At 31.6% G+C, this 68,551-nt stretch overlaps 7 protein-coding genes and 20 non-coding genes across 27 annotated transcripts in view; 1 reads left to right on the top strand and 26 right to left on the bottom strand.

The window, feature by feature from the left end:
* Positions 1 to 45, bottom strand: part of LOC145761175 (5S ribosomal RNA) — a 119-nt gene extending 74 nt beyond the window's left edge. Inside the window, exon 1 of the ribosomal RNA XR_014287146.1 lies at positions 1 to 45. This exon is cut by the window's left edge and continues 74 nt beyond it. This is a non-coding gene — a ribosomal RNA (5S ribosomal RNA).
* Positions 46 to 213: 168 nt separating this feature from the next.
* LOC145761600 (5S ribosomal RNA) lies at positions 214 to 332 on the bottom strand. The gene has a single exon (XR_014287296.1). It is a non-coding gene; the product is annotated as a 5S ribosomal RNA (ribosomal RNA).
* A 168-nt stretch (positions 333 to 500) lies between these two features.
* Positions 501 to 619, bottom strand: LOC145761481 (5S ribosomal RNA). Its single transcript, XR_014287285.1, has one exon. It is a non-coding gene; the product is annotated as a 5S ribosomal RNA (ribosomal RNA).
* Positions 620 to 781: 162 nt separating this feature from the next.
* LOC145761007 (5S ribosomal RNA) lies at positions 782 to 900 on the bottom strand. Its single transcript, XR_014286987.1, has one exon. It is a non-coding gene; the product is annotated as a 5S ribosomal RNA (ribosomal RNA).
* Positions 901 to 1,068: 168 nt separating this feature from the next.
* Positions 1,069 to 1,187, bottom strand: LOC145761363 (5S ribosomal RNA). The gene has a single exon (XR_014287274.1). It is a non-coding gene; the product is annotated as a 5S ribosomal RNA (ribosomal RNA).
* A 162-nt stretch (positions 1,188 to 1,349) lies between these two features.
* LOC145761244 (5S ribosomal RNA) lies at positions 1,350 to 1,468 on the bottom strand. Its single transcript, XR_014287210.1, has one exon. It is a non-coding gene; the product is annotated as a 5S ribosomal RNA (ribosomal RNA).
* A 168-nt stretch (positions 1,469 to 1,636) lies between these two features.
* Positions 1,637 to 1,755, bottom strand: LOC145761126 (5S ribosomal RNA). The gene has a single exon (XR_014287099.1). It is a non-coding gene; the product is annotated as a 5S ribosomal RNA (ribosomal RNA).
* Positions 1,756 to 1,923: 168 nt separating this feature from the next.
* Positions 1,924 to 2,042, bottom strand: LOC145761008 (5S ribosomal RNA). Its single transcript, XR_014286988.1, has one exon. It is a non-coding gene; the product is annotated as a 5S ribosomal RNA (ribosomal RNA).
* Positions 2,043 to 2,204: 162 nt separating this feature from the next.
* Positions 2,205 to 2,323, bottom strand: LOC145761006 (5S ribosomal RNA). The gene has a single exon (XR_014286986.1). It is a non-coding gene; the product is annotated as a 5S ribosomal RNA (ribosomal RNA).
* Positions 2,324 to 2,491: 168 nt separating this feature from the next.
* LOC145760891 (5S ribosomal RNA) lies at positions 2,492 to 2,610 on the bottom strand. Its single transcript, XR_014286877.1, has one exon. It is a non-coding gene; the product is annotated as a 5S ribosomal RNA (ribosomal RNA).
* A 163-nt stretch (positions 2,611 to 2,773) lies between these two features.
* On the bottom strand, positions 2,774 to 2,892 carry LOC145761174 (5S ribosomal RNA). The gene has a single exon (XR_014287145.1). It is a non-coding gene; the product is annotated as a 5S ribosomal RNA (ribosomal RNA).
* Positions 2,893 to 3,060: 168 nt separating this feature from the next.
* LOC145760773 (5S ribosomal RNA) lies at positions 3,061 to 3,179 on the bottom strand. The gene has a single exon (XR_014286766.1). It is a non-coding gene; the product is annotated as a 5S ribosomal RNA (ribosomal RNA).
* Positions 3,180 to 3,347: 168 nt separating this feature from the next.
* Positions 3,348 to 3,466, bottom strand: LOC145760657 (5S ribosomal RNA). Its single transcript, XR_014286655.1, has one exon. It is a non-coding gene; the product is annotated as a 5S ribosomal RNA (ribosomal RNA).
* A 162-nt stretch (positions 3,467 to 3,628) lies between these two features.
* LOC145761005 (5S ribosomal RNA) lies at positions 3,629 to 3,747 on the bottom strand. Its single transcript, XR_014286985.1, has one exon. It is a non-coding gene; the product is annotated as a 5S ribosomal RNA (ribosomal RNA).
* Positions 3,748 to 3,915: 168 nt separating this feature from the next.
* LOC145762283 (5S ribosomal RNA) lies at positions 3,916 to 4,034 on the bottom strand. Its single transcript, XR_014287922.1, has one exon. It is a non-coding gene; the product is annotated as a 5S ribosomal RNA (ribosomal RNA).
* A 162-nt stretch (positions 4,035 to 4,196) lies between these two features.
* On the bottom strand, positions 4,197 to 4,315 carry LOC145762166 (5S ribosomal RNA). The gene has a single exon (XR_014287811.1). It is a non-coding gene; the product is annotated as a 5S ribosomal RNA (ribosomal RNA).
* Positions 4,316 to 4,483: 168 nt separating this feature from the next.
* On the bottom strand, positions 4,484 to 4,602 carry LOC145762049 (5S ribosomal RNA). Its single transcript, XR_014287695.1, has one exon. It is a non-coding gene; the product is annotated as a 5S ribosomal RNA (ribosomal RNA).
* A 147-nt stretch (positions 4,603 to 4,749) lies between these two features.
* Positions 4,750 to 4,868, bottom strand: LOC145761773 (5S ribosomal RNA). Its single transcript, XR_014287436.1, has one exon. It is a non-coding gene; the product is annotated as a 5S ribosomal RNA (ribosomal RNA).
* Positions 4,869 to 5,030: 162 nt separating this feature from the next.
* Positions 5,031 to 5,149, bottom strand: LOC145760597 (5S ribosomal RNA). Its single transcript, XR_014286599.1, has one exon. It is a non-coding gene; the product is annotated as a 5S ribosomal RNA (ribosomal RNA).
* Positions 5,150 to 5,317: 168 nt separating this feature from the next.
* Positions 5,318 to 5,436, bottom strand: LOC145761147 (5S ribosomal RNA). Its single transcript, XR_014287119.1, has one exon. It is a non-coding gene; the product is annotated as a 5S ribosomal RNA (ribosomal RNA).
* A 239-nt stretch (positions 5,437 to 5,675) lies between these two features.
* On the top strand, positions 5,676 to 6,577 carry LOC145760284 (uncharacterized). The gene is made up of 2 exons (XM_082574155.1): positions 5,676 to 5,900; positions 6,479 to 6,577. Exons 1-2 carry the CDS (start codon positions 5,676 to 5,678, stop codon positions 6,575 to 6,577), a joined length of 324 nt encoding a protein of 107 aa, XP_082430281.1.
* A 24,154-nt stretch (positions 6,578 to 30,731) lies between these two features.
* LOC145760283 (uncharacterized) lies at positions 30,732 to 35,543 on the bottom strand. The gene is made up of 3 exons (XM_082574154.1): positions 35,424 to 35,543; positions 34,894 to 35,338; positions 30,732 to 30,841 (listed from the first exon to the last, which is right to left on the bottom strand). The coding sequence occupies exons 1-3, from the start codon at positions 35,541 to 35,543 to the stop codon at positions 30,774 to 30,776; spliced, it is 633 nt and encodes a 210-aa protein (XP_082430280.1). The 3' UTR covers positions 30,732 to 30,773.
* Positions 35,544 to 36,123: 580 nt separating this feature from the next.
* LOC145759606 (transmembrane protein 208-like) lies at positions 36,124 to 39,484 on the bottom strand. The gene is made up of 6 exons (XM_082573453.1): positions 39,392 to 39,484; positions 38,931 to 39,029; positions 37,899 to 37,958; positions 37,476 to 37,579; positions 37,041 to 37,124; positions 36,124 to 36,438 (listed from the first exon to the last, which is right to left on the bottom strand). Exons 1-6 carry the CDS (start codon positions 39,395 to 39,397, stop codon positions 36,318 to 36,320), a joined length of 474 nt encoding a protein of 157 aa, XP_082429579.1. The 5' UTR covers positions 39,398 to 39,484; the 3' UTR covers positions 36,124 to 36,317.
* A 123-nt stretch (positions 39,485 to 39,607) lies between these two features.
* Positions 39,608 to 42,138, bottom strand: LOC145759666 (mediator of RNA polymerase II transcription subunit 17-like). The gene has a single exon (XM_082573516.1). It carries the CDS (start codon positions 42,098 to 42,100, stop codon positions 40,814 to 40,816), a length of 1,287 nt encoding a protein of 428 aa, XP_082429642.1. The 5' UTR covers positions 42,101 to 42,138; the 3' UTR covers positions 39,608 to 40,813.
* On the bottom strand, positions 40,121 to 40,780 carry LOC145760282 (mediator of RNA polymerase II transcription subunit 17-like). The gene has a single exon (XM_082574153.1). It carries the CDS (start codon positions 40,778 to 40,780, stop codon positions 40,121 to 40,123), a length of 660 nt encoding a protein of 219 aa, XP_082430279.1.
* A 2,817-nt stretch (positions 42,139 to 44,955) lies between the features above and the next one.
* On the bottom strand, positions 44,956 to 46,008 carry LOC145760035 (uncharacterized). The gene is made up of 4 exons (XM_082573900.1): positions 45,870 to 46,008; positions 45,461 to 45,708; positions 45,254 to 45,361; positions 44,956 to 45,066 (listed from the first exon to the last, which is right to left on the bottom strand). Exons 1-4 carry the CDS (start codon positions 45,937 to 45,939, stop codon positions 44,968 to 44,970), a joined length of 525 nt encoding a protein of 174 aa, XP_082430026.1. The 5' UTR covers positions 45,940 to 46,008; the 3' UTR covers positions 44,956 to 44,967.
* Positions 46,009 to 56,407: 10,399 nt separating this feature from the next.
* LOC145760029 (uncharacterized) lies at positions 56,408 to 57,983 on the bottom strand. Its single transcript, XM_082573893.1, has 4 exons — positions 57,865 to 57,983; positions 57,612 to 57,732; positions 57,152 to 57,282; positions 56,408 to 56,702 (listed from the first exon to the last, which is right to left on the bottom strand). The coding sequence occupies exons 1-4, from the start codon at positions 57,878 to 57,880 to the stop codon at positions 56,536 to 56,538; spliced, it is 435 nt and encodes a 144-aa protein (XP_082430019.1). The 5' UTR covers positions 57,881 to 57,983; the 3' UTR covers positions 56,408 to 56,535.
* Positions 57,984 to 68,551: the final 10,568 nt, after the last annotated feature.

Below are 68,551 nucleotides of genomic sequence, written 5' to 3'. Positions count from 1 at the left end.
AGATCGGACGAGATGGGGTGTACTCAACGTGGTATGGTCGTAGGCAATGTGATGTGGTGAGCCAACACATTTATCATTAACCGTGTATATTTAAAATAAAATAAATGACTTGCGTCCCTTAGAAGTTATATCAAATATATTAATTTTCAAAAATTTTGATAAAAAATGACTTCTACATAAAGTACTTTCTAATATGCTATAAAACTTATAAAATGCCTACGACACCCGGTATTCCCAGGCGGTCACCCATCCAAGTACTAACCGGGCCCGACGTTGCTTAACTTCCCAGATCGGACGAGATGGGGTGTACTCAACGTGGTATGGTCGTAGGCAATGTGATGTGGTGAGCCAACACATTTATCATTAACCGTGTATATTTAAAATAAAATAAATGACTTGCGTCCCTTAGAAGTTATATCAAATATATTAATTTTCAAAAATTTTGATAAAAAATTACTTCTACATAAAGTACTTTCTAATATGCTATAAAACTTATAAAATGCCTACGACACCCGGTATTCCCAGGCGGTCACCCATCCAAGTACTAACCGGGCCCGACGTTGCTTAACTTCCCAGATCGGACGAGATGGGGTGTACTCAACGTGGTATGGTCGTAGGCAATGTAATGTGCCAACACATTTATCATTAAACGTGTATATTTAAAATAAAATAAATGACTTGCGTCGCCTAGCAATTATATCAAATATATTAATTTTCAAAAATTTCTATAAAAATGACTTATACATAAGGTACTTTCTAATATGCTATAAAACTTATAAAATACCTACGACACCCGGTATTCCCAGGCGGTCACCCATCCAAGTACTAACCGGGCCCGACGTTGCTTAACTTCCCAGATCGGACGAGATGGGGTGTACTCAACGTGGTATGGTCGTAGGCAATGTGATGTGGTGAGCCAACACATTTATCATTAACCGTGTATATTTAAAATAAAATAAATGACTTGCGTCCCTTAGAAGTTATATCAAATATATTAATTTTCAAAAATTTTGATAAAAAATGACTTCTACATAAAGTACTTTCTAATATGCTATAAAACTTATAAAATGCCTACGACACCCGGTATTCCCAGGCGGTCACCCATCCAAGTACTAACCGGGCCCGACGTTGCTTAACTTCCCAGATCGGACGAGATGGGGTGTACTCAACGTGGTATGGTCGTAGGCAATGTGATGTGCCAACACATTTATCATTAAACGTGTATATTTAAAATAAAATAAATGACTTGCGTCGCCTAGCAATTATATCAAATATATTAATTTTCAAAAATTTCTATAAAAATGACTTATACATAAGGTACTTTCTAATATGCTATAAAACTTATAAAATGCCTACGACACCCGGTATTCCCAGGCGGTCACCCATCCAAGTACTAACCGGGCCCGACGTTGCTTAACTTCCCAGATCGGACGAGATGGGGTGTACTCAACGTGGTATGGTCGTAGGCAATGTGATGTGGTGAGCCAACACATTTATCATTAACCGTGTATATTTAAAATAAAATAAATGACTTGCGTCCCTTAGAAGTTATATCAAATATATTAATTTTCAAAAATTTTGATAAAAAATGACTTCTACATAAAGTACTTTCTAATATGCTATAAAACTTATAAAATGCCTACGACACCCGGTATTCCCAGGCGGTCACCCATCCAAGTACTAACCGGGCCCGACGTTGCTTAACTTCCCAGATCGGACGAGATGGGGTGTACTCAACGTGGTATGGTCGTAGGCAATGTGATGTGGTGAGCCAACACATTTATCATTAACCGTGTATATTTAAAATAAAATAAATGACTTGCGTCCCTTAGAAGTTATATCAAATATATTAATTTTCAAAAATTTTGATAAAAAATTACTTCTACATAAAGTACTTTCTAATATGCTATAAAACTTATAAAATGCCTACGACACCCGGTATTCCCAGGCGGTCACCCATCCAAGTACTAACCGGGCCCGACGTTGCTTAACTTCCCAGATCGGACGAGATGGGGTGTACTCAACGTGGTATGGTCGTAGGCAATGTGATGTGCCAACACATTTATCATTAAACGTGTATATTTAAAATAAAATAAATGACTTGCGTCGCCTAGCAATTATATCAAATATATTAATTTTCAAAAATTTCTATAAAAATGACTTATACATAAGGTACTTTCTAATATGCTATAAAACTTATAAAATACCTACGACACCCGGTATTCCCAGGCGGTCACCCATCCAAGTACTAACCGGGCCCGACGTTGCTTAACTTCCCAGATCGGACGAGATGGGGTGTACTCAACGTGGTATGGTCGTAGGCAATGTGATGTGGTGAGCCAACACATTTATCATTAACCGTGTATATTTAAAATAAAATAAATGACTTGCGTCCCTTAGAAGTTATATCAAATATATTAATTTTCAAAAATTTTGATAAAAAATGACTTCTACATAAAGTACTTTCTAATATGCTATAAAACTTATAAAATGCCTACGACACCCGGTATTCCCAGGCGGTCACCCATCCAAGTACTAACCGGGCCCGACGTTGCTTAACTTCCCAGATCGGACGAGATGGGGTGTACTCAACGTGGTATGGTCGTAGGCAATGTGATGTGCCAACACATTTATCATTAAACGTGTATATTTAAAATAAAATAAATGACTTGCGTCCCTTAGCAGTTATATCAAATATATTAATTTTCAAAAATTTGGATAAAAAATGACTTCTACATAAAGTACTTTCTAATATGCTAAAAAACTTATAAAATGCCTTCGACACCCGGTATTCCCAGGCGGTCACCCATCCAAGTACTAACCGGGCCCGACGTTGCTTAACTTCCCAGATCGGACGAGATGGGGTGTACTCAACGTGGTATGGTCGTAGGCAATGTGATGTGGTGAGCCAACACATTTATCATTAACCGTGTATATTTAAAATAAAATAAATGACTTGCGTCCCTTAGAAGTTATATCAAATATATTAATTTTCAAAAATTTTGATAAAAAATGACTTCTACATAAAGTACTTTCTAATATGCTATAAAACTTATAAAATGCCTACGACACCCGGTATTCCCAGGCGGTCACCCATCCAAGTACTAACCGGGCCCGACGTTGCTTAACTTCCCAGATCGGACGAGATGGGGTGTACTCAACGTGGTATGGTCGTAGGCAATGTGATGTGGTGAGCCAACACATTTATCATTAACCGTGTATATTTAAAATAAAATAAATGACTTGCGTCCCTTAGAAGTTATATCAAATATATTAATTTTCAAAAATTTTGATAAAAAATTACTTCTACATAAAGTACTTTCTAATATGCTATAAAACTTATAAAATGCCTACGACACCCGGTATTCCCAGGCGGTCACCCATCCAAGTACTAACCGGGCCCGACGTTGCTTAACTTCCCAGATCGGACGAGATGGGGTGTACTCAACGTGGTATGGTCGTAGGCAATGTGATGTGCCAACACATTTATCATTAAACGTGTATATTTAAAATAAAATAAATGACTTGCGTCGCCTAGCAATTATATCAAATATATTAATTTTCAAAAATTTCTATAAAAATGACTTATACATAAGGTACTTTCTAATATGCTATAAAACTTATAAAATACCTACGACACCCGGTATTCCCAGGCGGTCACCCATCCAAGTACTAACCGGGCCCGACGTTGCTTAACTTCCCAGATCGGACGAGATGGGGTGTACTCAACGTGGTATGGTCGTAGGCAATGTGATGTGGTGAGCCAACACATTTATCATTAACCGTGTATATTTAAAATAAAATAAATGACTTGCGTCCCTTAGAAGTTATATCAAATATATTAATTTTCAAAAATTTTGATAAAAAATGACTTCTACATAAAGTACTTTCTAATATGCTATAAAACTTATAAAATGCCTACGACACCCGGTATTCCCAGGCGGTCACCCATCCAAGTACTAACCGGGCCCGACGTTGCTTAACTTCCCAGATCGGACGAGATGGGGTGTACTCAACGTGGTATGGTCGTAGGCAATGTGATGTGCCAACACATTTATCATTAAACGTGTATATTTAAAATAAAATAAATGACTTGCGTCGCCTAGCAATTATATCAAATATATTAATTTTCAAAAATTTCTATAAAAATGACTTATACATAAGGTACTTTCTAATATGCTATAAAACTTATAAAATGCCTACGACACCCGGTATTCCCAGGCGGTCACCCATCCAAGTACTAACCGGGCCCGACGTTGCTTAACTTCCCAGATCGGACGAGATGGGGTGTACTCAACGTGGTATGGTCGTAGGCAATGTGATGTGGTGAGCCAACACATTTATCATTAACCGTGTATATTTAAAATAAAATAAATGACTTGCGTCCCTTAGAAGTTATATCAAATATATTAATTTTCAAAAATTTTGATAAAAAATGACTTCTACATAAAGTACTTTCTAATATGCTATAAAACTTATAAAATGCCTACGACACCCGGTATTCCCAGGCGGTCACCCATCCAAGTACTAACCGGGCCCGACGTTGCTTAACTTCCCAGATCGGACGAGATGGGGTGTACTCAACGTGGTATGGTCGTAGGCAATGTGATGTGGTGAGCCAACACATTTATCATTAACCGTGTATATTTAAAATAAAATAAATGACTTGCGTCCCTTAGAAGTTATAAATTTTGATAAAAAATGACTTCTACATAAAGTACTTTCTAATATGCTATAAAACTTATAAAATGCCTACGACACCCGGTATTCCCAGGCGGTCACCCATCCAAGTACTAACCGGGCCCGACGTTGCTTAACTTCCCAGATCGGACGAGATGGGGTGTACTCAACGTGGTATGGTCGTAGGCAATCTGATGTGCCAACACATTTATCATTAAACGTGTATATTTAAAATAAAATAAATGACTTGCGTCGCCTAGCAATTATATCAAATATATTAATTTTCAAAAATTTCTATAAAAATGACTTATACATAAGGTACTTTCTAATATGCTAAAAAACTTATAAAATGCCTACGACACCCGGTATTCCCAGGCGGTCACCCATCCAAGTACTAACCGGGCCCGACGTTGCTTAACTTCCCAGATCGGACGAGATGGGGTGTACTCAACGTGGTATGGTCGTAGGCAATGTGATGTGGTGAGCCAACACATTTATCATTAACCGTGTATATTTAAAATAAAATAAATGACTTGCGTCCCTTAGAAGTTATATCAAATATATTAATTTTCAAAAATTTTGATAAAAAATGACTTCTACATAAAGAACTTTCTAATATGCTATAAAACTTATAAAATGCCTACGACTCCCGGTATTCCCAGGCGGTCACCCATCCAAGTACTAACCGGGCCCGACGTTGCTTAACTTCCCAGATCGGACGAGATGGGGTGTACTCAACGTGGTATGGTCGTAGGCAATGTGATGAGCCAACACATTTATCATTAACCGTGTATATTTAAAATAATTTCTCGGTTTGGTGCATGGAAACGACATATCTGGTAAGTTAAACGAAAGACACAAACCAACGACCAAAATCAAATACCCTTTTTATTTGAAATTGATTACAAAAAGGCATTTGCCGAGTTCCATTATTGATTTATTAAGTTAACCACGAACTTTGCGTTGGTCTAGAAAGCCTGAAATGCAGTGGCGTGATGCACGAAAACAGATGCTACAGGTTGATCTACACGGTTGCTCGTTCTAATGGTTTTACGCTGGACGAGGCTAATTCGATTTGCGAATTTCATGGTGGAAAACTGGCTGAGATTCATTCGGAAGAGCAGTACAACTTATTTTACGCATACGTTCAAAATAGTTGGAACACGTATTTAAACGGGGAATGGGAACTTGTTAATGTTTGGCTTGCTTCAAGATACGAGGTAAATGTTTGGTAACGTTATTATATCAAAATAAAAACTAGTAGAACTTTTGATTGTTAGTTTTCAAATTTATTCTGTAGTTGCTATGTTTTTATAATATGCACTCTACACCAAATTAGGGTTTTCGATGTTTTTTTACTTAGAACCAAGGAATTCGTTTATTAAACGGCGGCTTTTGGATTCCGAGAAGCGATTTGTGGCATACAGGATATCCGTTCGAGAATGAAGATCACACAAACATTGCGTTTTAAGTAAAACGATTTACAAAAAAATTGGAAATCGATTATAAAAAAATTTGTAAAAACATTTTATTGCATAATTTCTCTTAAACAGCGAGACTGGGACCTTGTTATACGACTAAAAGCGTGAGGTTTGTTCCCAATCAATCTAATATCGTGGCGTGCTTCTGCCATACGTGAAACTGACTGAGAGAACTTAGTTTAAAATATTTTAGATAGACAATAAGTAACCACAAAAACCTGAATTACCTTTAAAATGTCGTCTTCCAGTTGGTAGCGGTTTAAATTATAATCGACATGTCTAGTAACAGTAATATACCTAATTTTGTTTCGTTTTAGGTTCAAATGAGTCCTGCTCGGAACCTGAAGGGATTTTTTAACAACCCTCCGAGCAATCTTAATCGCCCGGTTCCCTTATGTTACTTTGATGTTTTGTAGATTTATACATTCGGCAACATCAAATTCGTCAAATGTTGTATATCAATTTTGGCAATAAAATATCAAATATTTCATGTATTTTTTTTATTTTGGTCTTTTAAAGTTGCAAAATAATCAAGTTGTTCATTCGAAATAAATAAATATTAACTTACCCTGAATTTAGCGTTTAAAACTTTAATAATTAGGCGTTGGTGTCCCAATAAAATCAAGTTGATACTCTTTAATTACTATTGTTAAACTTGCAAAAAAACGTGGCGCTGATGAATAATTAAATGGCAGCGTGGTCTAGAGATCAGAACACTTGGCTTTACTAAACGAAGTGCTCGGTTCGATCCGCGCTGCTCCCATGTTTTCGTGTTACTTTAGCGGAGCCAATACTTAACCAGTAACTTGATTATTGCGTAAAAATAATTTATAATAAACCCAACTGCCAAAGCCATCTGGGTCGGAGTTACAAATGTTACTCTTTGTTTAGGCCGCGAAGTCAAATTTTCCACAACGAGGATAAATAAATATAATAAAAAAAATTGCTAAAGAGAGGTAATTCAATTTCTTACACCAAAATAATTTGCCTAATTTTACCCTATTTCGCCGCAACATTAAAAGTTGAAAAACGGCACCTTTTGTAAATTGTGCAATGTACGGATTTTAAAAACGCGTTGAAGATAATAACGAATTACAAACTTAAATACCTGTGTCTATTTGAAAAAATACTTGAATATATATTTATTTTAAAGAATAATTTGCAAGATTAAGTTATTCTTGTTAAAATGTTTTAAAGGGTGCGAGTTGCCGAATGCAACTATTGTTCCCAGCATATATTTAAACGACTTTTGGGTCTACAAAAAACGGAAATATGCACGATTCTGATTTGAATATCATCAAAATTACGATAGATCTTGTTTTGCGACAAAAAACCTTAGCAGTTCGAAAGAATTACACCACTTAATTACAAAAAAACTAGAAGTTAACCGTTATGTACACAGTTGACCACATTTACACAACACGTGGCTCTGTAGATTAAAATTGTTTTAAAGTGTATGGAATAAGAAATAAAGGCCAGCAAAGTTTAAAGACCTAACTTGTTTTGAACAAACAATAATATTTCTTACTCCTTACACTTGAAAAATATGTCAGTCTACAGGACCATATGTTGTGTTAATGAGGTTAACTGTGTACATTTAAATTGACTTCACGTTATGCAGAAATTAAATTGTGCAATATTTTTAAAATGCCACGACTTAACTTTGCTGTTTCGAAAGCTTCAGAGGGGTGTGTGACTAATGTTCTTTTGGTAAAACCTACTTTAACAGACCTCAGTTGTCCCGTGCAAAAAAAATTCTTAGTTGTACAAACAATAATCACGTTTTTTCGATATATAAAGACAGAAGGAGTTTATGCTATCAGTACCATTCTAGCAAACTAGTTGGTCTTCGTCTCAACAGCTAACGATCGAGTAGTCATACTGAATTAACGTGTCGTTCATTTACATGTATTCAGGGATTTTGTTATTTCAACGACTAATTGTAAAATTGTTATTTTTTAGCTGTTGTCATCTGTGTATTTGCATCCCTGACATCTGGCAATTCGGCAGAATCAATATCTTCTAAGGTTAAAACAAATTAAAAGTAAAATGGTCAACATGTTGTGACCTTCCCTATTCTCGAACTGTGTCGCGAGCTTGCTTGCGACAATGAGTAACATTAAAAATACGATACATGAGTGTTCAGGAAGATTTGGGGATCTGCTAAGATTTTTCCTATCTGTAATGTGGGTTCATGTTGTCGTTACTCTTTTTAAGTTATTTAATACTTGAGTTTTAATATTTTGGACATTGTCAGATCATATCAAAAAACTCGCTTGCGAGTGCTTTTAAAGACTCGCTATCTTCTCCTTTTCTGCTGTGTAAAAAAAGACTTGGGGGCGGAAAACCTTTTTCGCAATTTGTCTTTTAAAAAAACTGGTTACAATGCTTGCAGCTTTATCGTACAAACTAAGTGCAAGTCTATATCCGCTTTTTCTGGCATTTCAATTATTGACCCTTGATATAAGGTCAAATCTAATAAGACACTCTTTGATATCGGAGTCGCCAGTGTATTTCATTAGATCTTGACCAGATGTCAAAAGCTCTGTTTGGCATACTGTTTTTGAGCACAGTTTCTTTTTTATGAAAGTCAGTTCTTTTTTGATTTCTTGTAATTCTTTTTCAACTATACGCTCCATTTCAATAGACAAAGATGATCTTAGATAATTATCCATTTTGTTGAATAATACTCGACAAGCGAAGGGGTAACGATTGTTTTTCTTCTTTCTGCAATTTCTCTATTAAATTGACTTAAGCTTCAAAAGATTAGGATCTCGGCAAGACCTTCAGTTGTAACGTTTTTGCCTGACATTAATAAGCTGTATTAATATTTTATAGTAATTTATTGCGTAAGATTTACTAACAACCGTCCACAAATTTGTAACAAATACTCTCCAATACATTACAATTGAACAGTTAAAGCAACAGGCGTAAAGACGAGACTCTAGGTGTAAGACGTATTTGTTATCGACAGGTTTGCGTATTCGAGGTTAATTATAGCATGTACATCTATATTTTTAACAATTAATTACGTCGGGTTCACCATTTGTAAAGTTACATGATTTATAGTTTAATTTGTTTTGGTTGTTTAGTAGCGTAATTGTTTAATTTGATTTAACTTTTTTTTTCGACTCCATTTGATATAATTATAAGTTTAGCATTTTGTGTAAGGTACACAAAAAACGACTAGGTGATGGTAATACTTTTGTTGTAACACGGCAAAACACTTAATCAAATTTGGGTTAATTCGAAAAACTGTAAACACAGTTTAATAAAAGTAAAGTTATAAGATCAACTAGATGGCTAGACTGACGCTACGTTTACAGTACAATAGCACACCTTGTGGGCTCTGCTATTGCGGGATGCGCTGGTGACCAACTATTGCCAGATTGGTACAGCGAAGCGACAGTATCCAACTATCGCTGGATTGCTGCAAAACCTCATGGGGTGTTGTTAATACCACAACATATAAACCTCACAAAACCACATAGGGTATTGTTAATACCACAACTTATAAACCCTGCAAAACCTCATGGGGTATTGTTAATATCACAACATATAAACCTCACAAAACCTCATGGGGTATTATTAATATTACAACTTATAAACCTCACCAAACCTCAGGGGGTGTGGTTAATACTACAAATTATAAACTCTGCTAAACCATAGGGTGTGTTGTTAATACTACAACTTATAAACCTCACAAAACCTCATGGGGTATTGTTAATACTACAAATTATAAACCCTGCAAAACCTCAGGGTGTGTTGTTAATACTACAACTTATAAGCCCTGCAAAACCTCATGGGTTAATGTTAATACCACAACTTATAAACCCTGAAAAACATCATGGGGTGTTGTTAATATTTCAACTTATAAACCTCGCAACACCTCATAGGGTATTGTTAATATTGCAAATTATATACGCCGCAAAACCTCAGGGGAAGTAGTTAATACCATAAATTATAAACCCTGCAAAACCTCAGGGGGTGTTGTTAATTCTTCAACTTATAAACCTCCCAAAACAAAATGGGGTATTGTTAATATTTCAACTTATAAACCTCACAAAACCTCATAGGGTATTGTTAATATTGCAACTTATATACGCCGCAAAACCTCAGGGGGTATTCTACAATTTATAAACCTCACAAAACCACATAAGGTATTGTTAATACCACAACTTATAAACCCTGAAAAACCTCATGGGGTATTGTTAATATTTCAACTTATAAACCTCACAACACCTCATAGGGTATTGTTAATATTGCAACTTATATACGCCGCAAAACCTCAGGGGAAGTAGTTAATACCATAAATTATAAACCCTGCAAAACCTCAGGGGGTGTTGTTAATTCTTCAACATATAAACCTCACAAAACCACATAGGGTATTGTTAATACCACAACTTATAAACCCTGCAAAACCTCATGGGGTATTGTTAATATCACAACATATAAACCTCACAAAACCTCATGGGGTATTATTAATATTACAACTTATAAACCTCACCAAACCTCAGGGGGTGTGGTTAATACTACAAATTATAAACTCTGCTAAACCATAGGGTGTGTTGTTAATACTACAACTTATAAACCTCACAAAACCTCATGGGGTATTGTTAATACTACAAATTATAAACCCTGCAAAACCTCAGGGTGTGTTGACCCTAAGCCCTGCAAAACCTCATGGGTTAATGTTAATACCACAACTTATAAACCCTGAAAAACATCATGGGGTGTTGTTAATATTTCAACTTATAAACCTCACAACACCTCATAGGGTATTGTTAATATTGCAACTTATATACGCCGCAAAACCTCAGGGGAAGTAGTTAATACCATAAATTATAAACCCTGCAAAACCTCAGGGGGTGTTGTTAATTCTTCAACTTATAAACCTCCCAAAACAAAATGGGGTATTGTTAATATTTCAACTTATAAACCTCACAAAACCTCATAGGGTATTGTTAATATTGCAACTTATATACGCCGCAAAACCTCAGGGGGTATTCTACAATTTATAAACCTCACAAAACCACATAAGGTATTGTTAATACCACAACTTATAAACCCTGAAAAACCTCATGGGGTATTGTTAATATTTCAACTTATAAACCTCACAACACCTCATAGGGTATTGTTAATATTGCAACTTATATACGCCGCAAAACCTCAGGGGAAGTAGTTAATACCATAAATTATAAACCCTGCAAAACCTCAGGGGGTGTTGTTAATTCTTCAACTTATAAACCTCCCAAAACAAAATGGGGTATTGTTAATATTTCAACTTATAAACCTCACAAAACCTCATAGGGTATTGTTAATATTGCAACTTATATACGCCGCAAAATCTCAGGGGGTATTGTTAATATCCCAACTTATAAACCCTGCAAAAGCATATAAGGTATTGTTAATCCTTCAATTTATAAACCTCACAAAACCACATAGGGTATTGTTAATACCACAACTTATAAACCCTGCAAAACATCATGGGGTATTGTTAATACTTCAACTTATAAACCTCACAAAACCTCATAGGGTATTGTTAATATTACAACTTATAAACCCTGCAAAAGCTCATAGGGTATTGTTAATACTTCAATTTATAAACCCTGCAAAACCTTATAGGGTATTGTTAATATTATAACTTATAAACCCCGCAAAACCCCAGAGGGTGTATATAAAAAAAAACCAGAGGGTGTATATAATACTACAACTTATAAACCTCACAAAACCCCATAGGGTATTTTTAATATTACAACTTATAAACCCTGCAAAACCTCATGGGGTATTGTTAATACCACAACATATAAACCTCACGAAACCACATAGGGTATTGTTAATACCATAAATTATAAACCCTGAAAAACCTCATGGGGTGTTGTTAATACCACAACATATAAACCCTGCAAAACCTCATGGGGTATTGTTAATACCACAACATATAAACCCTGCAAAACCTCATGGGGTGTTGTTAATACCACAACATATAAACCTCACGAAACCACATAGGGTATTGTTAATACCATAAATTATAAACCCTGCAAAACCTCATGGGGTGTTGTTAATACCACAACTTATAAACCCTGCAAAACCTCAGGGGGTATTGTTAATACTACAACTTATAAACCCTGCAAAACCTCATGGGGTATTGTTAATACCACAATTTATAAACCCTGCAAAACCTCATGGGGTATTGTTAATACCACAACTTATAAACCCTGCAAAACCTCATGGGGTATTGTTAATACCACAACTTATAAACCCTGCAAAACCTCATGGGGTATTGTTAATACCACAACTTATAAACTCTGCAAAACCTCAGGGGGTATTGTTAATATCACAACTTATAAACGCTGCAAAAGCTCATAGGGTATTGTTAATACTTCAATTTATAAACCCTGCAAAACCTTATAGGGTATTGTTAATATTATAACTTATAAACCCCGCAAAACCCCAGAGGGTGTATATAAAAAAAAACCAGAGGGTGTATATAATACTACAACTTATAAACCTCACAAAACCCCATAGGGTATTGTTAATATTACAACTTATAAACCCTGCAAAACCTCATGGGGTATTGTTAATACCACAACATATAAACCTCACGAAACCTCAGGGGGTATTGTTAATACCACAACTTATAAACCCTGCAAAACCTCAGGGGGTATTGTTAATACCACAACTTATAAACCCTGCAAAACCTCACGGGGTATTGTTAATACCACAACTTATAAACCCTGCAAAAGCTCATAGGGTATTGTTAATACTTCAACTTATAAACCTCACAAAACCTCATAGGGTATTGTTAATACCACAACTTATAAACCCTGCAAAACCTCAGGGGGTATTATTAATACTTCAACTTATAAACCCTGCAAAAGCTCATAGGGTATTGTTAATACCACAACTTATAAACCTCACAAAACCTCAGGGAGTGTAGTAATACTACAACTTATAAACTCTGCAAAAGCTCCGGGGGTATTGTTAATACCACAATTTATAAACCCTGCAAAACCTTATAGGGTATTGTTAATACCACAACTTATAAACCCCGCAAAACCCCAGAGGGTGTATTTAATACTACAACTTATAAACCCCGCAAAACCCCAGAGGGTGTATTTAATACTACAATTTATAAACCTCACAAAACCACATAGGGTATTGTTATTATTACAACTAATAAACCCCGCAAAACCTCATAGGCTATTGTTAATATTATAACTTATTAATATTGCAACTTATATACGCCGCAAAACCTCAGGGGAAGTAGTTAATACCATAAATTATAAACCCTGCAAAACCTCGGGGGTGTTGTTAATATCACAACTTATAAACCTCACAAAACCCCATAGGGTATTGTTAATATTACAACATATAAACCCTGCAAAACCTCAGGGGGTATTGTTAATACCATAAATTATAAACCCTGCAAAACCTCATGGGGTATTGTTAATATTACAACTTTAAACCTCAAAAAACCTCATGGGGTATTGTTAATACCACAACATATAAACCCTGCAAAACATCATGGGGTGTTGTTAATACCACATAATATATACCTCACAAAACCACATGGGGTATTGTTAATACCATAAATTATAAACCCTGCAAAACCTCAGGGAGTGTAGTAATACTACAACTTATAAACTCTGCAAAAGCTCCGGGGGTATTGTTAATACCACAATTTATAAACCCTGCAAAACCTTATAGGGTATTGTTAATATTATAACTTATAAACCCCGCAAAACCCCAGAGGGTGTATTTAATACTACAATTTATAAACCTCACAAAACCTCATAGGGTATTGTTAATATTACAACTTATAAACCTCACAAAACCTCATAGGGTATTGTTAATACTTCAACTTATAAACCCTGCAAAACCTCAGGGGGTGTGGTAATACTTCAACTTATAAACTCTGCAAAAGCTTCGGGGGTATTGTTAATATTATAACTTATAAAACCTGCAAAATCTCAGGGAGTGTAGTAATACTACAGCTTATAAACCCCGCAAAACCCCAGAAGGTGTATTTAATACTACAACATATAAACCTCACAAAACCTCATAGGCTATTGTTAATATTACAACTTATAAACCTCACCAAACCTTAGGGGGTGTGGTTAATACTACAACTTATAAACTCTGCAAAACATCATGGGGTGTTGTTAATACCACATAATATATACCTCACAAAACCACATGGGGTATTGTTAATACCATAAATTATAAACCCTGCAAAACCTCATGGGGTATTGTTAATATCCCAACTTATAAACCCTGCAAAAGCATATAAGGTATTGTTAATCCTTCAATTTATAAACCTCACAAAACCAAATAGGGTATTGTTAATATTATAACTTATAAACCCTGCAAAATCTCAGGGGGTATTGTTAATATCCCAACTTATAAACCCTGCAAAAGCATATAAGGTATTGTTAATCCTTCAATTTATAAACCTCACAAAACCAAATAGGGTATTGTTAATATTTCAACTTATAAACCTTACAAAACCTCATAGGGTATTGTTAATACCACAACTTATAAACCCTGCAAAAGCTCATAGGGTATTGTTAATACTTCAACTTATAAACCTCACAAAACCTCATAGGGTATTGTTAATACCACAACTTATAAACCCTGCAAAAGCTCATAGGGTATTGTTAATACTACAAATTATAAACCTCACAAAACCTCAGGGAGTGTAGTAATACTACAACTTATAAACTCTGCAAAAGCTCCGGGGGTATTGTTAATACCACAATTTATAAACCCTGCAAAACCTTATAGGGTATTGTTAATACCACAACTTATAAACCCCGCAAAACCCCAGAGGGTGTATTTAATACTACAATTTATAAACCTCACAAAACCACATAGGGTATTGTTATTATTACAACTAATAAACCCCGCAAAACCTCATAGGCTATTGTTAATATTATAACTTATTAATATTGCAACTTATATACGCCGCAAAACCTCAGGGGAAGTAGTTAATACCATAAATTATAAACCCTGCAAAACCTCGGGGGTGTTGTTAATATCACAACTTATAAACCCTGCAAAAGCTCATAGGGTATTGTTAATATTATAACTTATAAACCCCGCAAAACCCCAGAGGGTGTATATGATACTACAACTTATAAACCTCACAAAACCCCATAGGGTATTGTTAATATTACAACATATAAACCCTGCAAAACCTCAGGGGGTATTGTTAATACCATAAATTATAAACCCTGCAAAACCTCATGGGGTGTTGTTAATACTACAGCTTATAAACCCTGCAAAACCTCATAGGGTATTGTTAATATTACAACTTTAAACCTCAAAAAACCTCATGGGGTATTGTTAATACCACAACATATAAACCCTGCAAAACATCATGGGGTGTTGTTAATACCACATAATATATACCTCACAAAACCACATGGGGTATTGTTAATACCATAAATTATAAACCCTGCAAAACATCATGGGGTGTTGTTAATACCACATAATATATACCTCACAAAACCACATGGGGTATTGTTAATACCATAAATTATAAACCCTGCAAAAGCTCCGGGGGTATTGTTAATACCACAATTTATAAACCCTGCAAAACCTTATAGGGTATTGTTAATATTATAACTTATAAACCCCGCAAAACCCCAGAGGGTGTATTTAATACTACAATTTATAAACCTCACAAAACCTCATAGGGTATTGTTAATATTACAACTTATAAACCTCACAAAACCTCATAGGGTATTGTTAATACTTCAACTTATAAACCCTGCAAAACCTCAGGGGGTGTAGTAATACTACAACTTATAAACCCCGCAAAACCTCAGGGGGTATTGTTAATACTACAACTTATAAACCCTGCAAAACCTCATGGGGTATTGTTAATATCCCAACTTATAAACCCTGCAAAGACATATAAGGTATTGTTAATCCTTCAATTTATAAACCTCACAAAACCAAATAGGGTATTGTTAATATTATAACTTATAAACCCTGCAAAATCTCAGGGGGTATTGTTAATATCCCAACTTATAAACCCTGCAAAAGCATATAAGGTATTGTTAATCCTTCAATTTATAAACCTCACAAAACCAAATAGGGTGTTGTTAATACTTCAACTTATAAACCTCACAAAACCTCATAGGGTATTGTTAATACTTCAACTTATAAACCTCACAAAACCTCATAGGGTATTGTTAATACTTCAACTTATAAACCTCACAAAACCTCATAGGGTATTGTTAATATCACAACTTATAAACCCTGCAAAACTTCATAGGGTATTGTTAATACTTCAACTTATAAACCTCACAAAACCTCATAGGGTATTGTTAATACTTCAACTTATAAACCTCACAAAACCTCATAGGGTATTGTTAATATTACAACTTATAAACCTCACAAAACCTCATAGGGTATTGTTAATACTTCAACTTATAAACCTCACAAAACCTCATAAGGTATTGTTAATACTTCAACTTATAAACCTCACAAAACCTCATAGGGTATTGTTAATACTTCAACTTATAAACCTCATAGGGTATTGTTAATACTTCAACTTATAAACCTCACAAAACCTCATAGGGTATTGTTAATATCACAACTTATAAACCCTGCAAAAGCTCATAGGGTATTGTTAATACTTCAACTTATAAACCTCACAAAACCTCATAGGGTATTGTAAATACCACAACTTTAAACCTCAAAAAACCTCATGGAGTATTGTTAATACTACAACTTATAAACCCTGCAAAACCTCATAGGCTATTGTTAATATTATAACTTATAAACCCCGCAAAACCCCAGAAGGTGTATTTAATACTACAACTTATAAACCTTACAAAACCCTATAGGGTATTGTTAATATTACAACTTATAAACCTCACAAAACCTCATAGGGTATTGTTAATACTTCAACTTATAAACCCTGCAAAACCTCAGGGGGTGTAGTAATACTACAACTTATAAACCCTGCAAAAGCTTCGGGGGTATTGTTAATATTATAACTTATAAACCCTGCAAAATCTCAGGGAGTGTAGTAATACTACAGCTTATAAACCCCGCAAAACCCCAGAAGGTGTATTTAATACTACAACATATAAACCTCACAAAACCTCATAGGCTATTGTTAATATTACAACTTATAAACCTCACCAAACCTTAGGGGGTGTGGTTAATACTACAACTTATAAACTCTGCAAAACATCATGGGGTGTTGTTAATACCACATAATATATACCTCACAAAACCACATGGGGTATTGTTAATACCATAAATTATAAACCCTGCAAAACCTCATGGGGTATTGTTAATATCCCAACTTATAAACCCTGCAAAAGCATATAAGGTATTGTTAATCCTTCAATTTATAAACCTCACAAAACCAAATAGGGTATTGTTAATATTATAACTTATAAACCCTGCAAAATCTCAGGGGGTATTGTTAATATCCCAACTTATAAACCCTGCAAAAGCATATAAGGTATTGTTAATCCTTCAATTTATAAACCTCACAAAACCAAATAGGGTATTGTTAATATTTCAACTTATAAACCTCACAAAACCTCATAGGGTATTGTTAATACCACAACTTATAAACCCTGCAAAAGCTCATAGGGTATTGTTAATACTTCAACTTATAAACCTCACAAAACCTCATAGGGTATTGTTAATACCACAACTTATAAACCCTGCAAAAGCTCATAGGGTATTGTTAATACTACAAATTATAAACCTCACAAAACCTCAGGGAGTGTAGTAATACTACAACTTATAAACTCTGCAAAAGCTCCGGGGGTATTGTTAATACCACAATTTATAAACCCTGCAAAACCTTATAGGGTATTGTTAATACCACAACTTATAAACCCCGCAAAACCCCAGAGGGTGTATTTAATACTACAATTTATAAACCTCACAAAACCACATAGGGTATTGTTATTATTACAACTAATAAACCCCGCAAAACCTCATAGGCTATTGTTAATATTATAACTTATTAATATTGCAATTTATATACGCCGCAAAACCTCAGGGGAAGTAGTTAATACCATAAATTATAAACCCTGCAAAACCTCGGGGGTGTTGTTAATATCACAACTTATAAACCCTGCAAAAGCTCATAGGGTATTGTTAATATTATAACTTATAAACCCCGCAAAACCCCAGAGGGTGTATATGATACTACAACTTATAATCTTCACAAAACCCCATAGGGTATTGTTAATATTACAACATATAAACCCTGAAAACCTCAGGGGGTATTGTTAATACCATAAATTATAAACCCTGCAAAACCTCATGGGGTGTTGTTAATACTACAGCTTATAAACCCTGCAAAACCTCATAGGGTATTGTTAATATTACAACTTTAAACCTCAAAAAACCTCATGGGGTATTGTTAATACCACAACATATAAACCCTGCAAAACATCATGGGGTGTTTTTAATACCATATAATATATACCTCACAAAACCACATGGGGTATTGTTAATACCATAAATTATAAACCCTGCAAAACATCATGGGGTGTTGTTAATACCACATAATATATACCTCACAAAACCACATGGGGTATTGTTAATACCATAAATTATAAACCCTGCAAAAGCTCCGGGGGTATTGTTAATACCACAATTTATAAACCCTGCAAAACCTTATAGGGTATTGTTAATATTATAACTTATAAACCCCGCAAAACCCCAGAGGGTGTATTTAATACTACAATTTATAAACCTCACAAAACCTCATAGGGTATTGTTAATATTACAACTTATAAACCTCACAAAACCTCATAGGGTATTGTTAATACTTCAACTTATAAACCCTGCAAAACCTCAGGGGGTGTAGTAATACTACAACTTATAAACCCCGCAAAACCTCAGGGGGTATTGTTAATACTACAACTTATAAACCCTGCAAAACCTCATGGGGTATTGTTAATATCCCAACTTATAAACCCTGCAAAAGCATATAAGGTATTGTTAATCCTTCAATTTATAAACCTCACAAAACCAAATAGGGTATTGTTAATATTATAACTTATAAACCCTGCAAAATCTCAGGGGGTATTGTTAATATCCCAACTTATAAACCCTGCAAAAGCATATAAGGTATTGTTAATCCTTCAATTTATAAACCTCACAAAACCAAATAGGGTGTTATTAATACTTCAACTTATAAACCTCACAAAACCTCATAGGGTATTGTTAATACTTCAACTTATAAACCTCAGAAAACCTCATAGGGTATTGTTAATACTTCAACTTATAAACCTCACAAAACCTCATAGGGTATTGTTAATATCACAACTTATAAACCCTGCAAAACTTCATAGGGTATTGTTAATACTTCAACTTATAAACCTCACAAAACCTCATAGGGTATTGTTAATACTTCAACTTATAAACCTCACAAAACCTCATAGGGTATTGTTAATATTACAACTTATAAACCTCACAAAACCTCATAGGGTATTGTTAATACTTCAACTTATAAACCTCACAAAACCTCATAGGGTATTGTTAATACTTCAACTTATAAACCTCACAAAACCTCATAGGGTATTGTTAATACTTCAACTTATAAACCTCATAGGGTATTGTTAATACTTCAACTTATAAACCTCACAAAACCTCATAGGGTATTGTTAATATCACAACTTATAAACCCTGCAAAAGCTCATAGGGTATTGTTAATACTTCAACTTATAAACCTCACAAAACCTCATAGGGTATTGTAAATACCACAACTTTAAACCTCAAAAAACCTCATGGAGTATTGTTAATACCACAACTTATAAACCCTGCAAAACCTCATAGGCTATTGTTAATATTATAACTTATAAACCCCGCAAAACCCCAGAAGGTGTATTTAATACTACAACTTATAAACCTTACAAAACCCCATAGGGTATTGTTAATATTACAACTTATAAACCTCACCAAACCTCAGGGGTGTGGTTAATATTACAACTTATAAACTCTGCTAAACCTCAAGGTGTGTTGTTAAAACTACAACTTATAAACCTCCCAAAACTTTATAGGGTATTGTTAATATCACAACTTATAAACCCTGCAAAACTTCATAGGGTATTGTTAATACTTCAACTTATAAACCTCACAAAACCTCATAGGGTATTGTTAATATTACAACTTATAAAAGCATGTATTTTTTTCATTGGCAAACTTTATTTATGCTCTTTTGACAGGCAGGCAAACAGGCAACCTGCTCTTGAGCCTTCTTGTCAGGCAGTAATCCATTATGATTATTTTTAAAAACTTGCCTTAATCGAAATTAAAAGCATTAATTAACATACAATTCTTTAAAAAGAATGCAAAAACTGATTTAAACTTGCTGTTTTAGCTTTAGCGAGGCTTAAGAGCGACCTTTTCATCATAAATATAATGTGAGAATATACTCGATCGAACAATTAGTATTTCTATTTTTTTAACTTAAAAATATTATTTAAGGCCTTAAAACTTCCTTAAACAAGAATAAAATACCCAGTTTAAACCTATTTTATTTTATTTTTGTTTAATAGTTAAACAAAAACGATAAAATTTGTTAACATACAACGTTTGAAATTGCCAAAATATTTGGCATCTCAATGGTGGTCTTAGCCCCACATTTCGATCAAAGTTCTCAACTTTTTTCCAAATTTCGGAATTCTGACAGCAAAAACGGCGTTATGATATTTTGTATTTGGCAGCCCGTGGGGCTAATTTTGGTTTAGCCCTCACATGTTTACGCTACGTTTTTCGAAAATTTTTGCGTATTTTGTGGCCAAAATAGGCGCTATTTTTTAATATTTTAAATAATTTTACCGAAAAACAGTGCAAAAAAATAAATATTATTTAAAAAATTTAATATTAATTAAAAAAAATATATATAAATTAAAACATAAAACCATTAAAAAAAGTTGGGGGTTTTAGCCCCATTAGCTCCATACACGAGCCGCCACTGCTTATAAACCTCCCAAAACTTCATAGGGTATTGTTAATATCACAACTTATAAACCCTGCAAAACTTCATAGGGTATTGTTAATATTACAACTTATAAACCCTGCAAAACCTCAGAGGGTATTGTTAATATTACAACTTATAAACCCTGCAAAACCTCAGAGGTTATTGTTAATACCACAACTTATAAACCCTGCAAAACCTCATAGGGTATTGTTAATACTTCAACTTATAAACCTCACAAAACCTCATAGGGTATTGTTAATATTACAACTTATAAACCCTGCAAAACCTCATAGGGTATTGTTAATACTTCAACTTATAAACCTCACAAAACCTCGGGGGTGTTGTTAATACCACAACTTTTAAACTCTGCAAAACCTCAGTGGTTGTTGTTAATATTATAACTTATTAACCTCACAAAACCAAATAGGGTATTGTTAATATTACATCTTATAAACCCTGCAAAATCTCAGGGGGTGTTGTTAATACCACAACTTATAAACCATGCAAAACCTCAGGGGGTGTTGTTAATACCACAACTTATAAACCCTGCAAAACTCAAGGGGTGTTGTTAATACCACATTTTATAAACCCTGCAAAACCTCATGGGGTATTGTTAATACCACAACTTATAAACCTTACAAAACCTCATGGGGTATTGTTAATACTTTAACTTATAAACCTCAAAAAACCTCATAGGGTATTGTTAATGTTACAACTTATAAACCCCGCAAAACCTTAGAGGGTGTTGTTTATACCACAACTTAAAAACTTCACAAAACCTCATAGAAACTATAAAGCGATATTTAATGAAAGTTTCTATATTAAATTGCAATATAAGGCTTATATGGTCTTCCTCGCAATCTTTTTGATTAAGATAGCAATTACATTCAAAATATGATCGTATGATTAATATAATGTTACGGATTTAACTTAGTAAATTAATATTTCATAATGTTATTAATGATTGGACAAGATAACACCTATTTTTTACAATATAGTTTAAAGTTTATACAACTTTCTTTTAAATTTGATACTTTAACTAATACATTACTAAATATTGTATTTATGTTTTAATTACTAATATACATCTAGAATTGTCAACTTATAATTTTGTTTTAGTTACTGTTTATAATATTTATCAAGTTCGTTAATTGAGTAAAACATTACTTATGTTTTAGATAAAGTTATTATTAACAAAGAATAAAATTGGAAACAATGCAGCCAAGGCACTTAGTAAAGTTTTGGATAAATTTGAGACCCTCAATGTTACTGATTGTGACATAACTAAAGAATGTGGATTGGCAATTGCAAAAGGGTGTTTAAAATTAACTACACCTGTAAGTCAAAAAGGCTTATTGTCTACCATTGTTTAGATGTTTCAATATTAAATTATCTTCAATTTTAAAAAGCAGCAGCTCTAAAAATATTTATTTTTAAAGTTTAATAGAAATACAAAGTTTAATTTTAGAATGTTTAAACTTTGTATTAAACATTCTAAAATTATTTATTTTTATCAAAAACCATAAAATTGAAAGATTAGCCACTGCTTTCTACAGTTAATTCGGTAACATCTTGCCAATTGTGTTAATATTAAAAAACTTTTTAATTTTAAAATTATTTTTGAAAACTTTCATGTTATTTATTAATTTTATAAATTTAAAATTATTTTTATTCCTTTATTTTAAATTTTAATTGATTTTTTTTTTTGAAAGTCCTAAAAAAATTAAATTGATCATTTTCTAAATTTATACAGCATTTAAAATAAACATTGCACAGTAGTGGTCTTGTGGCTCTCTTACTGAGACTTTAGATATTTATAACAGCCCTAATCTGCTTGTAAGTACTTGGACTTCAAATAAGTGGTCTCATTTTATATATATAATAGGCTGGACTTTTTATAAAAAAATATGGCCTTTTTCGAATACCCCTTACCTTAATTTTTAACCCAAGTATTTCCATAAATATCCCAAATAATTGTAAAATATCTCTTCTCTTTTTAACTATGGTGCTTCATAAGAACCATAATGTTCCAAATATACTCTACTTACTTTCCTGCTACTGAACAAATTTTTACTTTCACAATTTTATTAAAAATACCCCAGATCTTAAAAAACACCCTGAGTTTTTTTTTCTACCTGTTTTTTTTATAAGTACCTTAAGCCCAAAGAAACAGTTTTAATATTAGAACACCCTTGGCTCCTAATAACTCTGGGATCATTTTTGTTAAACTATCGCTGGACCTTTTGTTAATTTCTTGGAGCCTTTGTTTTATAAAAGTGCAGTGGCATGCTTATAAATGCCATTTTTTTAATCTTAGTTTCTTATAAACAACTTAATCCACTTATTTTATGATTTATATATATACTACATGCTTTATATAATACATTAAAGTATTTATAATATGTCTTATTTTTAGTAATCACGGGCAAATTTTTGTTTGTTTTCCGAAATCTAAAAGCATTTGGAATAAAAAGTTATCAAGCATTAAAATATAACTATATTTGAAAAATTAAAACATGGAGATGGTCAAAATGCCATTCTTGGCTGACTGGCAATACTTCAGTAGAATAGTTACCTATAAAGTAAAATGATTGCGCTAAACAACATTTTAGATAGCATTTAAATCAATTAAAAAAAAAGAAATGTGCAAAAAAAAAGAATGTGCAAACACTTTGGTTTAACTATATTTGTTATAATTTACTTGACTTTTATGCTAGAAACAATTTTTAAATTTATTAAAAACTGCCAAATAATTTTTTTAAATCTTAAAAAAAATTAACAAATTAGGAAAAAATAACTTAAAAAGTTTAAATATTTCAGATCAAATATTTGAATATAAACAGAAACCATCTTGGGGATAAATGTGCTGTTGCTTTCTCATCATGTTTGCACAACATCCGCCATTTACTAGCATACGGTTGTCATTTTACTGAGGATGAGAAAAATATATTAAGAAAAGCAAGTGAATTACTGCCAAAAATGAAACTGTAAGTAATGTTTATTTTAAAATATTTTTAAACACATTTACAAGTAGATATCTAAAAATTAATAACATTGTTCTAAAACTTTTTAATGATAAGTTTCTGAAGTCACCTGTAAAACCGCATGTTTTATATAAATTAACTATTTTTTATATGTAAACTCAATGCCCCTTTTCTACTTTAATTTTTAATTTAAAATTTATGTTTTAAAATCGAAAAACGATTTGGTATTGTTTATTTAAAAATAGAACATAGAAAAAATATTTAGATTGCTAATTAGTTGAAATTTTAAATTGTTTAGTTTTTTTAAGCTTTTTGATGTTTTTATTTAGTGAGACTTAGTGAGGTTTCATTTCTTTTTCATTCAACTAACAACAAAGGTAATCAAATCTGTTAATTTTAATTTATTTAAATATACAACTTAATTAAATTAAAGTAAGAAGCTGTTTAATATATTCATACAATGCAAGTTTGTTATTTTACCCACTAGTTAACTTAGCCTAAACTATTTGGCATATCAATTTAAATATGCATAGAGAAGACTTTAAAGGCTTTTTAAAAATCCTTTTTTAAATTTTTTAACATGATGTGATTCTAATTATAAAAAAATAAAAACTTACTTTATCTTGTATTAAATGTAATATTGTATAGGAATTAATTGGTAACTTTTTTTGTTACTAGGCATTTAGGTAATAATGGTATTTAAATAAATTATCCTCTTAAAAACTGTATATTTCTTATTATACTTAAATGGCTGTATAACACTTATTTAAAAACTTTAAATGACAGAATTAAAGTACAAGTAAACTTATAAAACTTGTTTCTTATATATTACTAGGTTGTGGCTGTGTAGAAATACGAAAATTTTCTTTTTTAACTGAAAAATAAGAAATGAAAATGGTTCTGAATGTGTTATTGCCTTATCTTGATTAAGTTCGTTTAACCTTTACCTAAAGACATTTTAGCTTGTTTTCACTGGCGATTTATTCCTAAGTTTTATATAGTGAAACAAAGTGTTATAAATACTACAACATATTTTTTGTGTAACTCGATTATTATCTCTTACACTTATGTGTAATTTTATTTTTTATAAGTTTTATTACTTTTAGATATAGCTTTTTATGATTTTTTGCATTGTTGGGCACTGGTAACCAATATAGTAACTTAATATATGGTAATTAAATATTCATTGTTAAGTTAAATTAAAAGGAATGTAATAAAGTTCATAATAAATGTTATCAATAATATTTATTTAAACAGTCGAAGAAATATTTTCTAAACAAAACAGTAATTTATGTGTTGTACATATCATCACTTATTTGTAAAAATGAATCAACAAAGTTGTATTACCCGAAAATAAATATTAATGTTAAACAGTTTGGTACCCACCTTCAGTTTTTTCATAACATTTTTCTTTTAACTTATATTATTGCATTGTTAATATGTTCAAGTTGCTTGTATTTATTTTGCAAAAAAATGATTTTATGCAAATTCTAATTTTCTACTTTATGCCAAATATTTGTAGCCACTAATAAAAAACTTAAATTGTTTGGCAAAGTTAAGTTTGTTTATCAATGCTTAATAATTAAGTGCACACATTTGTATTTTTTTGTTATATGGTCATATTTAACTGATGCTTTTTTGTCTTAATAAAGGAGATGTGTTTTTTGTGCTTCTGTTATAAGCCGATATTTGTTTTTTCTAAAGTAGATGTGTTTTGTTAATAAATATTAAATATTTTTTTGCAAATTTTAATTCCTTACCGCATGCCAAATATTTAACCACAAATAAAATACTTATTGTACAGCATTTTAAGCACTATCGTTTCATAATGTTAAGAAGCATTAGTCTATTTATATTTGAACTTTTGACAAGCAAGCTTCTTCAGCTTCATTTTCTATGGTAGTTAGCCTAACATAAGCTACTAGACAAATATTTCAAACTTATTAAATTTGTTTTTAATGTCTCCTAAAGATCAAATACATGAAAAATGTGACTGCTTTATTGAATTCAAGAGCAATAAAATATTTTTTATTTGTAGTTGTGGCACAGTTGTTGCAAGGTACATAAGTTGTATTTAAGTGTAACATGCACTTATATCTGTTTGTAGATTGTAAAATTATGTTTAACATAAAACTTGCCAATCTGCTAATACAATTATAAGTTAAAAGCAACCTATAAATTATTTTTTTCATGTCTAAAGGGCTTACTATTACAAAATAAACTTTTTTTTAAGTCTTGCTCTAAACCTAAGCTACCTTACATTGTCAAAGAATATAGCGTTTTTCGATAACAAACACCTTTAAAAAACATGTTTATTTAGTAACTTTTTGGTTAATACAATTTTGTCTTATGTTTAGTTTTTTTGGGTGTGTAATAAAAAAATAGATAACAAGTGTGTACTAAAATGTATAAGGAACAAAGCTTATTTTATCTTTTTCTTGCCAAAAACAAATTTTAACATCGACCACATGAACAACCGTGGTTGAAACAACATATCTGGTTCAACATTAAATGCCAATAAGAAGTTCTTAGATAAATATGTTTGTAAGAATGTATATGGAAATGGGTTAGCAGATAAAATTTGTGAAAATAATACATTGTTCAAACAAGCAGCTTCACATGTTTACAGCACTCTAGATCTTAAGACGGTGTTCTATAATGCCAACATAACACCAGTTAAACCATTAAATTTACCAATTTATGTTTATATTGACTGGGGAGTAGTGACATATGAAGCAGCACAACCTGCTGGGGCCACATTTTTTTGTTTAAAGGATTTTGCTAACGGTGGTAAGGGAGTCGCTCTGGATCATAAACTGTTTTTGGACTTTATCGTGGGCTGAAAAAAGTTTTACGCCGGCCATAAACATCCCAACCTAAATTCACTAATTTTTTCACCAAATGGCAGATTCTTTATCATCTATTCACTCTACACATACAAAATTTCGTAGATAAAAAATGTTTTAATGTTCTCATCTACTTTGAATGAGAGGCATTGTCTGGATCCGTTGGGGGGTCAAATTGCCAATTGCTTAAAATGGTTGAAAGAGAAATATTTGTGGCAAAAAGAAGAGACATTCCGACTATCACACGCACTGGTGGAAGCACATGGCTGTTAAAGCTTTACAACATTAGGTGAGATTTGTGTGATCATTTGAGATATGCGTGGGTATGTTTAAATGGTAAAAGGCTTTCTGTTGCTTATGGTTTGAATAACATTTGTGAAATATATAAATAATAAAACTTATGGACGTTATGTATGTTCAGTTTATAGGTCTTCAAAACAACTAAAAACTGCTTTTTGTGGGGCGCAGGTAAACTTTATATTGCAACCACATATTGATAATTAAAACGCCAACCGAGAGACAGGAAAATATCAAGTCTTTATATTTAATAATTTAATTGTTTTTAATATTTGCCTATTTTTTACACTATGTGGTAACAGTGTTGATCTTGGTTTAAAAAGTGTTCAACGTTCACTTTTTCCAGTGTCCAACGTTCACTTGATATAAATTAGTTATCGCATTTTACTTTAGCTTGTTGTTAAGGGATGGAGGTACTAACTGCCCTTTTCACCCTTAGTTCGAAACCATTTAAATCTATGTTTTATTAAAATACCATTTTTCAAACGTTGTCAAAATAATAATAATACAGTTTACAGCGTCATCTTTGTTTAACATTTTTAATATGGGCGTGCAGCACAAAGGTAAATCTCCGATGGTCTGAAGTTCAAAACCTGTCGCATAAAAACAAGTTATTGAACGTTGTAACATCGCCAAAATACAGATGTTTTTAAAAACTTTATATATATTTTTAATAAGTGTTTAATTAAAGATTAGTATCAAAGGCGTGTAGCTTAGTGGTAAGACGCTGACCCAAACAAAGGGCTTCAGTTTAAAACCGAGTAAACCGTTTTAGATTACTGTCTCAAACTTCCTGAGAATAATTGCCAAGAAACTTGAGGCAGATCGGGAAGATGTTCGTGGCTAGGTGGTTATGTTGATCAGCTGATGATCCAACTCTGTAAGTTTGAATACGGGTGCATGCAATAAAGAAGCTATCAAGCAGCGAGAAAGAGAAGGGAGACAAAGCATAGAAAGGAGGGTTGGAGGACAATAAGAAAAAAAGGGTTAAAAAATATTTAAAAAAAAAGGATTTTACGTCTATAATATATATATTGGAAACACGAGATCTTGTACATACCACTTAACGGCCGAGTGGTTAGATCGATCGATTAAGCATTACTTACCTGTGGGTTCAAATCTTATTTTCAACCGGATGTGTAACTCAGCAGTAAGTAGCTGATCTACCAATAACAAGGTATTTTTGTTCGAATCCTTAAAAATATATTTTTCATTAATTCGATAACTAAGATAAGGCTAATGACGTAATTAAGATAATAAGGGTAATTAAGAACTAGAAGGTGAGTATCAACTTATTGCGACCAGTTTTAAAATTTTGTTCAAAGTATCACTAATGGCTGACTTACATTGATCTTTTTGCAACATACTTCCAACTTCGTAGCCGAGTAGTTATGTTGAGCTTTTTATAGACTTGCAGATGTCAGGTTCGAATCTAGGCAGAAGTTAAGTTAGTTTATTAGTTTGACATTACAAAAAGTTTATTTAGAAATACGTATGAAAAAAAAATTGTAAATCGTATTTTTAAAATCGCAAAATTTTTAAACTTTTAAAAAAATGGCCAGATATCGGCATTTTTGACATTTTTTCAAAAAATTCAACAGTCTACGTCCTTAACCACTATGCTATGTGACCACATAAAACACGATGTCAAAAATTAAATGTATGCTACAAAAATAGCTACGCCGGTATAAAAAAACGTAGAATGGCAAATATAATTTAATATTAATCGAATGGTCACGCGACCACTACAATTAATTTTGTTAATATTCACATTAATTGGTTTATTATTTTTTCGCAAAATATTAACAGGTCGAAAGGTCATTATATTAACAGGTCACGCACGCAGGTGTTCTCTATACGCAATATAAAATTTGCTAAATGAATTATTTATTTATTTAAGTAAATTAATTTATCTTTTATTACGCCAATACATGAAACTACAACACAACTGGTACAAATTATATATGATCAATAATTAAACATTTTTAAACAAATAAAATGAACATTGTTTAGGTGACTTTAGTGAATTTTATTACATTTATTTAAAACTGAATCAAATATGTTTTAAAGATGGTTCGTTGTGCAACATTCTGTAAACATAAAAACAATTAGTAATAAAAACAAAAATAAAGGACATTTTTTTCAGTTTATAAAAGAGTATGAATTTTTTTATATTTATATTAAATAAAATACAACAACCGTTATTAACATTAAGATATACATAAACTTGCCAAAAACGGAACTTTGCATCAAAAAAAGGTGTCAGTACTGTCAGTACTTCTCGTTAGCTTTTAACTTAAGTTTTGGTCACGTGTTTACATCCAACGTTGGGTCACGTGATCAAAGTTGGCAACGTTGTTGAGAAAACAAAACTTTTAAGAACTTGAAACGAAAACGTTTCGCATATATTAAATACTTTCATGTTCGATTAATATTTAAATAACAAAAAACTTACCTTTAATGTGCCAACTCCAATAATACATCCATCACTTTCTTTATGGAATATTTAAATCTCTATCAGCGTCCGCCAAGTTTATATAGAAAGAGCAGTATTTTTATTACCTTACACTAATCTTCCCTTGTGAATTCCGCCGAGATTCGAATAGCCTTTCATCATACTAACTGTTATTAATGTGAATTTAAAAACAATTTTTTGCTTAAAATATAAGCCATCGCTTTCTATAACCGTTACCTAGATAATTTTATTCCCCAGTAAACAATATCATGTTTCCAATAACTTGCCTTAAAAAAATATTTTTTTTTTATTTTGGTTTTTCGCGCATTGATAAAAGTAAATAATAAATACGATGTACAATTAATATTACGACAATGCGACGGGAAAAAATGACAAAATCAATTTAATGATTTAAAACATGCCAAAAGTATTAATGTTTACATAAATATTTTAATTATTTTATGGCATGGTCACCAAACCCAGTATAGATTATATTATTAATAAATGCGATAAATAAAATACATTTTACAGAATATACACCAAAAAAAATAAAACTATAACAAAGGAGTGGCGAAATAAAATTGTACGAAAAAAAAAGAAAGTTACGACACATTTGATTTATAAAAGTAAAGCAATCACTGTCGATGGTAGTTACAGTGTAAAAAATAACTTAAAGAAAATAAAAATTACATTTAATATAACCCAGTATGGCTCTAATAGGAAAGCACAAACTGGTCACGATAAATTGCATGTGATAAAGGGACTAACCGAAATAAACTTACCTAAAGAAAGAACGTCCCAGAATGGCCTTTCACAACCTATATCACATACAATGCACAAAAATATTAAACAACCCACCAACTAGAGGGGGTTCACATATATAGAGTAAGTGAATATAAATGTTTAAAACTATTTAATAATAGAAAAGAAAGAGGAAACTTGATAAATTAAAATTAAAATATATTACATTGATAGTTTAAAGAGAGATTGCATAATTAAGTTAAGTGTTAGAGTAGCTGAATGAATAAGTAGCTCTGTATGGTCCAAATTATTTGTTCAGGGTGGTTGGAGGAATACGGTAAGGTTGGTGTTGCTTTTTGGAGTATATGGTCTGAGAGCCCAGTCTGAAAAATCAAAAAAAATGAAAAATCAAAAAAAAAAAAAAGATAATTTACTGGTAATTTATTAAAAACGATGCTGCTTTGGTGTTTTGACACTGGGTTTGGCAAAATTTAAAGGGTAATTAAGCAGAGGAGTTTTGGAATTGTAGCACACAGTGTAACAGAAAAAAAATATATAAAAAATACATAAAAAAAAAGTACTTAGGTGCAGTCAAGGAATAGTGCAATTACAAATTTAGTGAAAAGGTTAGTAAAAAATAAATTAGGAAATAAAACTGTTTCACAAGTTTGGCATGACCTGTTATCAGCATGGATTGCCTTTCGGAACAACAAACTATTGCACAGCACACTTACAGTGAAATTTACGGTGACATAGGCATGACCTGTTTAAATACATGGACTGCCTTGTTTAAAAGTGAATATTTTAAGTACAAAATAAATACAATAAAGAATAAAATAATGTGTTTTTTTTGTTGAAAGAATAAAAACATCACAAGCAAATTTAACAGTGAATATGTAGTAAGAGAAATGGTGGTTAGCATGCATAAATAAGTATAGGTGCTTATCTGTGTGTGAATTATTATTTAAGGTTGGGTGAATAATTTCGGACAATAGATGGTGTTTGAGTTTTTTATTGAAGGTTTTGTTTGAACAGTTTAGCTTAATAATTTTATCAGGTAATATATTCCAGATTTTAACACCAATGTACTTAATTGATGGTTGTGTCAAGGTTTTGCTAAAATATGGGGTTGACAGTTTAGATTTGTATCGGGTATTTTGGGAGTGAATGTTGCTTGGGTTAGAGAAGAAATTATCAAAACAAGATGGGAGGAAGTTTTTTAGGTATTGAAAAACTATAGAACTAGTTTCAAGGGTAAAAAGATTTTCAAGAGATAGTAAATGCGTGGGCAAAGAAGTTTTATCTTGGTTGGTATTATAAGAATAAGAAATCATAGTAAGGTATTTTTTGCAAACATATTGAATTTGGGATTGAATTTTCAAACTACCATGTTTCCAAATGGGGATACAATAACGGACATGACTTAAAATTAGAGAATGGTATAAGGAGATTATTGCATTTTGGTTTAGATTTGGCCGAATTCTTCGAATAACACCAAGGTTTTGTCGAATTTTTTTAAGTATGTTTGTCATATGTGATTTCCAAGAGAGATTTTGGCTGATGGTAAGTCCAAGAAATTTAATTTCATGAACTTTTTCAATGACTGTTTTACTTATTGTCAGATTTTTAAGTTGTTTGATGGATTGGTTGTTACTTGGTTTAAAAATTATATATTTGGTTTTTCCAATATTGAGGGATAGTTTTTTTGCAGAGAGCCAGTGCTGTAAATTGGCTAGTTCATTATTACCATTTAAAATTAAGTTCTCAGGGTTTTTATCGGTTAAAAGAAGGGTGGTTTCATCTGCAAACATTACAGGGGAAGATTTTAGCAGGGAGTTGGGAAGGTCATTTATGTAAATTAAAAAAAGTAAAGGTCCCAGTATTGAGCCTTGGGGTACACCATAAGTAATTCTATTTTTATTGGTTGATAACTGGCCATTAAATTTGACGACTTGAGATCTATTTGTCAGATAACGTTTAAACCAGTTTTGGGCAATTCCTCTTATTCCATAGTATTGTAGTTTGTGCAGTAGTATTGTATGATCTATAGTGTCAAAAGCCTTCGAAAAGTCCAAAAATATTCCAAGTGCTGCTTTTTTTTGTTCAAAAGCATCAGTAATTTTACTTATTAACAGGGCTGCAGCTAAGTTAGTTGAATGAAGTTTTCGAAATCCAAATTGTTGTTTAAAATAAAAATTATTTTGTTCAAGAAAGAATGATAACCTTTTATGCATAATTCTTTCTAGTATTTTTGAAAAACAGGGTAGAAGGCTAATGGGTCTATAGTTTTTGGTTTCTTTGAGGTCACCGTTTTTGTAAATAGGAATTACTTTGGCAGTTTTAAATTCATTTATTGATATGCCAGTTGCAATTGAATGTTGAAAATATGACTTAGTATTTCTATAATTTTTTGAGGGGTTGATTTAACAATTTTTGATGGTATTTCATCCAATCCGTAACTAGTTTTGGGTTTCATTGATGCCAAAATAAGTTCAATCTCTATTGGACAGGTGGGTTTAATAAAAATTGATTTCAATATAGGTTTTTTGAGGAAGGAATTAAAGGTCAGGTTGGTAGGGGGTATAGATTTAACCAGTTTTTCTGCTATTGATGTGAAGTAAGTATTAAAATGATTAGATATTATCTTGTTGTCTGAGGTTGGACTGTTGTTGATATTAAATTTTACTTGATGTTTTTATCGTTTATGTTTTTACCAATAAGAGAGTTAATAGTAGTAGTTTTTTTCATATTAAACCTAAATTTATTAAACAGACCTTTGTAATACTCAAATTTGGCAGATTTTATTGATTTTTCATATTTATTTCTTTTGAGGTTATAATCCAGTTTATTTTTAGAGTTTTGTTTCCGAAGCCATTTTTTATAAGCCAGTTGTTTTGTTAAGTTCTTTTAGATTATTAGAAAACCAGGGGTTGTCTTGTTTTAATTTTTTTTAGATTTTAAAGGAAAATTTTGGTCAAAAGTTTTTTTATAGGATGTTATAAACTCTTTATAGGCTTCATTTGGGTCTTCAAATGAGTATATTTGATCTGTTTTTAGGTTATCAAGGTTAGTATTAAATTTGACCAGATTTGTTGGATTATAGCATCTGTAGGTTTCAGTATTAATAGTTGGGTTTTGGGTTCTAGTTATGTTTGTACATTGAACTACTGGAAAGTGATCTGAAATGCCATCGACAATAATAGCACTTCTAATTAGGGATTTATGGTTGTTGGTCCAAATATGATCTAGGACAGTTTGGGTTGAATCAGTGATTCTGGTTGGTTTGTTTATAAGAGGGAAAAAGGAGTTAAAAAACATAGTGTCAACAAAGTTATTAATGTCCAAATTTAAGGTCTCTAATAAGTTATAGTTCATATCGCCCATAATATAGCATGTGTGTTTTTGTTTTGCAAGTGTGTTCATAACAAATTTTAATTGATCAAGAAATGATTTATGGTTGTTTTTATTTAAACTGGGTGATCTGTAAATTGTTCCAGTTGTTATAGTTTGGGTGTTATTAATAAAAATATCAACAAACAGGGACTCAAACCCCTTTTCTTTCATTATTGTTAGTTCATGTCGTATTGAAAAATTTAGGTTGTCTTTAATATACATTGCAACACCACCTCCTCTAGAAGAAGATCTGCTGTTGGCGCTGAATGTATAGCCAGGTAAATTTATATGTTGTCCAATTTGATTTGGGTAAAGCCAGGTTTCATTAATTGCTATTATGTCAGGTTTTAATTCCATGGAGTTAATTAGACCTTGGAGTTTGGTGAAGTGGGTTGGGTTTGAAATTGATCTAATATTAACACACATAGTGACAAAACTGTAGTTTGTGGTGGTATTTATCTCATGTATATCATGGGCAAACATATATTGGTCATTAATAAAATTGGTTTCCATGTTATCGTTTTGGTCTAAAAGGTCTAAGTTATTATAGTTTAAAGTTTGAAATGTTTGATTAAGGGTGGATGGAAAAAGAGTTGGGGTTAGATTTTGGGTTAGATTGCTGAGTTAATTCATAAGGGTTACAATTTGAAAAGGGTAGGGCAGAATTATAACAGTGTGGGCAACACCAGGCCTTACTTTGAGGTTCATTTTGAAGTAATTCTATTTCCAATTTGTTTAGTTTTAGACATTTAAAATGGATCCAGTGATTATTAGCATCACAAAAAATTGCTGGTTGTCTATTTTTAACAGTTTTAAGACAAATATTGCACTTGATAATTTCATGGGCCATTATTATCCTATAGAGCTACACAACTCAAAATAATGAACTATATGCTAACGAACAAATAAATAAATAAAAATAAATAAAAAAAAACAAAAAAACTTTAGGGATATATAAGCGTGAGTAGATAAGTAACATCTAACCCAGTAGGTAACATTTACTTAGCTGAGTTAAAAATCGTAATAATATCCTCTACCTTACCTACTGTGTGGCGCTTTCCGTTGAAGAATGCCATCACTCTGCCCTTGACTGTCCAAACAGATTTGGCTCCAAGCTTGATCTTTGCCTGGTGAACAAGGTGCAGCCGGCGCTTCGTCAGTGACTCGGTGATCGCCATACCGGTGCCTTGCATCCTCTTCTTGTGCCAGAACACATCATCACGGACATCTCGCCGAACAAACTTCACAATAATCGGTTTACTGTCCCTTCGCTTTGATGGTAAAACATGGGCAGTGTCAATATCCCAATGGGTGATGGAATACCCAGGATGAACGTGAGTGTTCAAAAGGTGTAATACATATTCCCAGAAAGGGAATGGTGAAGCATCTGTTGTTGGAATACCTTTACATCCATGGATGATAAGGCAATTGCTTCGGCCGTATTGTTCTAGATCATCCACCTTTTGATCTAACTCCATCTGACGCTTCTAGATCGTCTTTAAAGCTGGTGACCATGTCACGAATTTCTTGGATGGAGTTTTCCAGGTCTTTGAGCTCCTTCTCACGGCCCACCTCATGTGTAGGCGAGGAACTCGAACCCCTTTCCAAGGCATTCTGACGCTTGGTCACCTTGTCCAACTTTCCCTCGATGACAGTCATAAACTTCTTCAAGGAAGCATCAGTGACCGACATATTGCAAATTTTTTAAGTATTAACAAAAAAGTTAATAATAAAAGTTGATTTTTGGATTTGATTTAGGTAGTTGGTTTGATGGTTTGCAGCTTTTAATATTTATTAGTATTAATATTACTACTAGATTAAATAAATTTCCTATTCAGCTTGCATTAACCTTATTCAAATAGAATCTCATAAACATAGACAATTACCAAGACTCTCTATATATAAGTGAGACAGTGTAAGTCAAACATGTTTTCACTGTTATTAAGTCTTCACTTGTTTAAAAGGGGTCCAGAATATCCGGGCTAAATTTACTTACGACCCGGACTAAACTTACGATCTCCAACTCATACCCCATAATTAATAGATATCTAATGATAGGTTATTTTATAATAACCTATAAATTCTATAACCCTTCAAATTCTCTCTCCTATTTTACTGTTCTCTGCTAATACTTTACAGTTCTTGGCAATTCTCTAATTTTTCTAAAAACCATAAATTACAAGTAAATTATATTATTAAATAAACAACCTTACCAATAGAAATCAAATTCTTTTTTATTGCACATTTTCACCACTTATTTAAAAAAGCACTGGATTTGATTTATATATTGTACCATTAAAATACATAGTTTCAATTAGGTAACATTCATATATTAACATAATTTTGTTCTATAATCATTTTAATCACAATTTTTTTCAGTAGGCTATTCAAAAGAACTCCTCTACTGTAAAATTAATTCGACTAACAAAATAAATTAATAAAAATATCCTAAAACCAGAAAAAAGTTTAAAATTTTCGCTTCTTTTCCATTTTTTTCTTTTGCTTTTCGCTTAATTCTGGTGGCGCTTGAAAAATCCATGGGGCTATTATACTTACCCATAACTTGTAGAAAGCAACCCCAGGAACCCGAAATAAAAGTCAATATTTAGGACATTGTCCTTAAAATTGTAGATTAATTAATTAATGGTTGCATGATAAAGCATATATTTATAAGGTGGTTAGTGTAGTATGGAGATCTTCGCATCGAACTACAGTTCGAAGGGTTCAGGTTTAAGTCACACCATTTGCCCAACTAGAGGTGTAGTTGTAAGATCACTTGCTACACTACATGAGGTTGTAAATTTAAACCCCACTGCCCCCATACTGTAACACCCTTGAGTAAGGAGCTATAATAGGTATAAATGCCTGCTGAGCCAATAATAATCAGTAGTTTAATTATTGGACAAATATACTTAATAATATCCCAAACCACCAAGGCAACTCAGACTAGGTCAGGGTAACTGATGTTACTCTATGTTTAGATCATGCAATCGACCTTCCCACATCGAGGATAAAAATATATTTAAAAAAAACACGTAACAGGATTAGGTAAATAAAAAACAGCCACTTTAGAATATAGTTATAGTAGTGTAGGTTTTAGGCATTTTAGTAAAAATATTTTAAAACACTTTGGCCTTCTAATTTTTATGCAAAAAATAATAAAATAAACTGTATATTTGAATACAAACCACAAGCCAAATAAGCCATAAATACATTGATATACAGCTTAGAACTTGACATACAGCGGTAATAATAAGAATATCTTTTGCATGTCTAAAATATAATAGAAAACAATTAATATTGAAATTAAGAAAAACTTTTTTTTTTATATATTTTTATCCTCGATGAGAAAAGGACGAATGTGCAACCTAAACATAAAGTAACAGTTACCCCGACCCAGTCTCGAGTTGCCTATGGCAGTTTAGAATATTATAGATAATAATTGCCTGATAATTGAGCTGCTTATTAGGTGCTTGCTTAACAGGAATTCATTTCGTTTATAGCGTCTTACTCAAAGGCGATACAGCATGAGAACACTAGAAATCTACCCAGGACCTCATGAAGTGTAGAAAGTGTTTTGACCACTAAACCACACTGCTGAATTTGTTTAATTTCATTTCTTACTCTGCCATTCCTGAATCCATATTTAAATCCAATCCACTATTGACCATTGAACTCATTAATTTCATACAAAGTGCATAAGTTACTGATGAAAAAATAAACATGCTCTGAAATTCAAAAAAACAAACATTTTTGTATTTATTTATTCTCGATTTGGAATGACCAATTTTCATGGACAAAACATATAGTGAATTTGTTACCCTGACCCAGTCTTAGGTTGGCTTAAGTAGTTTTAAATATTATTATTTATATTTGCACAATAATTATTCTGCATATTGTTTTTGAGCTTATCAGCGGTTTATACTCTTTACTACTCTAAAGGGCATTACAGTCTGGAAGTGGTGGGCAAACCCAGGACATCCAGTAGTAAAGCCCAGTGTTTTAACAACTACACAACGCTGCCAGTGTTTTTAACAGTCTACTTACCATTTGACTCCACTGAAGATCATTATACTTCAATAAGATATGGAATAATATAACTGGTATCTGTTATAACAATAAAAAATAAGAATAAGGTTTAATTTTTTTATATTTATTTAACCTTAATGTAGGAATGTCGACTTCACAACCTAAACATGGAAAAGTATCAGTTTCCCCAACCCAGTTTCAAATTCCCATTATCAGTTTGGGATATTTAAGATAATAATTACCTTATAATTATCGTGCTGATTAAGTGTTGGCTTAGCAAGAGTTTAAAGTGCCTTTCTCAGACAAAATAATATGAGAGTATTGGAGATCGAATCCTAGACCTCATGTAGTGAAGCCAAGTGTTTTGACCACAACACAATTTATCTGGTTAAATAAAGAATATATAAATAAAGGTATATAACAAATCTGGTGTGTATAAACTAAGGTGGGTGCCAAACTATGAATTAATTAACAAGGCGAAATTTGAAGTTAAATTTAACTTAACATAGCGAAAAAAAAAACATAGCGAACCTGTTACCTTTATTAAATTAAGCTTCCATTATTATTAGTCGTTATTTCTATATTTTTACAAGTAAACCATGCTAAGATAGGGATTTATACATTTGATATCTTTTATTGGGTTTAACTGTTCGTAATTTTTTTGCCGTTTTTGGGTTTAATTGTTGTAATTTTTAAACAGTGTATGTAAATGCCAATTGGCCATCATCATTAATGTCAATATGCCAGATCTAGAAACTTCTTTTAAACGTGCTTTGTTTAGTTTAAATATCAACTAAGATTTAAACGATTGTTCTTATTATATATAATGGAGCTTAGTGGACTATGTCCAATTTTTTTATTTTTAACATAAAAAAAATCTGCCACTTGTGGTGCATGGCTAAATTATCGCAGGCAAAAAATATTTTAATTTGCAACCATATTATGACAATTAAAATGTATATCTAATGATTAATTCCGATAATTATTTAATATTGTTTTTGTTACTAAAGAATATGACATATATACAAATGATCACAATTTTGTACTTACATTTGCAAAAATGATAACATATTTGTAAAAATTATAAGTTGTTTGATTTTCTTCTTTAATTTGTTTTGCTCCTTTAGTCCCTTGTTTACCTTTGGTTGGCTGTAAAATAATTAAAACAAATAATTACAAAACACTTTTTACACAACATGAGGTCCTAGGTTCGATCCCCGGTGATCTCATGCTGAAGTGCCCATAAGTAAGGCGCTATAAACGGTATGAACTTCTCCTGAGCCAGCACCTAATCAGCAACTCAATTATCAGGCAATTATAATCTATATTATCTTAAACTGCCGCAGGCAACTTGAGACTGCAGTTGGGGTAACTGTTGTTAATCTATGTTTAGGTTGCGCATTCGACCTTCCCACATCTAGGATACTTATATACAAAAAAAATTTCGAAAATTTCGTGTTAAAAAAAATTAACATTTCTACAAACTCAAAATTAGAGTAAAAAAAACTTACTGGCATTTTGATATAAAATTGTTTGAGATGGCTATTTTATAAATTCAAATTTCATTTAAAAATATATTTATTAAAAATTTATATGAATATTCTGAATAAGAAAAAAAAATTATAAAAATGCACTGCATTTCATTTTAGTAATAAAAAATCTTGTAATTATGGCAAATTGTACTAATTACACTAATCTTAATAGTAGCAGATTTAGCTTATTGCCTGCCAAACAAACTGCATTTTATTTGTTGTAACAAGATTGCTATTCACAACTAATATACATTCATAAGATATTTTAGTCATGCACTACAAATGGCCGCTTTTTATGTCAAAGGTATATATTTAAATTTAAAATACACATACATGTATATGTTTATATATTGCCCACTAAGCTTTATTATATATAGATTTGCACTATACTAAAGTTATTTAAAAAGTGATGATAGGGTAATTTTTATAGTGTGATTTTTTTGTTTTGGTGTAATAAGTGCGATTTTTTTTCAAGTAGTGGTGCCTATAAAATATGTATATAGGCCTATACAAAATTAATTGGATCTAATGTATTTCAAATTGGTCGCATTTTTTAAAGTGTTTTCTGAATAGGTAAGGGTTGGGTTTAGGGTTTAATTTTGTAATTCGTTCAGTATAGATTCAATACAGACGATTCAGTTAATTTTATAGCTACCCCTTGTAAAAAACAAATAATTTTAACAGCACTAATTTTATAAAAAAATGTAATTATTTTTTTAAGCAAGTCAATAAAGTTTCCATTTTATTTACAAAATGTCTTCCCGGTACATCAGACCATGAAACCTCCCTCCATTTTCCTCCAAGAGATAAAAATTTATCGTTATCAGTCGAGTGTTTATTTTCAAACGAGTTAATGTCATCACTTCTTGGATGCAGGACATTAATTTCATATTTAATATTGTTATTGCTGTCCAAACTGCAGCACACAGAAACATTTTTACTACCATTGGGTTCGGCGATTATTAAAGTCCCACGGATACGCAGGGTGTTATCGTTACCTACCCCACAATGCGGTGATAAATTCAGCAAAGTCCATCCTAAGGTTTGAGCTAACGATTGCATGGTCAACAGCTGATGCATACAAATGCGAGACAAAAGATACTGGTAAATTTTCGAAGATTCTATCGGAAGTGTTAACACTGTACCTTCTCGTTGTATCACTCTTATTTCATCGGGTTTTGCTGTTAGCAACATAACTGATTTATTACAGGATTCATACCCACTGTTCACAAGCATAACACGAACTGTAGTTTCATACATGTTAGTGACAGTAGACCAGTGAGCTTGCACATCTGGGTCGTTAAACTCTTTGGTTATTTTAAGAATAACTTTGTTCAAGCGTTGCTGCACCTCATGATGTTTTGCCATTTTAATAAGCAGCTCGATAAACGAGATTTCACCCTATTTTGTTGATTTTACCAAGTGTCTGGATGGACTACCCTGCACAGATGCCCGTCTTAAAAGGTTTGTTAAACCGAGTGCAGCATTTATAGGGTGTGGAGGCTCGATATTGAGACGTTTTGCATGGAATTTTAAAAGCAGTTGCATAAGTGCATGTTTTAAGGTAAATATTGACGACTTTTTAGTTGGAACACTCGCTGGATGTGAACTTTGACTATGTAAAAGTTTAATTTCAAGTTTTGTGTCAGGAAAAATGCGTGTCGATATTGTGTTTTCGATAACAATAAACGGCGACTTTATTCCATATGCTTTATGCTGCACAGCTTCTTTTGTTAGCCTTGCAAATAACTCTTTGCAAAACAAAACATTTTGAGCATTGCATAACTTTCTGTGCCAATTTGGCTCGCTGCTTGCAGTTTTTTTCGGGAAAAAGTCAAAATTGTTCACTTTGCATGATTTTAAGGTTTTTGAAGATATGTCGATAATAGAAACTGAAATGGTTGCAACTCCTTTTAAATCGGCACTAACGACAACCTGGAGAGGAGGCCGAAGAGAAGGAACCAAGGATATTATACTTTTTGTTGCTTCATCGTTGTCGGAATCTTCATCAACATCATCATCTAGAGATTTTTTTATAACTTCAAAAGCACTCGAGTGCCAAAAATCCGAACCCGCTGATCTGTAACTTAAATCCCCTAAAATTTTATCCCCGACCCGTCTTACACGCCATCGCTGTCGAAGTTTAAGTAATTGTGAATGAAAGGTGTGCTGTGTGGATGCCTCAGATTTTGCCTTAGTCAGTCGCATAGCCCCGTCAAGTAAAATCTTAGAAGCCGCATTTAGACAACGTTTTTTAGTTAACATTTTGAGTACGGGTTTAGTGGGAGTTTCTTGTTCATCGTGGGCTAAATCAAACATTAAATATTGTCCAGTATCACCGACTTCTTTTGGTTGATTGACCAATTTATTTTGAGAAATTGACATCACATCAACTAACACGTTCATTTCGATAAGCGCTCTTTGCAAATGTGTCTGAATATTTTCCCACGGCCATTGTTTTTCATCCAACATTTCTTTAGCTTCTTCTTCTTCAGGCTGACTGGCTTTGTCATTGTCTTCTAAGAAATCAATCCGATTTGCTAAGTCGGTTAAGCTTTGAGACATTGTAAGAGGTTGAATAAAAGTCTCTTGGCCGCCGTAAGAAATTTCTTGAATCTTGTTTTCCGATGACGATTGCAGAGAGATTTTAACGCTGAGTGGATTTTCTTCCATCCTAATAGAATCCATTTTTAATCTTTTACTTTTGTATATATTAAAAATTTATACAACAACCTAATCTATTGAAAACATTAAATTTATTTTAAAAAAGTAAATAAACTTTTTTGGGATAACAAAAACTTAAATAAAAATAATATTTTACACTATATCGCAAAACTCAAATCTTCTATACCAGTGAAAACTTTTACAATAGTTAACAATAATTTAAACATCTTAACTAGTGATAGCTTTCTTAATTCTAGTAAAGTTTACGCCATTTTTTAAATAACTTGCCAAAATATAACTCGGCATCTTATTGGGTTTGGTGACTGTGCAGTGTAGCCATACTATAATCTACTATAAAAGTAAACATTGAAATATATCAGTATTTATGATATGTTTTAAATCTTTACATTGATTATGTTTTTTTTAGCTTATGCATTAACTTAATGTGTTTCGTATTCCTTTTTTTACTTTTATCTGTTTATTGATGCGCGAAAAAACTTAAAAAAGGGGTATTTGAACAAACTGACAAAGTTGAAATTTAAAAAAGGTCTTTATAGTCAGATAGTGTGCTTTAACCACTACATCACGCCACCGGTTAACTCGACAGTTTTTTTTTTATTTTATTATTTAATTTAATTATTTTACTAACTAAATTGTCCCATTATTATTCATATTTAAATTTTTTTTTCACACATTATTTCCGAACAGCAGTTGTTACTAAATATGTTTAAATTGGTGATATAACTTTAATGGGTTTACGTTTTATTTTACATATTTTTTTTTAATAGTATTTTATTTTTTATAATTTTTTTTCTATATTTAGATGCCTTTTTAATTTTATCGCTTTATTTAATAATGCTTTAAGAGCACAAACGGTAAACAATTATTAGCTATATACCTTGGTATACCAAGAAAAAAATACTCAAATTCATATCAACTTTAGCGTACAGGTTTTAAAATTTTTGTTTATTTACACAACACAAAAATATAAATAAGCCTAAAATATCGTTTTTTACTGTGTGATTTTTGTTTAAGCCGCTAAATAAATAGTGCATTTTTTTGCATATTACTACTGCCCTTTAGCGACTTGCCCCCAAATTTAGAAAGTGGAATGCAGGCAAGCATTTTATTTTTAGTTGACTATTTTACCTACGGGCTTAATATTTATGTTTTATCATAAAACATCGCGTATCAGGACGTTTATTTAATATTGTAATATTGTTTTAAAAATAGCTACAAGGTTATTAAATAATTTAAATTTTATTTAAGCTGAATAGCGAAATTTAGCGATGGAAAATAAGGTAATAAGGATATTATTGTTATATGAAGGCTAAAAAATAAATCAAATTATAAACAAGAGTCATTTTTAAGGATCATGCTACAATAACTGTACTAAAAATTGAACCGATAACAGAAAATCGCAAAAGTAATGTTGATGCTAAAATTAACAAATCAAATGATCTTTTGAATGGCTTAACAGATGTACCGCCATGGTATTTATGTATTGTATTTGGCTTACATGTGTTTTAATATTAATTTACTGTACAATTAACGTTTAACTATTTAAATAATTTTACTTATGTTGATTTTAAAATATTACGTCGTTCTATGTTTAAACTAATTTTAAAATATTTTAGTTTTTATAACCCGATAAATAATATACGACTGGACTTTTGGGTAGGCAAAAGTTAGTACTGTGTCGTTCAAGGGTGCTTAATCATGGATACAGGGGAAATCAAATCCAGGCAGATTTCATGGATAGAAAAAAGTATTCCAAACATTAGGCCAAGGCTCTGTTATAACTAAGATTCTGGGTAGATTATTGATTATATATAAAAAGTTTTACTGTTTTGTTACTTTAGCATTATCTACTATAGCGCTTGACGTAGCTGTTGGTGTGCCTCTTATAGTGTCGGATAAATTGTGTTTGAAAGACGATGTGAATGGTTATCTAGTTCGTGCCAATTTTATCTGCAGCATTGTTTTTGTTTCGGGCGTATGCACAGTTCTATAGGAAACAGGTAAGTTACTATAGGAAACAGGTAAGTTGAGATAGATCACTTGTAGTTAACGGTCCGTAAACTACAAGTAACCATTAAAATAGGTTACTTACTATTAGGCACAGTTTGTAAAATTTTAAAGCCCAACCGTACACAGTGGTGTTTTTAATAAAAAATCTTTCCAACAGGAGTTTTTTACGCATCGGAAAAACTTTCACTTAAATGAAGATAAGAAAATGCCCTTGGTTACTTTTCAAGTAAAGGCTTTTCTAAACTGATGGTAAAATCCAACGATGCGTAAACACATTGACAGGTGCTTAAAAAATATTAGTTTATTAAATGTTTTATTGGTTGAAAGACCCAACTTATTTAAGTCTAATCACAAGCCTTTTTTTATGTAAAAAAAGTGGCTAATTGTTTTTAAATGCACAAGCTAGTAATAGCAAGTGTTTTACATATTTAAAATCAATTTTATCAAAACTCACTACATATTTCTAAATAATTAAAACCCACTACATGTTAAATTTGCTTTAAGAATAAGATTTTGTTATAAGTGCTATAAAGCCATATTGCTTGTTTGGTAATTTTTTTTTTTTTTTAATTTATATTTAATAATTTTATTAAACTATTAACATTTGTTTATTATTTGTACTAGTAACAAAAAAAATAAATAAACTGTTTTTTGTCAAATGTTAAAATTATTTTTTAATATTAACAAGTTCTTTAACTACATTTGGTTTTATGTTTAGCGTAGTTTTTTGTAAACATATTAGTATATTATATAAAAAAAGCATTATTTTGTTTTAACTTTTATTGCCAAAATTCGAATAAAACATTTGACAAAGTTGTCATTGATCATATCAATGTATAACCAGTATTTTTATTTGGTTATTATTCCAGATCAAAGGAACAGAATGGAACAAGCGAATGGTGGTTGCTCGATGGACCGGTAAAAAAACCTTTCTTGCTCCAAGTAGGGTCCATTATAACCTAAAACCAATTTGAATATTTTTTATAAAACGTTACTATATATTTTAAACTTCCCATTTTAGAGCGTGAATTATTTCGCAAAACTTTTTATGGTGAAATTTACTACGCCGGTTAATAAACTGAAAAACTGTTTTTGTTTTATTATTTATTAAATATTTCTTTTAAGATTCTGAAAATATAATTCTACCTGAAATCCAATGTGTTTTTGTGCTGGGCCGGAATATGGATATCCTGGATACCACAATTCCTTTTTTGGGATCCAAGAGTTGCCGTTTCGAAGTTGTATTTTATTATTCTAAAATTTATTAAAACATCAAAATAATTTAAATGTAAAAAACTAACATTTTCTTTTTTAATTTTTTTTTTTAAATCATACAATTTTTAAAACACATACTTCGTATGTCGAGGCAAGGCCAACGTTAACAGTTCCCCAATACCCATCTAAGTACCCATTCCAATTATCTTGGATGTAATTGTAAAACAGATTGTACTGCTCCTCGGAAGAAATTTCAGCAAGCTCTCCCCCATGGAATACGCAGATAGAAAAAAGTTGGTCAACTGTAAACTTTAGCTTACCAGCAACTGTGTAGATCAACCTGTAGCATTTGTTATTGCTCACCACGCCTTTGCATTTTGGGTTTTCTAAATAAACGCAAAAGAATTGGTTATAAAATAAAGTGGGTAGGTTATTTTTGTCAGAAATATTTATCGCTTAAAAAATTAAAAACTAGGTGTTAAATTAAAATATTTGATTTGACCTACACAGATTGTTTGTTTTTTTTAAGATATGAACTTAAAATTACCTAAACAAGGCCTTCCATGCACCAGTCCTAGACAAATCAACGAAATCACGATAATAACTTTTAAGAACATTTTTCTTTCGATATCTTCTTAATTAAAACGAATTTTTCAAATAGGAATATTGCACAACTTAATTACCACTATTTGGTAAAAGCGTACAAGTGTACACTGCTTACCTTGTTATATAGCTTTACCCTAAGTCATTATCGACTATTGAATTAACTGCCGGAAGCTTCGCTTAAAATATGGAGTTCGAAATTTCGATACCAAATATACATTTTCTATTCACACGTCCAAATTTGATAAGACGAATAGTATTATTAATAAAATATAAGCAAAACAATATGCGTGAATTTTTGCTCATGAGCCCACGGAAATGATTTGTACTGTGAACTGGCATAGCGAAAAAGAAATAAAGTTATACAAAGTTTAAATTAAATTTAAAGCTGATTAATTATTAAGTTTTGATTAAAAATAAAGCAGTCAACCATTTTCAATTTAATATTGATTGAAGGTAGCAAGAAACCTACGGAAGAAGTCGTTATAAATCGATTTGGTAAACCTCAGGCTTAGTGCTAAATATACCAAACCGGGGTAGCTGACAACAAAAAGAATATTAATTTTATATTATTATCATCACGTTACGCCACGTATCGTTATAGTTTAAGAAGTTTCTCATTGGTTAAAAGACCTTACTTTTTTAGTCTCACTACAGGCATTTTCCTTTTTTATACGCAGAAAAACGGGAAAAAAACGACTTGGGTGGAGCTCTGCATTTTTTTGTTTGAAATTTTTAAAAGCACAGGCTAGTTGTAAGAATTATGTAACCAAAATTAACAAAATCTTACTGTTATAAGTGCATTAAAAATTTTAAAAAAAAATCGTATTTTATTGGGCAACGTTGTTTGTTATGTTTTTTATTTTGCTTTTTGAATAATGTTTAATAATAATTTTTGTTACGTGTTTGTTCTAGTATTATAAATATTTAAATGCTTTTTGTATAGCAAAACGATTTTTATCCTTACGTAAAGATTTATTGGGCCTTTAAACCTAAAACACAATCTGATGCAAATAATATATTCAAAATATCCCGAAAACTCCTAAATTAATTTAAAGAAGATACTAAATGACGTATTATTTAAATTACAAATTAAATTTTTCCATTTACACTTCCCATCTTAATAAAGACGGATAATATTTTTAATAGACAATGGAGTATACACAAATATAATAATTAGCAACAAAAGTGTTCGCCCCTAAGCTCACGGAAATAAGTTTTTATTGTGTACTGGCACAGCAAAAAAAGTTAAACAAAGTCTATAACTTAATTTACCAAACCTTATTGGGCTTTGTGCTTAAATATATCAGACCGGGGTAGCTGACAACATAAAGATAATTAATTATAAATTTTCAATGCCACGTTGGGTTTTAAACTTTTGCTGCTCTACGTAGGCTATCGAGTTAGTTTAGTCCCTTTTTCTTGATTGGGAGACCTAACCTAGTTTAGCTTTATTACAAGCTTCAATCTTTTTTACGCATAAAATGGTAAAAAGCAATTTTAGTGAAAATAAGCGTTTTTTGCCTTATTTTTTACATTTAATGCACATTGTGTTTACAATATTACAAAAATTTCTATATTTTATTCAAATTAAGATAAAAGAACATACAAAGTCATGCTTTTTTAATAACAATTAAAAATCTTTTAATTACACCTTCCCAAATTTTAAAAGACGAATAGTACTTTTTATAAAATATAGACAAAAAATATGCACAAATATATATTTAATTAGCAACGAAAGTGTTCGTCCCTAAGCTCGCGGAATGATTTTGTATTGTAAACTGGCATTGCGAAAGAAAAACAAAGTTAAATGAAATTTATATTTAAAGCTAATTACTTATTTAGTTTTGTTTAAAAATGAAGCAGTTGAATTCCACTTTAAATTCGAAATTTATTAAAGATAGTCAGAAACTTACGGAAGTCGTTATAAATGAATTTACAAAACCCTATTAGACTTTGTGCTTAAATAAGACCTTATTAGGCTTCAAACTGACAACATAAAGAATACTAATTATAAATTTCTAATACCAGGCTGCGTTTGTTTTTTGCTGCGCCACGTATTGTGTTAAATTAGTCCGTTTCTTATTGGTTAAGAAATCTGACTTATTTTAGTTTCACTACAAGCCTTATTTTTTAATATTTGAAAAAAGGCAAAATTCAATATGGGTAGCGCTGGTCGTTCTTTAGCTTTATTTACTCAATGGAAAAAGCAAGAGGGATACATTGCCAAATAGCTAAAATTAATTTAATTACACTACACGTTTGATATACATTTGGAATAACAAATTAAAAGAAATGTATTATTATTAAGTAAAATGTTTTTTTCGTAGTACATTTTTATTGGTAATTTGTTTATTAAAAAATGATATCGAATTTTTAAAACCTTTTACATTGACATCATTTCGGTTTTTACCTTTTTATAATAATATTTTAAATTATTTTTTTACCCAATTAAAGTGTTTTAGACGCGGTTCTATAAAAAAATGATTAAAAAGAGTAACAAAATCCACAAAAAAAGAGTTTTACTTATCCCAAAATTACATAGTTACATATTTACAAGCCTAAATTTTATATTTTAGTTGTCTAACTTCTAAAAACCTTTGACTATATAGTTTTAGGTTGTCGCTTTTTTAGTTTAATGCTACAAAGTAACTATGTCTTAAAACGATTATCACAAAAAAATGTTTTTTAATTAGAAATAAATGTTAGCCACTTTCAGATAAGTTAACACTTTTAAACATGTTGATTACAAGATTATTAAATTGGGTAGTCCGAAACTAACGGAAAATGTCGTTATAAATTAATCTACCAAACCTTATCGGGCTTTGTGCTTGAATATATCAAACCGGGGTAGCTGACAACAGAAAAAAAATTAATTTAAAATTCCTTATACCACGTAGCGTTATGGTTTTGTAAGCTTTTCATTGGTTAAGAGACCTTACTTTTTTAGTCTCACTACAAGCCTTCTCCTTTTTTAGAAGCAGAAAAAAAGCAAAAAACGAATTGGGTGGAGCTCTGCGTTTTTTCGCCTAGGTCTTTTATTAGTACAGTCCAGTTGTGAGTATTAACTAACCAAAATAAATACAATCTCACTTCTATGAGTGCATAAGCCTTAAATAAAAACCTTATTTTATTACGCCACGTTGTTTGTTATGTTATTTGTTGAGGTTTCTGAATAATGTTTAATAAAAATACGAATTTTTAGAACTGTTGTGACATATTTGTTCTAGTATAATGAATATTTACATAATTTTTGTGTAGCGGAGCGATTTTTATCCCTACATTAATAATTACTGGGACTTAGAACACACATACAATCTAATGCAAATTATATATTTAAAATATCCCTAAAATTCCAAATTAATTGTACATGAAATACTAAATTACGTATTAGTTAAATTACGTATTTAAATTTTCTATTCACAGGCCTAATTTTATTAAAACGAATTTTGTTTTTATTGAAATATGGACAAAAAATATGCGCAAATATATAAAATTAATTGGCAACAAAAGTGTTCGCCCCTAAGCTCACGGAAATGAGTTTGTATTGCGAACTGGCATTGCAAAACAAAAATGAAGTTATACAGAGTAAAATTTATATTAAAAGCTGATTAATTATTCAGTTTTGATCAAAATTGAAGCAGATATTCATTTTCTATTCTAAATTGATTGGGGGTAGTCAGAAACTTACGGAAGAAGTCGTTATAAATTAATCTACCAAACCTTATCGGGCTTTGTGCTTGAATATATCAAACCGGGGTAGCTGACAACAGAAAGAATATTAATTATAAATTCTTAATACAACGTTGCGGTTTGGATTTTGGTTTCGCCCCGTAGCGTGTTGGTTTAGTAGGTTTTTCATTGGTTAAGAGACCTTACTTTTTTAAGCTCACTACAAGCCTTTTGTTTTTTTAAGCAGAAAAAGGGCAAACAACTACTTGGGTGGAGCTCTGCGTTTTTTTGCTTAATTTTTTTAATAGTACAGGCTAGTTGTAAGAATTAAGTAACCAAAATTAACAAAATCTTACTGTTATAAGTGCATTAAAAAAAAAACTTATTTTGTTGGGCAACGTTGTTTGTTATGTTTTTTATTTTGCTTTTTGAGTAATGCTTAATAATATTACAAAAATTTAGAACTTTTGTTACATGTTTGTTCTAGTATTATAAATATTTAAATGCTTTTTGTATAGCAAAACGATTTTTTTTCCTTACGTAAAAATTTATTGGGCCTTTAAACCTAAAACACAAGCTGATGCAAATAATATATTCAAAATATCCCTAAAACTTTTAAATTAATTTAAAGGAGATACTAAATGACGTATTGTTTAAATTACAAATTAAATTTTTCCATTCACACTTTCCATTTTAATAAAGACGGATAATATTTTTAATATATAGACAAAAGAGTATACACAAATATAATAATTAGCAACAAAAGTGTTCGCCCCTAAGCTCACAAAAATATGTTTATATTGTGTACTAGCACAACAAAAAAAAAAGTTAAACAAAGTCAAATTAATTTTTAAAGCTGATAAATTAACCAGTTTTGATCAAAATTGAAGTAAATTTTTATATTTTTTCCAAATTGATTAAGGGTAGTCAGAAACGTTCGGAAGAAGCCGTTATAACTTAATTTACCAAACCTTATTGGGCTTTGTGCTTAAATATATCAAACCGGGGTAGCTGACAACATAAAGATAATTAATTATAAATTTCTAATACCACGTTGCGTTTTAAACTGTTGCTGCTCCACGTAGGCTATCGAGTTACTTTAGTCCTTTTTTATTGATTGAGAAACCTAACTTAGTTCAGTTTTACTATAAGCTTTAACCTTTTTTTACGCAGAAAATAACAAAAAGCAATTTTGGTGAAAATAAGCGTTTTTCCGCATTATTTTTTACATTTAATGCACATTATGTGTTTACAATATTACAAAAATTTCTATATTTTATTCAAATTAAGATAAAAGAACATACAAAGTCATGCTTTTTTAATAACAAGTAAAAATCTTTTAATTACACCTTCCCAAATTTTAAAAGACGAATAGTACTTTTTATAAAATATAGACAAAAAATATGCGCAAATATATATTTAATTAGCAACGAAAGTGTTCGTCCCTAAGCTCGCGGAATCATTTTGTATTGTGAACTGGCATTGCGAAAGAAAAACAAAGTTAAATGAAATTTATATTTAAAGCTAATTACTTATTTAGTTTTGTTTAAAAATGAAGCAGTTGAATTCCACTTTAAATTCAAAATTTATTAAAGATAGTCAGAAACTTACGGAGGTCGTTATAAATGAATTTACAAAACCCTATTAGACTTTGTGCTTAAATAAGACCTTATTAGGCTTCAAACTGAAAACATAAAGAATACTAATTATAAATTTCTAATACCAGGTTGCGTTTGTTTTATGCTGCGCCACGTATTGTGTTAATTTAGTCCGTTTCTTATTGGTTAAGAAATCTGACTTATTTTAGTCTCACTACAAGCCTTATTTTTTTTTAATATGTGAAAAAAGGCAAAAATCAATACGGGTAGCGCTGTTCGTTTTTGAGCTTTATTTTCTCAATAGAAAAAGCAAGAGGAATCGAGCCATAAACATTACGGAATAGCTAAAATTAATTTAATTACACTACACGTTTGACAGACATTTGGAATAACAAATTAAAAGAAATACTATAATATTAAGTAAAAAGTTTTTTTCGTAGTTCATTTTGTTTAGTAATTTGTTTTTTTAAACAGTGATATCAAATTTTGAAACACTTCTTAAAAGTTTACTTTAAAAAATACATTTTTTTACATTGACACCATTTAGTTTTCTACCTTTTTATAATAATATTTTAAATTATTTTTTTACCCAAATAAAGTGTTTTGGATGCGTTTCTATAAAAAAATGTTTAAAAAGAGGGATAAAATCTACAAAACAAAACGGGTTTTATTTAGCCCAACATTACATGGTTGTAAACGCACTTGTTACTGATCGTGGGTTCAATCCCCACGGCTCTCATGCTGTAGCATCCTTGAGTAAGGCGCTATAAACGATATGAACTTCTGCTGAGCCAGCACTTTTTTTTCGTATCACCTGATAGGTTTTATATTTTTATTGAGGAAGGGTGTGCTGTTTTGACGTGTTTTTGAGATATCCGTAAACACCGGGCTCAAGGGCGAATAGTGTGACGTTGGTGCGGCTCGAACCCGAGACCCTTCGGCTCGTAGTCTGACGCCATGACCGGCGTTTACGGATAGATATATACAAAAAAACGAGAAAAGGGTCCGGTCGGCTTTCACGTCATTAGTTAATGTTTCGTGGTACAATGCCTCTGACAGTAAAACAGGAACTTTAGGAGCGACGGTCGACAGGCTTGAATTAAAGTGCAATATATTAAATAAAATTAACGCTATAAATCTCGCTATAATTGTTTTGATATTAAATACAAATGTCATTGACCAGTTGGAAACGTTTAAAAAAACTGTTTTAGAAAAAATATTTTGGCAATAACAATTTACGCAATAAAACATTAATTTGATTTCTTTTTAAACGTTAATCGCAACTTAACGTATGAAAACATTTATAACCCTGTTTTAAACGACATCAAATAACGAACAAGGTAGGTTATGGTCCTTTACTTACAGAGTACACAAAAATCTCATAAATAATAAAAACATTGCAGTTTATATATATAAAGAAAATGGCAAATTGATTTAAGAAAGGTTTGTAAACGAAGGCGTTTAATATTTTGTATTGCATTCAAGTTTTTATAATCTTTTAACATTTTTATATATATATATAACTTTATTTTTGATGCAGAAAGGTCGATTGCGCGACCTAAACATAGAGTAATCAGTCTTGAGTTTCTTCAGGAAGTTTAAGATACTATATAGATTGTATTTGTCCGATAAATATGCTGCTGATTAGTGCTGGCCTAGCAGAAATTCATACCATTTAAAGCTTTTAAGGGCGCTACAACATGAGAGCAGTGGGGATTGCACCCACGATCCCATGTGGTAAAGCAAGTGTTTCTACCACTACAACACGCTGCCAGTGAATAAATGCCCACGTAAAATGCATATTAATATTACATGTATTGTGTGAGTGCGTCGTTTCTAGCTATGTAAAACGCTTAATCCAATTAAGGAAATGGCATTTCCTATTTTAATTTCAATCTGTTATTAGTCAGGTAAAACAACAATAATAGAGATTATGCGGCATTAAAAGACTTTAGATTTAATCTACGTTTTAAAAGTAAGTTTTTGTATGTATTGCATAAAATTACAAAAATGGAAATAAAGGTTTTTTTGTACTGAACATTTTTTTAGTTTTCACAAGCATTGCAACTGTTAAAAGTGGTGACCGGTCAATTCAACGTAAGGATATTCTTCAATTTTATAACTGTTTAAGGACCTGTTAATTCTGTTTCACAGTCTACATGCCAACGCCAACTTTATAAAATAAAAATGTTCAGTGTCGTAACACTTATAACACTATTTTTATAACACTATTAGCATTTTTTACTAATTAATATTGACAATTTAAAGCACTAAAACAAAGCAGCTTTGCTGTAATTTTTAATTTTTTTTTCAGCATTAATATTCTGGTTACGTTGGTATGTCGACTGTTGTTAGATTGTTAAGTTAAACTTACTAAAGGGGAATTAAACAGTCATTTACGAGTTAGGTTATCCGGTATTGAGTTGTTTTTGGGTTAAATTAAACACACTAACTCCACAATCATTCAATACTAATAATATATTTTTTTATATATATTCAGACATAATTTTTTAGTAATATCTCATTATAGTTTTTTTCTTTTATAGACAAATAATGAATAAAGTTTAATAACTTTTTTCGGTTTTGTGAATACTTTGCATAAAAACCATTTAAATCAATAATTCCAAACAATTTTTATTATAACGTGAAATATATGTAAGTATTTGTACCCCTGGCAACAAATATTAGTGTTTGCTGCCTTTGTTAACTTTAGTTTGTGCTTTACACTTGTAAAAATATAACCTAAATAATTGTTATAGTATAACCAAAATAAAAGTATATATCGTCTATATACGCTAATTTGGCAATATATTAGTTAACAACAATGAAGTGATTTTATTTTAAACAAAACTAAGAGTGTGTTAACGACAAACTTTGCTTTAATAAGACTTAGTTGACCTGTCGGTTTCTTGCAAGAGTTTGTAAGCGTTTTTGGCAGGTAAACTTTCAAAATTAACAGCATAGACATAATTTGTTAAAATTTTTTAAATACGGCCTACCCAATTAAAAATATTTAAAAAGTAAAAAATGTCTAATATAAAATGCCTAAATATTGCTTTTTATGTTAAGTTTGTTTTTTGCAAAAAAAATTTTAAAAAAAGTACAACAAACGGCTCAGAGAGGACAAAATAGGGTCACTTTCCTATGCCTGCCAGCATATGATCTTACGACGATGACGTCGTGCGTCACGTGGCTCGCGAGCGTTGGGACTTTCCCTTTTACTTTTAAACCCCGATATCTCAAAAACTACTTGACCAATTTTTAAAATAATGATATCCTCGTGCAAGTTGAAAAAATTCCAAGATAATTAAAAAAAAACTCCGCGACCGAACCATCGCAGAAAATCTGTTTGTTGTTTATTTGTATTGAGGTTAATTTTTCATCAACATTTGTATCGTTTTATTAACATTTTTTGCTGTAGCGCCTCTTGCTGAACCAGCGGTTTAATTATTGTGGAATTATATCTATATATTATCCCAAACTGCTAAAGGCAGCTCGAGACTGGGGTCGGAGTAACTGCTGTTACTCTATGTTTAGGTTGCGCATTCGACCTTTCTGCGTTGAGGATAAAGACATTAAAAACAAAGTAACAGTCATCATCTAAAAATTAAAAAAATATTAAAATTGTTACCATTATTAATTAAAATTACCATTATTATTACCATTATTAATTAAAAGGTATTTATCGTACGTTGTTGTACAGAATTATTAAATGTAATGTAATATTTAGGCAACTTTTAGTAGATGTATTAAAAAAACGTTTTTAGTGTTACAATTTTTCTTTATAAACTTAACTTTCAACCTCCTTAAAATAAAATTAAAAACTAAATTTTGTATAGGCAATCTATCCATATATTAGTCTTAAGCATATTAAGTTATAATTCATATTTGTTTTGTGCCTGATTTTATTGACACAGTAGTGGTAAAATTTAAACTGTATTTTTATATCTTGAACGCAAGTATTTTTACCAAAAACCAAACGAATTACAGTAACATCACAGAAAAAAATTTACCCAAGTACGTTATTTATCGAAAATTACAGTTTTTCAGTATCGATATTCACCTCAACCTTATATTTAAAAATTACTGTTAATTCTTTAAAAAATGTTGCTTTCTAATTTTCGGATAAATGTCTATACGGTCAAATGGTTTTCGAAAAAATAAGCGGATACCAAACGGTTTAAATTTTTGTTTAGGTGTTTCCGTTTTATTTGTTTTTTTTGTTTCCGTTTTACTTGTTTTCCTTTCATTTATTTAAAAAAGCCTATTGTCAGTTGCGACTATAACACAAAATTTAATTTTTTTTAAATTTTGTGTTATAGCCCTTTTTTTTACAAAAACATACTTTTTAAAATTGAAATATATTCTTTTACCTAATCCACTATGTATCTTTTGTTAAATAATCTGGTAACTTCCTTAATGTTGCACCTTGTGGTTTTTGGGTAAAAAAATTATTTCAAATTATATAAATAAACTATTTGCCAGCTTGACACCAGACCAATGTAATAACACTGATGGTTGTTTAAATGCATCGACTTTCTGCAATAATCATTTTTTACCTTTAAGCATATTTTGTAAGTTTTACAATTTTATTTATTGTGCATATAAGCCGGCTTTCCCCCGCCTAAACGTAAAGCACGCACATCAAGCTATCTTTTTAGTCTCAAGATTAACATTGTGGCCCTGTGGTGAAACGGTTAGCACAGTGGACTCTAAATCCACCGATCCGAGTTCAAATCTCGGCAGGACCTGTATATTTACGTTTTTAGCACGTAAAACTGTAAGAACTTTTTTTATTTTTTAACTATGTGTTATTTTAACTGTAAACTGTGTATTTACGTAACGAAACTTTATCTTACTTTCATGCACCTAATTTGAAGTAATCAGCTTAACACGCATTACAACGCGTAATTAAATGCACGCATTCCTTAGTTCGTTTTCGACTGTTTAAAGAATTCATTTCTTAGTTCTGAACTAGTTAAGCTTACTTACGTTTTCATAATGTATTTCATTATAATTATTTCTCTTTGTTTTATATTTGAATAAGTATTCTATTGAATAAGCGTAAAAAAGTAGGTGTTCGTAGACTTGTTGTAAATTAATTGATATTCAAAGACACAACAAAAACAACCTCTAATTATTTCTAATGTATTTTTTGATTTGTTAAAATAAATCCACAATAATTATACGCTTATAATTACGTTTTTTATATTTTCCATATGTGAAATTTTTATTTAAGCGTTATAAAACTACAATTGTTAGGCTACTTACGTTAATTTATTGATTTGTATAAAAAAGCAGGTAAAGCATATTCAAAATAAAAAAGCAACTTTACAATTATTAGTTTACGTTAGTTGTCTTAGTTGCATAAGTATACTGAGAATTTCCATAAGAAGGGGGCTGGTACGCGGCAGGGTTAGTATACTGTACTGAAACAGGTTGCTGGGCGTTGTACTGAACATATGCAGGCGGCTGTGGATTTACATAAGATACCACTGGCTGTTGTACTAAAATGCGTGAAAAGAAATGAATACTAACAATGCGTCAGTGTGCAGGAGATGTCACGACGTTGGCTTCAAGGCGTGGTGTAGTGGTAAGTTCACTTGCTGCACCACATGAGGTCGTGGGTTTAATCCCCACCGCTCTTATGCTATAGCGAGTAACGTGCTATAAAGGGTATAAACTCCTGCCGAGCCAGCACTTAATCAGCACCATGATTATCGGGCAATTATAATCTAAAATATCCCACACTGCCAAAGGCAACTCAAGACTGGGTCGGAGTAACAGTTGTTACTCTGTTTAAGTCGTTCCTACATCAAGAATAAAAAAATATATAAAAAAAAACGTTTGGGTTTACCATACAAATTGCTGGGTTCGATTTCCACTGCCATTTATAATAAAAACCTAATCTTTTTTACAGGTAATTTTACTAATATATAAGACCAGATAACTGTACCTTGCACTGCCCCGGTTGTGTTTACCCGTCCGGTATTTCGATTAGCCGCAGTGCAGCAACATATAATCAAAATAATTATTCCTGTTACAACCGCAATTCCAGCAACCACTATGCCAATAATTGGACCAATACTTGAAATTAGTAATATATATTTTAATTTTTATAATATTTTACACACGATTTGAAATATAGAAATTACAAGATTTGTATAGTCAGAAGATTTCACTGAAAAATTGTTAGTGTATATATTTTATAACAGGCTATAGAATTGTCATAGCATTATTAATCTGCCCCTGGTTTAACTTACAGAAAGGGGTTGACTGTAAGCACCTTGCATAAGAAAACTAGGTTGTAATGGCAGTTGGAAAACAACCTAAAACCTTGTATGTGCTATTTTACAGTACTTTGTGTTTAGAACATGCCTTTAATTATGTGTTAGAAAAAAAGTTTTTTTAATTACGTTAGTCCTACGACGGCTGTGAATAAATTGTCGGCATCAGAATTGCAAAATGAAGAAGACGAGGTGCAGTAGGAATTTGCACAACAGTATTCGTACCACTTGCAATTAAAAAAGCCACAGTCTGTTAACGAATAAAAAAATATAATGTACAAGTTGTACCAAATGTAAATAAAATAGGCAAAATAATAAACAACATTTTTGTTAAAAAATAATTTTATTATTTAAATTTGTTTAGTTGAAAACTAGTATTTACCAATTGTTAAAGCCATTGAAAATTAGATCTCTTAAATTGCACGTATTATATGGATTTAAACAAATATGTATATATTAATAAACCCAACAAGCTCCTAATTATTTTGTTACACATAAGCTACAAACAAAATATAAAGATATCATTTTTATTTAATACATAAGTGCAAAAAAAATATTATTTACAAAAAAATATATTATTTAGGCAAGTAACACCGCCTATTAAACTATTTTACAACACCATTAAGTAATACTTAAAAACAGACAAATGTAAATTAAAGCTGTCTGGGCTTGGGTAACAACTATGTTTAGGCTTAAACCAAACGTTATAGGTATAACTAACTGACATAAAAGTTTAATTATTCTACTTTTATATTGAATCAAAATTTTTGTGTTAAAATTTAAAATACCGTGGGCTGAGACGCTAACTTTAACTTTGTGATTTCGTTTTAGCGCTAACACAATACTTAACCAAATACAATCTTTAGCATTCTTTGTTATAATAGTTAAGGGTAACTTTATTCTTTGAATCGTATTTTTTTATATTCCTATTGTGTACTTAGTTATACTGCAGAACAATCAAAAATGATAGAAATAACAGTGTGAATGTTTTCTCTTTAAATAATTCTTAATAAATTCATAAGCGAAAACATCGTACAAGAAAGGCCATTGTATTATTTTCTTATTATAATGTAATGTAAGTCGACGTTTAGTGTATCTTTAAAAATAATACAAAAAATCTAGAAACTGTGATATTTTTTGTAGTTTTGTCACTGTAAGTAACACGCAAACTTATTCTATAAATACATAAACAAAAAAAATTAAAGACAAGTTTTTTTATCGTATATATCTTTATCCTCGACGTGAAAAGGTCGAATGCGTGCAGAAGTTTATACCGCCTTACCCAAGGGCGCTACAGCATAAGACCAGTGAACCCACGACTTCATGGTGGTGTAGCAAGCGCTACAGCATGAGAGCAATGGGGATTGAACCCACGATCTGTAACAAGTGTGTTTACCACTACATCACAATTTAATAATCTTGTAATCAACATGTTTAAAAGTGTTAACTTATCTGATGGTGGTAAAAATTAATTTCTAATTAAAAACATTTTTTTCGTAATAATCGTTTTAAGACATAGTTACTTTGTAGCATTAAACTACAAAAGCGGCAACCTAAAACTATATAGGCAAAGGTTTTTAAAAGTTAGACAACTAAAAAATAAAATTTAGGCTTGTAAATATGTAACCATGTAATTTTAAGATAAGTAAAACTCTTTTTTTGTGGATTTTGTTACTCTTTTTAAACATTTTTCTTTAGAACCGCGTCTAAAACACTTTAATTGGGTAGAAAAATAATTTAAAATATTATTATAAAAAGGTAAAAACCGAAATGATGTCAATGTAAAAGGTTTTAAAATTCGATATCACTTTTTAAAAAACAAATTACCAACAAAAAATAAACTACAAAAAAACCTTTTACTTAATATTAATACATTTCTTTTAATATGTTATTTCAAATGTATATCAAACGTGTAGTGTAAATAAATTAATCTTATTTGGCAATGTATATGGCTCGAACCCTCTTGCTTTTTCTATTGAGAAAGTAAAGCTAAAGAACGACCAGCGCTACCCATATTAATTTTTGCCCTTTTTCACATATTAAAAAAATAAGGCTTGTAGTGAGACTAAAAAATAAGTCAGATTTTTTAACCAATAAGAAACGGACTAATTTAACACAATACATGGCGCAGCAAAAACAAACGCAGCCTGGTATTAGGAATTTATAATTAGTATTGTAGCGTATTTTATATTTAATAAACACACTTTTTTCAGTATATACAATTTAATTAACAACTTAATATCTTATTCAAACAGAACACGTTAGTATAAACATAAAACAAAGAAAAAACAATGATATATTTCATTTGTAAAAAGCAACCCTTTATCTTAAACAAAAACATTATCAACTAGTATAAGAAATGGTGGCAAAACTAAAGGCGTAGTGACGTAGACTAAAAAGGCGTTAAACCGGAACGATTACATCACAAAACATTGTAAATAGGCAACAAAGTAAACAACCACTCACGTTACATTCTTCCCCTCCCACTATTTTAAAAGGCACAAAATAAGAAAAGACCATGTACATTGTAAACAAGAAATAACACTAACTAAAATTTTAACAAATAAATACAGAGTATATGACCACAGTCAGCGATATCTACGGGGTTTATTTATAATACGCCCTAGGCGGGATGTTTGTAAGTTTACATTATTATGGTCAGTATTTATTACTTGAAAATGACTGTTTTGTGTTTGTTTTTCGTTATTTTGGTACCAGTTACTTCGTAGTTTTAATGCATAACGCCAAAGACGATTTCGGTTTACAACCTTTGGCTTGTGTTTGGGGGATTGTCTTATGCGGTAAACAACATCGTTTATCCGATTTGTTAAATGGGCCTTGCCAAGGCAATGTCAATTTCGGCGAAAGTCCCTTCTTTCGTTGTGGGCAATGTAGCCACACTGGTTCGTGCTCCTGAAGTATTTTGGTTGATGTTGTACGGTCGTAATATTTCTTTATTCTAAGGCCCGAAAATTGGAGCTTCTTTCTAGCGAATTAATGAGCTTCGTCTATGTCCTGTTCAACTTTCTTAACAAATTCACATGTAAAATATTTCGTTTTCTGCGCACGTCTATATAAAAATTCGGATGGCAAATTTAACTTCCTTCCAAACATCAGCTTCGCAGGGGTAAAACCGGTACTTTCATGAACGGCAGTTCGGTACGCCATTAAAATATATGGCAGATGTTCGTCCCAGTCGCGTTGATTTTTGTTAACGGAAATTGCTAACTGAGCCTCCAAAGTACGGTTAAATCTCTTGACCATGCCATCAGCTTGGGGCCAATATGGCATTGTTCTAGTTTTGTTGATGTCAAAAGCTTTTAACATTTCTTGAAATAGTAGAGATGTAAAATTACTTCCTTGATCCGTTAATATTTCGCACGGTACTCCAAAACGCAAAAAAACACTGTTTTATAAGAGTTTTGGCAATTGTTTGGGCTTCTTGGTTCGGAAGGGGGTAAGCTTCAGGCCATTTCGTGAAGTAGTCCATAACTACTAATATATATTTATTTTCTTGGTAGGAGTTTGGTAACGGGCCCATACGTCTATTGCTGTTCTTTCCCATATAGCCGATTTGATGAAGCTTCATGGGTTCTTTTTGTTTGTTCACAGGACCTTTTCTTAAGGAACATTTAAAACAGTTTTTACAAAAATTTGCAACGTTAGTTGCACAGCTACTCCAATCGTTCAAGAGTTTTTTTTTATTCCAAAATGCCCAGAAGTGGCGCTTCCATGCATAATTTCCAAGATTAGATTTTTATGGCACTTCGGAACAATAAGTTGTGGAAAGGTTTCGGTCCCGTTTGAGTTTTCCCATTGTCAATACAACACGCCGCATTTTACGTTAAGTGAATCCCATTGGTGATAATACAACTTGGCAGTTTGACTTAAAGAAAAAACTTTATTCCACTCCGGCCTTTCTTCACCCGATTCTTTCCACGTTAAAATGTGTTTAATATCTGGATCGCACAACTGAGCATCACGCAAATTTTCAATGGTAACTTCGTTTTTGTTACTTGATGACACTCGTATATTTTTTTGAATAGTATTGCAGCTTTTATTTTCCAATCGTTAACAGTAATGACAGCTGAATTCTTCGCAAGGCTTTCTAGACAAAGCATCCGCATTTTTATGTTGTGCGCCAGGTCTGTGTGAAATGTCAATATCGTATTGTTCTAATCGCTCTAACCTGAGAGCCATTTTATCATGGTCACTTCTAATTTAAACAGTTCGGCCGTAGATCTAAAAATAAAAGTGTTCTACTGCTTTAACTATAGCCAAAAGTTCTTTTCTTGTTGTACAATAGTTTTTCTCTGGCTTTGAAAATGCTTTTTTTCCAACAAGGTGTATAACGGACTAGCTAAATCGGCAAAGTTGTTTATAAACTTTCTGTAGTAAGAAGTTAGTCCCAAAAACCTTTGTAACTCTTTTACTGTCGTTGGTTGTGGCCAGTTTTTCACAGCTTTGTTTTTTTTGGTGACGTCGATATACCACTTGAAGATATAACGTGTCCCAAATATTCGACTTGTCTACAAAATAGACTACCATTTTTTGGGTTAAGTCTAAGGTTAACGTTATCCAGCCGTTGAAAAATCAGTTCTAGATTTTCGTACAATTTTTGAAACGTTGTTGCGTGAACTAAAATATCGTCTAGATACATCATACAAACTGAGCTTGGTATTCCGCCAAGTATTTGATCCATTAATCGTTCAAATGTACTTGGGCTGCCGCAGAGTCCAAATGGCATTACATTAAATTCATAAAGCCTGTTACCTGTTGAAAATGCAGTTTTTTCCTTATCCTTGGGGTTTACCAACACTTGCCAATATCCACATTTTAAATCTAGCGTTGCAAACCAAGATGATCCTCCAACAGAGTCCAATATAGCGTCTATTCGTGGCAACGGATACGAGTCTTTCTTGGTTACGTTGTTAAGCTTTCGATAATCCACGCAAAAGCGCGTCGACCCATCTTTTTTATTTACTAAAACAACGGGTGAGCACCACGGGCTATACGATGGCGATATAACCCCTTTCTTTAGCATGTTTTTAATAAGCTCGTCCGCTTCTGTTTGTCTTGATTGTGGAAGGCGTCTAGGCCTTTGTTTGATTGCCGGTGCCGTTCCTGTATTGATGAAATGATAGACCAACTTGGTAAACTGTTGTTTAGTAGAGTTTTTTGTTTTGACATATTTATTAATTAATTTCGTTATTTCGCCAGATTGTTCAGTGTTAACATAAGTCATTGCTCTTAGCTGCATATCTTGAGTTTCTTTATTAATGGGAAATACACTTTTGTGGTTGACGTTAACGGTTTTTGTTTTGGTGTAGATTTTTCAATTAATAACAATTTTACTGTTTCTTTATCATTCTGTAGGATAGTCGACATCAAGTTAATATTAAAACAATATTTTATTTCGCAACATCCGGGCACGTGCATTTTTTCACTCCCAATGCCATTTAAAACCACATTAGAGGGTTTAAGCATTATATTAAATTTTTAAACAAATCGATAATTTATAACTGTGGCATCTGCGCCCGTGTCTACCAGCATAATACATTGGCAGTTTTTTATGTAGACCTTGCAATACAGTCCGTCTTGTCGTGGCAGCACTAACTTTTATTGTTTGGGTATCTTCTTTAATAGTCGAACTTTTACCCAAGAGTTCGACTATTGGTCGTTTCCCGCTCTATTAAAACTCGTTCGCTCTTGGCGATAATTTCTTGGTCTATTGTAAGATGTATGTCTTTGTTTCTCAATGGTCTCAGCCAGTTGTTGAATTGATTTTATTTCTTCGCCCAAGTCGGTGCCCTTGTCATTAACAGTAATCGTCCGCATAGGTCTATTTTGAGTCTCTCTTGCGTTACCTTCCAGCTCTAACTTTAATGCTACCTTTAAAGCTTCTTCCATTGGCTGGGGTTCGTACATTTTCAATGAAGAGTAAAGATCCCAGTCATATTTTATAGTGTTTATAAAGCAGTTAGCTTTTAGTAAATCCCTTTGTTTGATGTGTATTTTGTCATATACAGAGCACTGTTTGGTAATTGTATTAATTTCTTCTGCCAAATCCACCAGTTTTTCATTTTTTCCCCTTACTTTTGTGTGTAGCATTAATACTGGATCAATATATTTCTTTCCAAATTTTTGTTGCAGTTTGGCCCGGACAATTTTAAAGTTCTTTCGTTCCTCTGGAAGTAAACTAGTGACAACGTTCGAGGCCGAATTTCTTAAGTGCAAAGCCAATCGAATGCCTTTAGACTGCTCAGACCAACCATTAAATTCTGCGGCTAGTTCAAATCGTGCTATAAAATCTTCCCATGATGACAGAACATCAAATGAATCGAGTACAAGCGTTTCGTGTTTTGACATTTCTCCTGCTATGTCACTTTATCTTTTTGTGTCTTTTAAAACGCCTTCTGTTGCGGTCTTTACTTGAATCGTTGCTTTATTTAAAAGTGTTTGAATGTCTGGTTGCTCGTTATTTTTGTCAGTAGGGGCAGGTAGCGCCATTACCGCTTCTTGAAGCAAAGCTATGGTTTTTATTTGTTCTTTAGTGAACGTTTTAACTTCTTTTTGAATTTGTTTATAACGCTTTACAAGGTCTGTAGAAACTTCGTCAACACGGTTGTACATTTTTGTATAAAAATTGCCCATTTGATTTTTCAATTGTTCGTTTATTTCCATTATCAAACTTTTCCTCATTTCGTTAACCTTCTCCTGTATTAACACTTCTAATTCAGGTGGTATTCGAAAAGATATTTCTGAATCATCAAGACCTAACTCAGATCTCGGCGGGACCTCCATTGTTACGTATTTATATTTAATAAACACAGTTTTTCCAGTATATACAATTTAATTAACGACTTAATATCTTATTTAAATAGAATCACGTTAGTATAAACATAAAACAAAGAAAAAACAATAATATAATTCATCTGTGAAAAGCAACCCTCTTATCTTAAACAAGAACATTATCAACTAGTATGAGAAATGGCGGCAAAACTAAAGGCGTAGTGACGTAGACTAAAAAGGCGTTAAACCGGAACGATTACGTCACAAAACATTGTAAATAGGCAACAAAGCAAACAACCACTCACGTTACATTCTTTTGGATGATAATGTGATGAACGTGCTTGATTAATAAACATATGTTGTCTGAGGCTTTGAATGATATTTTGATTACATTCGATGGGTCTTAAACCCTTTAGCTTTATACAAAGACTTAGTATACTTATACTTTATATTACCTTCCATGTTATTAACTTAACAATTTTTATGATTTTTTTTTGATCACATTCCCTACAGACAAGAAAACATATCACGACATTTTATCCGACAACACCAAGTATTGCCAACTTTTTGAAAAACTTAAAAAACACGTTAATGATTCTGTTCCTAAATTTATTTCATTTTCCCTAAAATTGAAAACAACTTAAAAGCATGCTTTTGGCAAACAATTACAAATGTCACATCCCGAAATTGGACAAACAACGCATGTTAGGCAATAAATCACATATTAAAATTGTTAGCCAATTGTATTTTTAAAATTTCCCCAGTTAATTACTAAGTTGCAAAAAATTGTAGAGTTGCAATTCCTAGATTTAAAGCTTGCCATATATGGGAAGGAAATTTTTGTATAATTTCGAGCCTTAAACGCTTTACCAGAAAAAGGTTGGTTTGGAATTTTAAAAGTGAGGCTGAAAAACAAGTTATTTCAACAATTTATAAATTACAAAAACAATCAACCGATCGCATTCAATAAATCATATATCAAAAAATTGATTATTCCGAAGACTTCCAAAACTGCAAAAAAAATGTTGTCCCATCGCTAGAACGACAACTTGGCCAAAATGGTATAAAAAGTTTTTGAATTATTCGGTTCTGTTGTTCCGTAATTTTACGTTATTTTTTTAAAAATAATCTTTTAACTTTTGTTATCTTTCAACCTTTACTCATATAATATACTTTAGGCCTAATATAAACACCTCGAATCTCATATAAACACCCTGGGACTTTCATAAACACTCCGGCCTTATCTAAACACCCAGGCCTTATATATAACAGCCCAGGCCTTATCAAAATACCCTAGGCCTTGTACAACACACACCTGGCCTATATAAACACCTCATGCCTAAAACAGAGATCTTGGGCCTCATGTAAACACCCCTGGCCTCATATAAACATCTCAGGCGTTATCTAAACGTCCCGGGCTTTATATAAACACCCCAGACCTAATATAAACACCCCAGGCCTTTTATAACGGGTCACTAGCAAAAAACTACGCCATAACAAACCAGTGACTAAAAATCAAAAACTCATACAAAAATTCGACCATTATAAATAGCGGAAGACACGGATTGGTGGCGGATTTTTTTTTGAGACAGAGTTCCCACCCTCAAAACGTTTAGTAAAAGTGCTTTCCAAGATATCTTGTTATAAACTTATTTAACGAAAGTGTCTACTCAATAGTTAGTTGACGTGCCTACCCAAGAAAAACATTGTTTGAACTTACTCAAGTGTCTAACAAAAGTTTGGTCGAAGTACCTGTAGCTACTGAGGTCAATAAAAATCAAATCATAAAAAGTATCGACTCCTAATGGTGCTCCTATCCAAATATAATGGCAGTAATGTATAAAGTATAAGTCTGTAATGTCTAAAATAAGGTTTAAGAGCCGTCAGAAATGGTCAAAATTAGCAAACCAAATCTACAGACAACATCTGTTTAATAATCAAACATGTTTACCACATAATTATCCCGAAAGTTACATTACACATATACAAAAATGGTTATTTTACGTACACACAACAAAAACTGGTTTCTAGGTTACATACAGTCCAATTGAACAGGAAATTAGGCACAGTTTCTACCCGCTCTACATAACAAATAGCGACAATTTTTACAAGGGCACGCGAAAAATACACAATTGGACCATGTTCAATATAATACCGAGTAAATTTAGAGCGTCCAACTGGCTTATGGGCGTTAGACTTGTCCTTGAATAAAGGGGTTAACTTGTTTGTCCGCTTTATAACCTGTATATACTTAAATATGCATAAATACAGTCTCTATGAGTTTTTTCATATTAATAAGTCTTTTGTACGGTGTTTAAACCGCACGGGATGGAAGCGAGTTTGCACTGTTTCGGTTCGCCGAACGAAAGTTATTATTGCGCCTGTGAAAAGGGGTTTCTTACGTACTTCTCTTGTTTATCTCATCGATATCAGCTAATTTTGGTTGGAAACGTTTTGTTTTGGGTACCCCAGTTCGTCGCGAACCGGCATCAAGCCTGGTTTGTGGCTAGGAAAGCCTTGGCCTTGGAATTGATGGAGATGCTAAGCGCTTTTCTACAAAAGAACGAGCGGAAAATTACTCAGAAAATCTAGTCTGGAAAAATGGGTAACACGCCCTTTTTGGCCATAAAATACGGACTTCAAATATGTAAAAATACAACATGACTGGCTTCTCCTGTCAGTTACAGTTTTTATAGTATCGATGACTTTTAGTTGGAATGCGCTTTTTGAAATATAGTAGCGGGATGTAATCGTTAAAAATATCGTTAACGTTTTCGCGTATAATGTAGTTGTAAAGTGTAGTTTATGTGCTTAATGTAGTGTATTATGACCTTTTTGTGTACGTTGTTATTAATAAACAGACACTTTTATTCGATTTTTGTCATGACTTTTAATTAACTTAACGTAACGACCATCTTATACCTTCAATTACCCATCCAGACTGATTATTTAACGTTTATTTTACCATCTCCCCTATTTTTATATAATTGCCCACAGATAACCTTAATTTTAAAACAATTCTCTACAAGTTTTCAAAATAAAATTAAACTTTAAAAATCTATTAAAACATGCAAAATTTAAAGTTCTAAATACTTTGCACGAAATCAAAAATTGTCATAGTATATAGAACCTGGGTTTAGTAACCATGATATAACAAACTTAAAATCTATATGTTAATATTCATATTTGTGGCATGTTTTAAATCATTAAATTGATTTTGTCATTTTTTCCCGTCGCATTGATGTAATATTTATTATATATCTTACTATTCACTGTCATTAATGCGCAAAAAACAAAATAAAAAAAAAAGCTGTCAAAATAAAATGTTCACAAAAATATATGCAACTATTTCAAAAAGCACAATTTTGCTATTAGAAAACTTTAATAAATAAGAGCATAGCTATGCTTCTCTAGAGAACTTCTCTAGAGAAGTTATACAAAAAGGGATCTCAGAAAGGCAAGGTTCTAAAATCATCAAAAATCAAGGTAGTAAAAATTTTACAAAATAAAAAACACCCAAAACACAAAGCTGAAAATCTCATAAAAAAATATATATAAATCACAAACACTTATAAAATAAACAACTTAAAAAAGCAAAACATACATCTTATACAATTAACTTAAATCCGAAAAGGCAAACCATTTATCTTATAGCAAGATTAAAAGCAACAAAAACATGTTGCAAGTACTATAGGTAAAATATAAAAATATGAAGAAAGGTGTTAAATTTACTTGGAGCATAGTTGCTCACAAAAGTTAATAAAAACAAGTAAAATTTTAATAATGTTTTGCTATAAAAGATGATAAATAAAAAATCGATAAAATTAAAAAAGAAAAAACAAAAGTTTTGAGTCCATTCTATAGGTTGGGCTAATAAAAATATTCATTAAAACATAGAGTGGTAAAAAAATTTATATACAAATAATTTTGGTCCCAATCTGAAAATAGAGTTTTCGTATGGATAGTTAACTTACTTAAATAAACCAAGTCACAAGTCACTACACTTCACAATATAACATACCTTTAACTTACATAAACTTTAAAACATTATCTACAAGTTAATAATAAAACAAACATTTAAGGACTTATATCAACCCAGGATCCATTAAGTTCAGACTTGATTGCTAGAAGATGATTGGTTAGAATCTTCTAATATAAATAAAATAAAACAAATTATCCATAGAATTTAAAGCACAGTAATGTAAAATGCAAAATGTCAGTTTTAACACATAAGTTATTAAAGAAAACAAATTTCGAGGTAGCATTCTTACATTAAC

Source organism: Corella eumyota, chromosome 7, assembly GCF_963082875.1.
Source record: "Corella eumyota chromosome 7, kaCorEumy4.1, whole genome shotgun sequence".
In the NCBI taxonomy this organism is placed as follows: domain Eukaryota; kingdom Metazoa; phylum Chordata; class Ascidiacea; order Phlebobranchia; family Corellidae; genus Corella; species Corella eumyota.
The sequence above is the reverse complement of the archived record's forward strand: the minus strand, read 5'-3'. Positions and strand labels throughout refer to the sequence as shown.

Coding starts and splice junctions, on each gene's coding strand:
- LOC145760284 (XM_082574155.1), top strand. CDS start 5,676: ATGCACGAAAACAGATGCTACAGGTTGATCTACACGGTTGCTCGTTCT. Junction 5,901..6,478: donor GGCTTGCTTCAAGATACGAG/GTAAATGTTTGG, acceptor GTTTCGTTTTAG/GTTCAAATGAGTCCTGCTCG.
- LOC145760283 (XM_082574154.1), bottom strand. CDS start 35,543: ATGTCGGTCACTGATGCTTCCTTGAAGAAGTTTATGACTGTCATCGAG. Junction 35,339..35,423: donor GTTCCTCGCCTACACATGAG/GTGGGCCGTGAG, acceptor AAGACGATCTAG/AAGCGTCAGATGGAGTTAGA. Junction 30,842..34,893: donor CGGAAAGCGCCACACAGTAG/GTAAGGTAGAGG, acceptor TTGATTTTTCAG/ACTGGGCTCTCAGACCATAT.
- LOC145759606 (XM_082573453.1), bottom strand. Junction 37,125..37,475: donor ATGGATTCAGGAATGGCAGA/GTAAGAAATGAA, acceptor ATTATATTTTAG/ACATGCAAAAGATATTCTTA. Junction 36,439..37,040: donor TTATGGCTTATTTGGCTTGT/GGTTTGTATTCA, acceptor ACTTTTATTTCG/GGTTCCTGGGGTTGCTTTCT.
- LOC145760282 (XM_082574153.1), bottom strand. CDS start 40,780: ATGGCAAAACATCATGAGGTGCAGCAACGCTTGAACAAAGTTATTCTT.
- LOC145759666 (XM_082573516.1), bottom strand. CDS start 42,100: ATGGATTCTATTAGGATGGAAGAAAATCCACTCAGCGTTAAAATCTCT.
- LOC145760035 (XM_082573900.1), bottom strand. CDS start 45,939: ATGTTCTTAAAAGTTATTATCGTGATTTCGTTGATTTGTCTAGGACTG. Junction 45,362..45,460: donor GCCTTGCCTCGACATACGAA/GTATGTGTTTTA, acceptor AATAAATTTTAG/AATAATAAAATACAACTTCG. Junction 45,067..45,253: donor AAAAACACATTGGATTTCAG/GTAGAATTATAT, acceptor AATTGGTTTTAG/GTTATAATGGACCCTACTTG.
- LOC145760029 (XM_082573893.1), bottom strand. Junction 57,283..57,611: donor ACAGCCGTCGTAGGACTAAC/GTAATTAAAAAA, acceptor ACTAATTTCAAG/TATTGGTCCAATTATTGGCA. Junction 56,703..57,151: donor CACAACCGGGGCAGTGCAAG/GTACAGTTATCT, acceptor CACGCATTTTAG/TACAACAGCCAGTGGTATCT.